The 72089-nt window shown below is 45.4% G+C and overlaps 2 long non-coding RNA genes across 2 annotated transcripts; both read left to right on the forward strand.

Annotated features, from left to right (window-relative positions):
• Nucleotides 1–1452: 1452 nt before the first annotated feature.
• Nucleotides 1453–57443, forward strand: LOC135920371 (uncharacterized). Its single transcript, XR_010570237.1, has 3 exons — nucleotides 1453–1584; nucleotides 45261–45500; nucleotides 57313–57443. It is a non-coding gene; the product is annotated as an uncharacterized lncRNA (long non-coding RNA).
• Nucleotides 24050–39316, forward strand: LOC135920370 (uncharacterized). Its single transcript, XR_010570236.2, has 4 exons — nucleotides 24050–24140; nucleotides 25541–25649; nucleotides 33853–33911; nucleotides 38588–39316. It is a non-coding gene; the product is annotated as an uncharacterized lncRNA (long non-coding RNA).
• Nucleotides 57444–72089: the final 14646 nt, after the last annotated feature.

Here is a 72089-nt window from a genome sequence, read left to right on the forward strand (position 1 = left end):
AACAAAGGAATCGTTGCAATGAACAGGCCCTGGACTTCTTCAGGCTCTCGTTAAGCTACATTTAGATATACATATAGCAGGCGCTTACGGCAGTTTTCGGTGGTTATTGGCTTACACTTGCACATGCGTGACTGACTGTACGAATAGACTTTATGGCGGTTGTGACATCGGCCGTACAGCCTGCCTGAGTACAGCGTCCCGAACGACAGCTGTTCAGTAAATAAGTAAATAAGTAAGTAAGTCCTCCTAAAAGTTCGTCGTCTCTATCCTGCGTGTGTATATATATATATATATATATATATATATATATATATATATATATATATATATATATATATATATATATATATATATATATATATATATGTATATATATATATATATATACATTCATTGGGAAAACTGTATGAAGTATATTAGTTATAATTTGCTACGATTGTTTTCAATAGTAAAAGTAAAACTAAATTGCCGGCGCCATTCAAAGGCGTTGCTTTAGAAATGTATCAAACAGGAAATATATAGTCATATCATAAGAAGTCAACAAACGAAGCCACCAAGAACAGCATAGGAGGAACTACTTGTACTTATTAAGTGAATTAAAGAAATGAAAAATTAATGGAAATGAAAGTGGATGAAAAAAACAACTGGCCGCAGGTGGGATACGAACCTACGGTAATGTGAAGACGTGGGTTCGTACCCCACCTGCGGCCAGTTGTTTTTTTCATCCACTTTCATTTCCATTAATTTATCGCGTAATGCAAAGATGCGGGCTCGTATCCCATCAGCGGGCAGTTGTTTCTTTATCCACTTTCAATTCCATTAATTTGTTATTTTAATTACCAAGTACAAGTAATTTCCTCTTTGCTGTCCTTGGTGTCTTCGTTGTTGGCTTGGCATTACTTAACATTACTTTCACAGATGCATTTCGCTTTTGTTCCACCCTTCTGAACTCTAGTATGGCTTGTTTGTATTCTTTAACTAACGTCTAATAACCTATTCAAAGCGTAAATGGCTGTTGGTCATTGCAATTCGCGAAATGGAGCAAGGTGTGTGCTCACTACGTCGCATTTAATAAGAGCCCCAGCACGTCAAGTTAGTCCTTATCTACAGATTAGCATTCCCGCTTATTTTATTGTTATGAAGTGAGGCTTCAGTTAACGCCTGTAAACAGCCAATGAGCTCCAATAGCAATTCCGACATCGGCTCTTCGAAAGGGTATTCCGTGAAAGCCTCTTTCAGCAGGACTGGTCGAGGAGGCTGTGCGGGCGCGGACGCCAGCGGCAGAGTCAGAGTCTCCAGTATGCGCCACTGGATGGCGCTGCATGTCCGCGAGCAGTAATAGAAGAGCGCTTGCACCATGAAAAAATAAAGCGAAAAATGAAATATGGCGACTACAGAAAAAAGCAGTACAGACGAAATGAAAAGAAAATGAAAATAAAGAAAGAATCGCTGGGCAAACTGAATCAAATGGAGGCAGCGAAACCTGTTTAGCGACGCCGACGGGTTGGCGACCCGCCTACGTTTCTTTGGATTGGAGGCTTCCCGGACACCGTGATCGTGTAACGTATCCCATCCAATGAAGAGGTATCATTTTGCCGCTTCTCGCTTATTTTGTTTCTTCTGTCCGCCACGGTCCATGCACGTAAAACGCGGTTGCGCGAGCACACACCGCGGTGGTCGGCGGGGGCGGGTGCCGTAGAAGGCTTCAGGACCGCTTCCTCCCTTTGTACGACACATTTCTTCCTGAAATAATTACAGGCTTGCCGCAGCTTAGCGAGTCGTTCGTCGACGGGCAAAGCGCTTTTGAAGAGGTACCATGAAAAAAAAAAGCTTTTAAAAGAGAAGTAGAGCGACAATTTTAAAACAAGAACGCAGCTGTGCACGTCGCAGGCATTGTCAGGAAAACAAGAAGTTGATATTGCGCGCTCTGAATAATCTCTCTCGGTTTAATTGTTTTTCATGGATGCTAAATGAAATTGCCTCTTGCGGCAAGAATGCAGCGAAATTAAATATATTCTAAGCGCCGTACAGTAACGGTCGCGATGCAGCCTTATGCGCAAAACAGCAAAACATACTTGCTTTCCTCTCCTCCCCGTCCCTACACTTATTTTTTTTTCCCCCTTTGAAATTTGGTTACGGTTTCCATCGAACGCGGAGTTTGACATCACAACGCTCACAACAGCATCTGAATGAAAGCGGCGCCTGGTACATGGCAATGTTATTAAGCTCTATTATTGCTCAGGTCACACAAATGTCACAAATGTCACAAGTGACATTTGTGCATCAGTTTATATGCTTGTATCAAGTTTTGCCGAAGTGCTTTCCATTAATGTTTTTTTTTAGATCACGGTTAGAACAAGCATATTGCGTTAATAGGCCCTTTATTCCGCTCCGTATAGCCTGAGAAAGCGGATGTTTGGAGTTCGGGTGTCGTCTTTTACCTTTTTCTTATGAATCGAAATTCTTGTGAACCTTTAAGAACCAGCAGTGAGTCTAGTGTAGTGCGGCTGTCGGGTTACTCTGTGCCAGGCCTCTCATGTCTACGAAAGAAAATGGCGTCCTCTACGACTGCACTTGCGCATGCGGAACCCATTGCTGCTTTTGTCGGCTGCTTTTGGGCATCCACATAAGATATGGCGATGAAATTACTATCATTATTGTAATGCGTGAAGTCACAACTTGCGAATAGCACACGCAAACAAATAATTTTGGGGGGAGGTGAGGTGCCTGCTCGGATGTAAATACACGGGCTTCGCTATTACCAGCAGCAGGCGCTCCTCATATGTGCGTTGACGGGTGAGGAGCGCATCCATCAGTTAATTCACTCCGCAACTTCTCCGCTTCCTTGGATTCTTTGGCCGTGTGTTTTTTTTTTCTTTTTTTTATTAGGTTTGGAGCATTGTGGCTGGTTTTCATGCCTGGAAGCTGGCAACCCTCCCGACAGTAAGGGGAAGGGTTGAAACTCCCACTGTCCATGCCTTTAGAGCACCAGGAGCGTATACACAATACCGCCCAGGAGATGCGTGGAAACTTTTGACAGCAACACCAGTTAACGGCTTCCGAGCCGCATGCAGACAGTTCAGTGCGACGAATCACATATCAGTTTCATTTGCCTGCCGTTCTCTTGACGCGAGCATGCATGTAGGTAAAAAAAAAAGGAAAAAAAAGACGCGCACGGTAATCACAATCACACCCGGAACCGTGAAAATGGGGTGACTACTGACATCCCACATTCAAGCTGAAAATTTGAAGGAGGTATACGTACAGGGCAGCAGCGTTAGCAGCGACGGATGTTGTGCCCAGCTGCAGCTGGCACGAGCGCAGCGCGGTCTGCGTTTTGTGCCCGTTATATTTATTTATTTATTTATTTATTTATTTATTTATTTAAGAGACTTTCATTTACAACGCCCGGGCTGAGTGGGGAAACTGGCGCTTGTTTTATCGGACGATGATACCCACACATTGATGCTGGTCCTGTGCGAGAGCTCATGCAATTAATTAATTAATTATTAATAAATTAATTGTCCCTTAGTTCATTAGTAGACGTTACATAGATGTGATAGCTGTTCTGGAGCTGAAAACGTAGGTGTTGGTTGCTTTCACTAACAGGCCAACAAAAACTGAAAAGACAAATGTGCAGTTGAAAGTGAACATGAGGAGATAGTGAACATGCGATCAGTACGCACAAGTAACGTGGCAAAAGGGAAAAAATGTAACTTGCCTTGAACTGTATAAACACGCAAAACATTTGCAAGTTTCGTGATGCAAGTACTCGCAAGTATAGTGTGTCGGAACGGAACAAAAACAAAAACGAAAAACGAAAAAAAAAACACGTTATATTTGAACGGAACGAAAACCTAACCGAAACGTTATTTATTATTTTGTCTACGAGTGAAACCGAAATGTGTTTCATTGGTTTTTGGTTCAAGGGCAAAGTCGGCGATCCGAAACAACCAACGTCAGGCAATGTCAGCATTAGCGCGTATCTCAGGCGCGGATAGAGCGACTGATAACCGGTCAAGCTCTCTATTAATCTAAGCCTGATGCTCAGTGCACTAGCAGATCGGCATCGTAGCAAAACGCAGGGCTTGAGTACTCAAAAGCTTATCGTTTTGTTTTCTACAGGCACAACGCTTTGTTACTGAAATTACTGAAAACTACGCGTTAACTGAAGCAGCGGAGCGTTTCACGTCAAATTTTGAGTCCACATTTCCGGACACTGGTGCAAGAGGCTGATAGTTTCTAGCAGAAGCTAGATGATGCTTTGAGTACTGGCAGACGTCAATTCTGCAATATAAACATGCTCCTTGAAGTCGTTACCCCTGTAGAAACGACCTCTCCAGTCGAGGCTTCTCCTATATTTGCCTATCTGTTCAACACTACAGGTCACGTACTACGTTTTACAAATGCTCTACATAAATACATATCCTATGTACACACATGTAAGTGCCATATCAGATACGCGGATGAAGCCTTTATGTACTGTCATGTGTGTTAATGAACGACATATACCGTACCTGACGGAAAATTTGGAAACGGGTAAGTCAACGTAGGTGCCGAAGGAATTGTTTTTCCGTGTCCTTTCATTAATGCAGTAGAAAGCGTATCTGAAATTATAACAGAGCCTTCCCGTTTCCTTTGCGCATAGAATGGGCGCTACCAAACTGGTTTGGCGTGCCTAGTATCCTTGATTATAATCGCGAATGTATTGGTATTCGATGTTTATTGATATGTTGCTGCTCATGGAGCAGGAGGAGAATGCTGCCAGGAATGAAAAAGACTCTTATCCCGGTTGGCCGCTCCGTGAAGCAGTTATTATAAAGATGATTTAAAACACCGTTATAATGTAGCACATTGAGGTCACAGAGCGAAAAAACGCAGGGTGAATTGAAGCATCGTGCTACGTGTGAGAAGACTTCGAATTAACTATAATTCTGGAAAACATTACTAAGTTAATTGAACATCTACATATAGAAACAGTGATCTATTTATTTGTTTATTTAAGATACGTTACATGGCCCAGAGGACATGCATTTAGTAAGGTGGGAGGATGAACAAGGATATTGTAAGGAAATGCAAAATATACAGGGCAAAAGAGAAAGGTAAAGTATTGCACAGAGCTAGGACTAAAAAGCACCAACCGACGTAAGTGCAAGGTACAATATATTATCATTCAAGAAGCATATGTATAAATGCAGCACAAATGCCAAATACAGGGGCCAAATTTACAAAGCTTTTCGTTCGTAAGTGCTGTTTTTCATTGACTGATAGCCTTCGTTAATGATATGTCCTAACTCCTTAGTGGCTGGCACGAAGGCTTTTAGCGTAAGAACGTTTTGCGAATACGGGCACAGAACTATAGAAAAAAGCAGGGGTTTACAACAGAAATGTGAATAATTGCCAAAGAATGAAGAAAAAAGAACAAGTATAAAACACAATATTATACAAAAGACAAGGGTAATTATCGTCACGGTGTCACTTGAAAGTAATTGATGGTTGCATGTGGATCCAATAACACCAGGAAGATCATTCCAACAAATGATGGCACGGGGAATGGCTAGTGTGAATAATTGAAGACTTGTGCTCTTCCGTGTATGCGCTTCCGTGTATGTTATTCGCGTGCATGTGTATGTATCAGAAGCCATGCATATACAATTTCAGGTCATCTCTTAGCTCACCTGAAACAATATAAAAATGCACCATAACGTAGCATATATAAACTGTATAACTTCGACAATATCATGCATGGGAAACAAATGATAAGTAAATGCAACAAAATGCGACTCATTGGTGTGGGAAATCTTGTTTATTTTTGTTTTCATATGCTTCCCTTCCAGTATTAGTGTTCCAGATTATTTTTTTTCTGCCTAACAAAGTCTGAGAAGCCTTGTTGCAAGTTAAAAAATGCAAAAGAAATATACGTGCAATATATGCATCTCTCTTTCTCTTTTTCTTTTCTTTCGAGCGGGCTCTCTTTCCGCGAAGAACTTCATATATACGGGATCACAGAGTAAGGCCTCATGATATGTAGTTTTCGCAGTTCTGCGGATCCTCAGACATCTGTCGAATTTTGACAGCAATGCGCGGTAAAATGACACTGCAGCACAATATGGACGCCCACAGCGCGCTCATTGTGTCCGTTTCAAGCTCTCGTGTCCGTCACTTTTATGCTCGCTGCTACGTACTCAGCTGCAGCCCGAAAAACAAGCCCGACAACTTTTTTTCCGAGCAGGTGTCGCGTTAGGAAACTACGCAGTTTTCAAGCCGATGCGCACTTCGCTAACACATGGGGGATAATTTTTTTAGACTCCTCGAGCTACATATATGCGCAAGGCTTCGAGTCAATTTCGCTTGCATTTTGTGAAAGTGACATGGATTAGCAATAATAAGACAGGCTGTGTTACTAAATTACCTCTACGAAATACCTAAAAGGTCGCTCTTACCCTGGTGAGCCAGAAAATACGCGAAAGAAAGAGACAAAGTGTGCGCCGATGACTTTTCGAGGGGACTGCACAGCTACCCGAAATGTCATAAACTTCCTTTTGCGTGTCAAGTAATTGTCGAATTATTGTTTATCGACAAAGAAAGAATTATTTGCAACTTAAATAAAACAAATACTCAACCTTGCACTTCCTGAAAACCTTTCGTGCGCTAATATATGCCTCTCACCACATCAACTCCCCCCCCCCCCTTACCAACCATTTAAAATAAGCAACAGCAAATGCTTTTGAAAAGCGGGACGTATGTTTTTCATTCACTCTGCTAGTAACCAACATTTCTCCCACGAATTAATGAACGTGAAATTCCAAAAGAATACTTCCCCAAAGCCAAAGCCTTACCTAATTACTGTTGATTTATTAGTGTCCCTTAAAAATATTCGTGTAGATATGGTTACGCGTTTGTACGACCTGTGACACCGAGACGTGCACTTCCCGCCTGGTTCTTTGGTGCTTCTGTGGTCTCCGTCGCGTCAGGTCGTCCTGTCAGAACAACTGCTGTCTCGTTACACAGGCCCATACCGAGTGCTTCGTGCCGTTACTCCCGTCACCTACGAGATCGCCCCTGACGCCCCTTCTGCTTCCCAGTCCAGTGATATCGTGCACGTTACACGACTGCAGCAGTAACAAGTCAGGACATTTAGACGCATCGGGACGGGGCTTCCCACAATGGGGATATTGATAAATGCATATTGCGTGTTTCTTGTGGCCTATGCACGCGCGCGCCCCGACGAAGACGACGAACGCTCTCTGGCTCTCGAGCTGTCGGCTGAACTGCATGGCCAGCGCTGCAGTTACTCTTTGTAAATATACTTTGTAAATAGTCTCCAGTTTTAATCCTTCGTTCGCGCAACAATATATTTGGAGCTTTCATCGCCTTTTGTTCATGCCATCTTTCATGCCATTTTTTTGCTACTATACACCACTCAGCATAAATCGATAAACACGGCTCAATAAACACGCATCCCACAGCTGGTACGTTCGTGTGGCGAAGACGAGAGCGCTGGTTGTTCCATACAGAGCGAAGCTTGAGGCCACTGGAGCAGTTTCTGGCTCAACTTTGATCATGCACAATTGGGCCTGCGAAGAAGACGGGCAAGTTAAGACGAGCGCCCGTCCCCTTCCTTATTTCGTTACCGCCTTGTCCACTCGTTCAACCTGTCCTCTCCATCATAGCGAAACCTGCCGGAGCTGTCAGAGGAAATGACATCGACTGTGGTGGGTAATTTTAATAACAAGACAAAGATACCCCCATCCCATCCGGCGCACGTTTAAACCCTGCCAACGAGAGATCCCTTCGGTGTCGCCATGTAACACCCTACTGACTGTTCTCAGCTCGCGTGCATGCCTCCTCAAAAACGCGAGGGGGGGGGGGGGGGGAGCGGGACAGCGCAAGCAGCGCGTGTGCTTGATATCCACTCGACCAGCGAGGGGCTGAAGGAGTAGCTGGAGCGACACATATATACGATACGCTCTCTCGCATCAGGCTAAACACTGAGCTGCACCAAATGTCGATGGTTTCCAGCCACTTTATTATAAAGACGAGCAGGGCTCGCGATCAGTGACACTCGGTTTAGCGCATAATTATTTATGCGCGTGGCCTTCGCCCATCGTGTACATCAGTCTATAGCAATGTATAAGATGACCCCCCCCCCCCCCCCCCCCGTATTCTCAAAGCAGTTCGCTCGCTAAAAAGGTTCGTATGATAGCAGACGTCGGCCAATCTGCATAGCGAACGCACTATTAGTGAAGCAACCAGTGAATAACAATGAGTTCTTATGAGGGAAAGCTGTATTAAACATGTCTCTGGGCGCTTCTAATAAACGGTAAGCCAATGGGAGTCGATGTCAAGTCAGGATCGACCACTGAAAGTATGACATCTAGAGCCTATAGGACACGTACGATATAATAACGGTTTCCCTCAGTTCTATTCCACACCTTTCTTATAACATCATGGCGGGACCTATACCTTGCTGCGATGACGTATAGGCGGCACACCGCTTCGACGACTAACGAAGCGTGAAAAGTATAACCATCGAGATAAAATCATTACACCATCCGGGCCGAGGTTTTGACAACCCCGCTACGCATTCCCAAAATACATTCGTCATAAATTCGACCTGTGAGTTTCAATTGCTTTTGAGCTGAATGCGTTGTTCCATAGAGCCCTTAGTTGGTTGACCTTCGATTCTTACCTGAGCCAAACATGCAATGACTCTGCCCGAGCTATACTAACTACTCGATCGCTTAACGGTCTGCCACTTATGGAGCGCTGCTAATCTGTAGTGTGTAGTGTCTTGCAATGGCTGTGTACAAAAGCGTACACATGGAGCAAAAAAATGAAACGCAATCAATAACGCCGGCGACCAGCCACGGCTTGTACTGATGGCGTAATAGGCGTGGCTCAGATTTCCGTACGTTGCCAACTGGCTATGGCCACAATATAACGACCTTTCTAGTTGCCCGCTGATGCCTTAGCTCAAATATTGTGTAATTTTATTAACGCACGGTGTTGAGATCCAATTTTTTTTTTTTGCTTCATTATGCGCGCATCTCTGGACACAGAAATGTAGTATTTGCACCAGCGGGGAGACCCACTATAACACTTTGGCTTCATGCCGGCAAGTTACGATCTGCAGGATAGTAGAGTCTCGTTTCTTTGTCAGTTGGCCGCCATCAAAACCTAATAGTAACCCCTCTGACGTCTTCAGTGAGCCCGTCACATGATATCCAGGGGTCCCTGAAGTCACCCTTTTCTCCACTTTCGGTTTTTCTTACAAAGATTACCTGGCCCAAACAAGTGAGCGGTGATCGTACACGTGAGTAATGGACAAGCTGCCAGTGGAACTGTTCTCAATATTACGCTTTGCCGTTTCGTACTCGGGGGAAAAGAAAGGAAGGAGAGTGGTGAGGGGGGCGGGGGTGGAATGCTACGGACTACTGCACGTGAGGGTCCCATAAAGAACCGTTCTAGGGCAAGCAAGCATAAACCACTGCGAGCTAACGTATTTTTCTTACTTTTTCGGCATCAACTCACCCCAACGCAACTCGCGTTGGTGTTACGGGCACGTCCAACCGCTACGCGCCTGTCTGTCAGCTGTCGGAATGCGCACTCGCAAGCACGACCAGCTGGAAGCACCGTACCTGTACTCTTTATCACGACCGCTGCAGCGTATTGACACCATATTCCCATCCGCGGATGCGGATCCAATGCTAGCAGATTGAGCAACGGCGCGCAAAAATGCGAAATAGTGGTAACGAGACAGAAAAACATTGTGTATAAGCTCGGTCGAGGTTTCGCATGACGGTATCGCTCACGTATCTTGTAGCCTATGTAGTCTCGAAGTCTATATTCTACTAGCCTCCTAACCTAATGACGCGCATTTCTTTCTTTTTTATTTCTTCCCCACATTTGCGCGCATAACCTTTCTTGAAGCGAAAATAAAAGGCAATAAAATAAAAATGATAGCAAGCATTAAAAAATTAAGTTCGCAAGCGCTGTAACGCGAGTTCCCGAGGGAGACAGAGAGAGAGAGAAAGCAAGATATGGCATGAGAGCGCACAGCATCTCTCTAGTAGTTTTCCGCAATTGTCAATACTTCCAGGAATTCGAAGGCGCCAGCTGCACACTTTTGCAGTTCACTTGTTCCCGCGCTGCCGTTTCTGTGCTGCAGTTCACGGTTTCAGTGAAGTGCACCGAAAACGCGCTTGAACTTGTTATAGTTTGTGCTGTACGTGTATTGTAGACATTGCCTACAAGAACTTAGTTACTGCGGTCGAGTGTTATTGTTATTTCGCTTTCTGCCTTTCTTTTTTTATCTTTAGAGCGTGTTTCGAGTTTTATTGACATATTGATTTTATTATTTTATATTTGTTTGCAAAAGCGGCAAATGTTAAAAAAAGGCAATATTCGAAAAAGGCGTTTTTTTTATTTATTGGATCCAGAACCCGGATTCACAAAAAATGCTCTTACAATATAAACGTTCGTAAAACAAGATAACGGCCAATTGCGTTGCTAGACATATTATTAATGGAGCCCGCCAGCCAATGGCAAACAAAACTTCCGAATAAAAAAAAAACTTTGCAAATTCGGCCCCACTTTGTATTTATATTTGAAATTTATCGTTCCAACAACTTATCATGTTAGAATCAGTAAACTGAAGCAAACCGAATAGCCTTCAAAAAGCCCTCTTTTACCACCACAACTTCACGTAATACTAAAAAAAATTATGGGGTTTAACGTGCGAAAAACATTTTCTTATTATGAGGCTCGCCGTAGTGGAGGACTCCGGAAATTTCGACCGCCTGGGGCACTTTAACGTGCACCTAAATCTAAGTACAGGGGTGTTTTCGCATTTCGCCCCCATCGAAATGCGGCCGCCGTGGCCGGGATTCGATCCCGCGACCTCGTGCTCAGCTGCCCAACACCATAGCCCCTGAGCAACCGTGGCGCGTCCGGTGAGGGACTGGACTCACCGACAATGAATGAATGAATGAATGAATAAATGAATGAATGAATGAATGAATGTAAAGATGCGATTTTTATTAACGACCTCGGTTTATATACATATCGTACAGTTCTATCCTCGTAAACAGTTTACCTTTGCATAGGCACTATGATACTGATAAACATTCAATTCACTTTCGTTCGAGTCAATAGATTGTGTAAAAAAAGACGAATCACTTTTCAGACAGTTAAGACAAAGCTCAAGAAACTTTTTTTTTAAATTAAATATTGCGTAATGTCCGTCCAATTCACTTGCTCTTCCGTCTATAGCATTCACCCAGTCCCCTTTCATTGTCACATATATATTTTGTACATGCATATACCTTCAATAATGAAAATTTTCTTTCAGAGGGGGAAATGTGGCGCCCGTACCAACTATTATCACTGCCGAGCTTTCAGGAGCGTCCAATGAAATCGTTAAAAGCACGGAAGGTAAATCCTGCCAAGTTCTGTGTGGAATGAGCGACCATTGAGCTTTACAAAAAACAAAGTGAGGCGCAGGAGTTCTCATACTATGACAACAACAACAAAAACAAGCAGATGGAAAGTGAAGAACACTTCGTAATGGAATAAAAACGCTTTCTCCAATTGGGCCTTTAGCTCTCACCCTCCTTTTAGAGCGCTGACACAGAAGGCGTGAAAAAAGATTCCTCCGCTTGCTTCTTTGCTTTATCGTAGCCTCTTGTGCACTAGAGCCTACAGAATAGAGACAAAAAAAAAACGAGGATAAACGGCAACATGCCGCGTACCCAGCTCGAGCACTTCTTGCCTATAATACCTGCAAGCGAGGGAGGGTCGTCGTCGCATGCGAAAAGCACGCGGCATTTTTTATGCCCCGACAGACGGTACGTGACTGCGGGCGCGACTACTACCAATGCAGAGAAACATGAAAAAAAAAGAAGGAAAAAAAGAAGCGGAGTGAGGAAAATGTCGCACGGGACTTGCGCCGCAGAACTCTCTGCCGATCTTTCAACTGCGGCGCGTACGTGCGTGCGCTTGCGCCACCGCACGCGTAAACACTTCTCGACTTCAAAGCCGAGCGCAGCCTGCCTCATAGAATAACCGGAGAGGTCGGCTTCGAGATGGCTTCAGTGTTCAATCCTAACGTTTATCACGCAAAAATGTTTTATCCAGAAAGAAAAAAATAATAATTGCTTTTACACATTTGGCCCGTCAAAACATGTTTGTACCGAGTCATCGCGCCAGTGCGCTGCACACTTTCAATGTTAATACATCAACATTTGGCGCTCCAGCAGGCTGGATGCTTCGGCGCACTCGCGTTATATAATTGCTGTTCACTGCGCGAACTCAAAATGACGATAATAATTAAAGGAGCAAGAGGAAAGACTCGACTGAAAATGGTCACCAGGAGAGGCACAATGCCTGGTGAGGAAAGGGCCGGATTACCAGCAGATTGCCAGCAGAACAGATTGCCAGCATGGCTTCAGGAAAGGCTATTCATCTAGGACACAACTGTTAACTGTAATTTATACATTCGCAAGAACCCTAGATAGTAACGGTCAAATTGACGCTCTTCTTTTTTAGATTTTAGTAAGGCATTCGACAGAGTAGTTCATTATAAACTAATTCAAAAAGTTAAAGATAACAATCTTCTTAACATTATAGTTTCTTGTATAGCAGCTTATCTTTCAGATCGAGTGCAGTTTCTCTCAATTGACGGTAAAAACTCCAGATGTTGTCCCGTAACATCCGGCGTACCCCAGGGTAGCGTACTGGGGCCATTGCTGTTTCTACTCTACATAAATGATATTGTCACCGTAGGTACACCCGTTATACAATTTAGATTGTTTACGGACGACTGCGTCTTATTTCGGGAAATTCCTTCACTGCATGACCAGACCGAACTTAGTCTAAGCTTACACTATATACAAGAATGGTGTGAAAGGGCGACCATGGCCTTGAACAAAGACAAAAAAGGCTGCCTTCGTTTTACTCGCAAGAAAGGCCCTTTAATATATGAATACACATTGGCCGCTTCACCATTAAAGGAAGTCGAAAATTGTTTTCGTTTATTTTTATTTATTTATACATATTGCAACCCTAAGAGGCTTATCGCAGGGGTGGGGTACAAAATTAAGGGTGCCACACACACACAGCAATAGGGGGTACACAAGTTAAAGGTACAAATACCTAGACGTAACATTTTCTAACAAGCTTTCCTGGAATTTACATATTGGTAATATTTGTTGTTCAGCCTTCCATAAACTTTGCTTCTGAAAACACAAACTGAGAAATTCACGTGCCAGCATTAAATTATTAATTTCTTTGACTTTCATCAGACCTAAAATAGAGTACGCTTGCATTACATGGGATCCATACACTAAACATAACATTAAAATCATGAAGAGAATTCAGAGAAAGCCTGTTCGTTTTAGTTATTCTAAGTTTAAGCGTACAGATTCCTCCACACAGCTAATGGCGGCAAACGACACTCCCCTCCTCGAGACACGGAGGCGGGTGCTCTGCCGTAATTTCCTACAGCAACTAATTAATCGTGAATTATCCTTAGACCCCGCGGTATGCGTGACCCCTTTGTCCACCAGGCGTACACGTCATGATCATGCATGTGCATTAACCCCTCATTTCGCCAGGACAAATACATACAGATTTTCTTTCTATACCAGAACAGTGTCTGAGTGGAACTCCCAACCCCTGATGTATCTAAACGTTTATATAGTGACGTGCGTTACTCATATGCTTTTTGTTATGCATATTTATTTGTATTTATTGTATAGCATTTATATTTTTATATTTGCGTTTTTTTCCCTTTTTGCTTGCATTATTTCTAATTTGCCTTGTATGCTTGAGTGCCCTTCCTGCAAGGACCGATTTGTAGTCTGCAGTATGTTATAAATAAAAATAAATTAAGGAGTGCTAGAAAAGAGAACAGAAAATACTAATAAATGTAAAACGATGTAATACATTATACACACGCCACTATACACTGCTGCGAACAATCAAAATCGCAAATGCTTGCGCCAAAGAACAATATACATATGTATGGCCGCACACCAGCCGCTAAACTCACTGTTCGATAGACGGACAGCGCTTCTGAGACGCAACCTGCGTGCCTGGTGGGTTAGCGGATGATGCAGTGCGTCGAACAAGGAAACTAGTACCGGAAGACCAGGAAAGCCGACCGGCCGGGTTTCTAAAACCATCTTCGGCAGGTCGTTCCCGAGCGCGTCACGGAGCCCTGCAACCGCGCGATCGAGATACGTTTGACCGGCCGTTTCGGAGCACCGGATCGAATCATGCTCGGCTGGTTATTTCAGAGCGCTCGCACCGGGACCGATCGCTCGCTCCGGGATCACGCAGCTATACGGATGATAAATGAAACGAAAAAAATATACGGCCTCTGGATTCGGAAAGTTTATGTCGCACTCGTCGCATCGGTTCTCGAGGTTCTCGTTCGGGTGGCGCCGTCTCGCGGGCTGCCTCGACCGGTCATCAAGATGAGCCGCCGACAAACAGGGACGATATAATTTACATAAGTGCACTCTTACATGTTAACGTTTAGATCTCTTCGATTTGGCTGCACTTTCGGCGCTAGCTCCGTTCCGTTGCAGTGCGAGTGCAGCAAAGTGGAGCGCCAGTTCCGAAAGTTCAAGTGCAGTGCCTGCACCAGCGCGGCACGTTTATTTCAAAGGCGAATTTCGCGTGTTTGGCTGATCGTTAATTCATAGCGCCTGCTCTCGTTACGTGCTACAGCGTGCTGCAGGGTCCGTCATAGGGTATGCTGTTGCCTCCACATCGTTTTACGGGTGCTTTTCCCGTTGCTGTGGCTTGTCGCCGTTCCAGATGCATGTGTTTCAACGGCGCCGTGCTGGAAGTTGGGCTCCTGTGCGAAAATGCTTCTGCAAACTGGTTCACTAGGGTTGGGTATTCGGCGAGTTGGTATTGCATCCTAAAGCTAGTACAGCGCAACATAGAAAGGCTTGTTTCTTCATTTCTATGTTGCGCTGTATCAGTTTTAAACTGCAAACTGGCACCTCCTCCTATCCACTTAGTGCAGGCCTATCGTTGACCATTTCGATAAATTTGCATGCAGCACAAGAGAGGGGAGGGTATTTTCGTTATCCCAATAATAGCTATCGCGATAGTACCACGTCATGAGAGAGGAATGATGGGCGTAGATGCTTCTTTTGTTTCTCGATGGAGAGCAATTCAACTTAGTAAGGTGAAAGATTGGGCAAGTCGGTTTTGCATCATGAGGCTATAGCGGCGCAAACTAAAACGTTTACAGAAGGAAAAAGAACAACACACGGGGACAACTGCTAGTCGGATAACGCTTGTCGTCTTGTGTTCTCTTTCTTTGTGCGTATGTTTCAAGTTCGCGCTTCTATGATCAATTAGACAGTTTAACTATGGGAGGCAATTTAACATGTCACATGACTTTACTAAACTGCCCTCACGGTCATTCAGGGTATCGCGCATGTGCTTCACATCTTCCACTTTGGTTAATCGCAAGAGCTATATAGGAATTGCGTCAATTACCCACAGCAGAAGATATTTGCGTCCGTGCGCCGTTATTAAACTAGCGCTGCGCTGTGTCGTCTGCTATACTGAGAGTTTGCACGATGCCTGCACCTCGACAGTGGCGAGTGCAGATGAACCATGGTGAACTCGTGCAGAACTTGCCTTGCACGAAGTGAAATCGAAGAGCGCGGTGCACGCAAGGCACGCGCTGCACTGCACTGTAAAGACAGGGACAAAAGTGCTGCACTGGTGCTGAAAGTGCTGCAAAAACGAAGAGACCATTTATGGAAGGAACAGGAGGAGCGTTTCCACAAAGTCCTTTTTCGCTAGAGTTGCTTCTAAAAAAAAAAAAAGAAAACGTTCAGCCAGTGTTCATGCTGGACATATAAGCAAAGACGCCCGTCCAGTGCCAGAGATCCCTTACGAACGTGAAACTTTATGAACTGTATAGGTCCCCGCGGGGTGCTCATAGGCCAAATTCACAAGATGCCGTAACTCTGGTAACAGTTACAACGAGCGTTCTTAGCTGTGTGACTCATGCAAAAAGAACGACAGCTGTGACTCGTGTACTGGACACATGTGCCTGAGTGTGCGGTTGTGTTTCCTATCATTCAAGCACCCGAAATCACTGGATCGATGAACAATACTGACGTCACATATGATATATATATATATATATATATATATATATATATATATATATATATATATATATATATATATATATATATATATATATATATATATATATATATATATATATATATACATACATACATATATATGTTTATATATTGTCACGTGGTATGACTGAAGAAAGCAGCCAAACTGAGAAAGACGAAAGTAGAGTTTTACTGGGTGAACTTGTGCCCTCAAAAACAGGCTACACTCAAAGAACGGGTATACAGTGGCGAACACAGTCGGCGATCGTCGAAAATCTGATCAGCGGGTCAAGCGCGTCGGCTTTTATACATCATTCGTCGAATGTTCGAGAGTAATCGCTCGGACCCGCGTGCCTTCCACAAAGTTCTACATTGTTCGCGTCGCGCACACATGCGATCAGATTACACAAGGTTTGGTCACAGACAGCGGATGGAAGCATCGATAACATTCCAGAAACTTCCGACACACGCAGGCGCGTCCTGCGCTGTACGATAACATTTGTTAGGCGGTAAAACGTGTCGCCCGATAAAGACAAACAAGTACACGTGTCAATATCCCCCTCTTAGAAAGCATCGACCCGATTCTGAAAACGAAAGTAATAAATGAATACACCCGTAGCAACGAAAACAACAAAATAAGGAAGTTCGTCAGCGTCCGTAAAATAGTTTAAGACGCACCACGTGGACTACTTCAGATCGTGGGCGGCGCCGCTGTGAATGCGAAATGCTGTCTGGCACGACCTCATCGTCCAGTGCGCCAATAAGTCGAATGACCTTGTAGGGTCCGAAATAGCGCCGCAATAGTTTCTCACTCAGTCCTCGTCGGCATATCGGGGTCCAAACCGATATACGGTAGCCGGGCTGGTACTCGACGAAGCGTCGTCGGAGGTTGTAGTGTCGGCTGTCGATACGCTGCTGGTTCTTGATCCGTAGGCGGGCGAGCTGTCGGGCTTCTTCAGCGCGCTGGAGATAGGTAGTGACGTCAAGATTCTCTTCGTCAGTGACGTGAGTCAGCATGGCGTCGAACGTCGTCGTCGGGTTCCTGCCGTAAACCAGCTTAAACGGCGTGAACTGTGTTGTTGTTGTTTTTTTTTTCACCGCCGTGTTGTAAGCGAATGTTACGTACGACAGGACGGCATCCCAGGTCTTGTGTTCGACGTCGACGTACATTGCTAGCATATAGGCGAGGGTTTTGTTCAGGCTCTCCGTAAGACCATTCGTCTGTGAGTGGTAGGCAGTTGTCCTCCTGTGCCTTGTCTGACTGTACTGCAGAATGGCTTGGGTGAGCTCCACTGAAAAGGTCATTCCTCTGTCTGTGATGAGGACTTCTGGGGCGCCATCTCGCAGCAGGATGTTCTCGACAAAGAATTTCGCCAGTTCGGCTGCGCTACCTTTCGGTAGAGCTTTAGTTTCAGCGAAGCGGGTGAGATAGTCCGTCGCCACGACGATCCACTTATTTCCGGTTGTTGACGTCGGAAAGGGTCCCAACAAGTACATCCCGATCTGCTGAAACGGTCGGCAAAGTGGCTCGATTGGCTGTAGTAATCCCGCTGGCCTTGTCGGTGGTGTCTTGCGGCGCTGAGAGTCTCGGCATTGTTAAGAACGGCCTGCTCAGGAGCAAGTTTTGCCAGCCAGTTGCGACAGTGGCTTCAAACTTTTCCTGGAAGGCCGCCGCAACCCTCTAGCAACGGCGTCACTAAGTCGACTGTGTCAAGAGAACAATACGCGTGACCTCGACTCTCCGTCGTAGGTGCCGAGATGAGTTCGACGAAGCAGGCTTTGTGCCGGAAGACGACACCGCCTACCCAGTGTACTGCGAGCGGGGGAGTTCCCGAGGGAACGTAGTTCGAGGCCCTTTCCCACGCGCCGTTCAATACGCAAGACAATGGGCAACAGGCGGACGCGCACCGGGGGTCAGCTCGGGGAATAAAAGGCACCTTTCCTGACGTAAGCCCCGAGTTTTACGAAGTTCGTCTGACGTTGGTTGGGGACCGTGAACCTGTGCGGAAGTGTGGGTGTGTATTCCCTCGCGCAGAGAGGCGACTCGTTTACGATGACTGATCGAACGTTTCCCTGACCTTGGGATCGAGGGAGGACCGAGTGTTTATAAACTGCTGTTGTGCGGCTGCTCAGTGTACTCTCTCTCGCAGTCATGCTAGACTGATGAACTGCAACGACCTTATGTAGATACTGTAAATAACCCCATATTCCTGGTTCTCGATGAGAAGCAGTCCTTCCCTTCAACAACGTCCTCAGCGTGGATAAGTTGGACGACGGCATGGGCCAGCTAACATCTAATACACGCCCGACTCCAATCTTGACAACTGATTACGAGCGATGGGATTGAGCCCCCAATCCTGATAGCATGTTCTTATATAACGGGCGACGTCGACGGTCAGGCGCGGCCAATAATACATTTCCTGTATCCTCGACAGTGTCCGGGAGAGTCCGAGGTGTCCAGCGGTCGGATCGTCATGTAGGGCGTGCAATACTTCTGGACGCAGCCCTGCGGGAACAACAAGAAGGTAGTTGTCGAGGACTGGTGAGAAGTTCTTTACGAGTAGGTTGTTTTGAAGCGAGAACGAAGACAATCCTCGCCTAAATGCCCTAGGGACGACGTCGGTGTGCCCTTCCAAATACTCGACAAGGTTTTTCAGGTCCGGGTCTGCTCGTTGCTGTTCAACGAAGTCTTCCACGCTTAATATGCCAAGGAAGGCGCCGTCATCCTCGTCATCTTGCGGCGGCGAATCAATGGGGGCGCGTGATAGGCAACTGGCATCAGAGTGTTTTCGACAGTTATATCATATTGTTAAAGTCATATAGGCTCCACCGCGCCAGCCATCCCGAAGGGTCCTTTAACTTCGCTAGCTAACACAAGGCGTGATGGTTGCTGAGGACTTTGAATGGCCTGCCATATAGGTAAGGGCAAAATTTCGCTGTAGCCCAAACGATGGCGAGGCATTCCTTTTCGGTTGTAGAATAATTTCCTTCCGCTTTTGACAACCACCGGCTAGCGTAAGCTATCACGCGTTCAAGTCCGTCTTTTCTCTGGACTAGGACGGCACTGAGGCCTAGGCTACTGGCGTCAGTGTGGATTTCGGTATCGGCGTCCTCGTCGAAGTGCCCAAGTACTGGGGGCGACTGCATGCGTCGTTTGAGTTCTTCAAATGCGTCGGCCTGCGGCGTTTACCACTTGAACACGACATTACATTTAGTTTTATGTGTCAGCGGCTCAGCAATGTGTGAAAAGTCCTTGACAAACCGCCTGTAGTAGGCACACATGCATGCTAAGGAACCGACGCACTGCCTTCTTGTCGATGGGCTGTGGGAACTTTGCGATGGCAGCAGTCTTTTGCGGGTCGGGGTGGACTCCAGACTTGCTGATGACGTGGCCTAGGAACAGAAGCTCATCGTAAGCGAAGCGGCACTTCTCTGGCTTCAGAGTGAGCCCTGATGACTTGATGACCTCTAGTACTGTCGCAAGCCGCCTAAGGTGATCGTCGAAATTTCCGGCGAAGACGAAGACGTCATGCAAGTAAACAAGACAGGTCTGCCACTTCAATCCTGCTAACAACGTGTCCATGACGCGCTGGAACGCTGCAGGCGCCGAGCACAGCCGAATGGCATGTCCTTGCACTAGTAGAGGCCGTCTGGCGTGATGAAGGGGGTCTTTTCGCGATCTCTCTCGTTGACTTCCATTTGCCAGTAGCCATACTTGAGATCCATCGACGAGAAGTATTTTGCGTTGCAGAGCCGATCTAATGTGTCTTCTACCCGTGGAAAAGAGTATACGTCCTTCTTCGTGATCTTGTTAAGTCGACGATAATCGACGCAGAAACGTAGGGTTCCGTCCTTTTTCTTCACCAAGACTACAGGAGATGCCCACGGGGTTTTCGACGGCTGGATGATGTCGTCGCGCAGCATTTCGTCTACTTGTTCTCTTATAGCTTCACGTTCTCGCGTCGAAACTCGGTAAGGGCTCTGGCGGAGTGGTCGAGCGGACTCTTCGGTGATTATGCGATGCTGTGCGAATGGTGTGTGTCGAATCTTTGATGATGTAGAAAAGCAGCCTTTGTATCGTCGGAGCAGACTTCTGAGGGTTTGCTGCTTAATCATGGGGAGACTTGGATTTATGGCGAAGTCTGGTTCGGCAACTATGGTCATCGGAGTAGATGCGGCAGAATCCGAGAGGAAAGGCGTATTACTGGTTCCCAGAATTTCTTCTATGTGCGCGATCGTCGTGCCCTTGTTGATGTGCTTGAACTCCTGGCTGAAGTTTGTCAGCATCATTTTAGTTTTACCTCCGTGCAGTGGGGCGATCCCTCTTGCGACGCAAATTTCACGGTCTAGCAATACACGTTGGTCACTCTCGATAACGCCTTCTACGTCGGCAGATGTTTTGGTGCCGACGGAAATGACAATGCTGGAACGGGGCGGGATGCTGACTTGACTTTCAAGCACACTTAAGGCGTGGTGACTACGAAAGCTCTCCAGCGGTTTTGTACTATCCTCCCACAGCGTTATCGACTTCGATTTCAGGTCGATGATTGCGCCGTGTTGGTTCAGGAAGTCCATGCTTTGGAAGTCTATGTTCATGGAAGTCCAAGTACTTGTGCTTAATAAATGAAATAAAGAAACTATAAATGATGGAAATTAAAGTGGATGAAAAAACAACTTGCCGCAGGTGGGAACCGAACCCACAACCTTCGCATTTCGCGTGCGATGCCCTACCAATTGAGCTACCGCGGCGCCATTTTCGCATCCGCTTTCTTGGGTATTTATGTGTCCTAGTAGAACCCTGGGGACTAGGACACATAAATACCCAAGAAAGCGGATGCGAAAACGGCGCCGCGGTAGCTCAATTGGTAGGGCATCGCACGCGAAATGCGAAGGTTGTGGGTTCGGTTCCCACCTGCGGCAAGTTGTTTTTTCATCCACTTTAATTTCCATCATTTATAGTTTCTTTATTTCATTTATTAAGCACAAGTAATTTCTCCTATGTTGTCCGTGGTGTCAGTGTTTGTTGGCTTCTTATGATATGACTAATAAAAATTGGGACCCTCGGTTAAAACCCCCTTTCTTCTCGTGTATATATATATATATATATATATATATATATATATATATATATATGTGTGTGTGTGTGTGTGTATGTATATGTGTATATATATATGTATGTGTATATATATGTGTATGTATATATGTATGTGTGTATATATATATATATATATATATATATATATATATATGTATATCATTTCTTCGACGCGTTCGTGCTCTGCAGTGAACGAACAGGGATTCTAGATAATCGAAAGCAATTTCGTTGGAAATTACTGATCAAAATAATAAATACAAATATGAATAAATTGGTGTTCGCGTTTTCTGCCGCCAAACTGCCTGGAAATGCTCAGTATTGACTGTTTAATATGTGAAGGCATCCATATACCGAGAAATATACGCCGAAGAAACGTTCAGCCTAGGTCGTACCTCGGGTTCTGGCTAGCATCTTCATTTTAATTTAGTTGCGCAATGCATAAACCACAGAATTATCGTGCGTTGTTCGAAGCTCCTAACTGACCACAAACCCATGCCGAAGAACTTGCGGCGCGTGAGGCTCTCTGGAACTTTATGCATGTATAGAATAACTTCGCAATCTAGCCTGCCCGTTGTATCCCGTCCTACACACAGAACTCGCAAAGCGCTGCTATTTTGTCATCCGGGGAACGTGCAGTGCTCGGCGATTCAAACGCGATAACCCGACCACGTGGCTGCCGCTGCATTCTTGCTCCACCGGTGAGCGCTTAATGTTTCTTTTTTTTTTTTTTGCAATCGCAGTGTGTTACAAAAGCCTTCGCTTTCATTGGGTCTCATAATCCACGACCTCGGTTGTCCCCAACACCGACCAGCGGTGCAAAAAAGCGCCAGCAAACACGCACTCCGCGTGGCACGATCGCGGCGAGTCGCGATCGCCAGTGGAGCCTTGTCAGAGGGAACCACCCAGGAATAAAGCGCGCAACGGCTTCTGCGATAATAAAGTTCCTCCTCCTCCTCCTCCTCCTCCTCCTCCTCCGCGTTTGAATCGTTCAGCACTGCAGAGACCGCCAGAACTATAGCCCAGCATCCGCCAGTCGTGCGCCAGGCTTGTGGACGGCCAAGAACAGTAATATCCGCATGTCTGAAATATGGGGGCGCAGCCATGGGACCAGAGTTTTTACAAGAAAGCTATCTGCTCTAGCTCTCCGCTATATTGCGAATAATATTGAACGGCGGCGAACTCGTGCGTTGATGGCCAGCGTTCGCAGTATATCGATAGCCACAGCATTTATTCGCAACTCTAAGCGTAGCGCTGAGTTCTTGCTTCCATCAGCGTGCCAGGGGTGTCCGTTATCGGGTTCAATGTATGGCCGGTTTTTTTTTTTTTTCTGCGGAACTTCTTTGTGAAAAAGGTGCTTTATGACGAAAATGTAAATTATTTCGGCTCAGAAGAAACTCTGCTTTTGTAAATTAAAAAAAAGCCCACCTTTGTCCGTACGCACGATGAACGCAGTACTATTATTTCGTTATTTATGAATTGAGAAAACATGGGAAATCGCTAAGCATTATCAGTACCAGCCTATCTTTATGACCGCTACAGAACAAAGGTGCCTCTCTTAGCGATCTCCAATTAATTACTCCTGTCGGCGTCTGCAGCTTACTCCATCCATGACTACGAATTTCTTAAGCTCGTCACACGATTAAAGCCTCTGGCATACCCGGCTGCACTTGGCACCCGTTCTATCACTCTCGTAAACCACCAGTTATCAATTCTACACATTACATTCACGACCACATTCATTCCTCTTAATCTCAATTATATGTAGAACATCAGCTACCCACGTTCGCTCTCGATTGCCATCTTCCTCGTTCTAAACGTTTCGGCTATCAGTTTTACTTTTATCGCACATTCAGCGGCCCCGGGCCCCTACTTAAGCAAGTCCTTTCCAATTTCTTACAAATACTACGAACAAATACAGCAAAAGAAGAAATTTCTGTAGAAGTCAGCTGGAGTTGATTCTGCTTAACATATTGTTTTCTTTTGCTGTATCGCAGTGTTGCCGCATGTTTTGCTGTTTTGCTGGGTTGCTGTTCTGCTGTATCGTCTACGTAATGCTTCGCTTTACGTAGTTGACACAGTGGAAAGTGTGCCATGACACAAAGCGTGCCATGGCACATGGCACGCTTTAGTCACGATGTATTGCGGATGGGATGGACAATGAGTTCCTTATGGTAGATGTGACATGGCTGTAAAATGACCTAAAATAAGCTCGCTGTAAGTGACATAAAACATATAGGTACTGAAATAATGACACTGATTAGTTAGTGATGTGGTCTATGGCAATTGGGTTTCGTTATAAACACGTGATGTAAAAAAACATAACAGTGGCACTAGAGCTTAGAGAGAGCCCTTGAATACAAGGGCTGTTAATCGTGGCATGTGGACACACTGTAAAAAATTTCCGTAATTTTACGGTCAAACCTGCCGTAAAAATTACGTAGACCGTTCAGTTTCATGAAAAACGGCGGAATTCTACGTAAAAAAACGGACGTGAGCTCTGTTTTTTGAAATACGGAGAACCGTCCGTAATTTCATGAGGAGGGAAACTGAGCATGTTAAGAGCGAAAAATCAACACGCAACGAATATAAAGAAAAGACACCGCCCACGTTTACCAACAGTTACATAATATCACTATAGGTAACGCTGCTTGAACATTATTCATAGGCGAATCGTAGTACGCACGCACAAACGGGAGAGGTTTTAGTGGTGGCGCTGCTTACCACCCTTCATCGCTTCTGCACGACGGGTTGCATTTCTCCGCCTCAACAGTACAGAGTGGACAGCGGCTGGAAATGGCGGTGTGCGGTGGTGGTATACCTGTCGCATTTGGGATTTCACTGAGAGAATAAGAAGGAATCGACGATGGAGTGCTACGCAAGTAAGTGATTTAAGTGTCCTTTTTTGTTGTTGGTGCACGTCGCGCGTGCGAAATGCACCGCGATGGCCGGTGACGGGCTCAACTGTGTTGTGTGAGCATGCCCTGTCAATGCCCTGTAACGACATTCCCGCTTGGCCATGAGGATTGATAAAGCCGCGGCATTGCGAGACTGTGATAAATGGTGTAGCGTTTGTTGTGCTGATTGCATATAGAGTACATTGAGGCGCGTAGGCAACATCAGCGACGATGTCGTCTGTAGCAGTTCGTTATCGGCTGTATGTGGCAGCTGGTTTACTGACGTTGGCATTCCAGTTTTGCAATGTGTTGTGATGTGTTCTTGGCATTCCAAAATAAAGTGAAGTTACTGTTCCCCTTATCAATCTCTCACGGCGCGGTGTAACACTATATTAGCCGTATTCGGCAACGCATTGCATCACAGCGAAATTCTATTTTTCCTTAAGCTTAGGACGCAGTGTGCTTGGCGTGCATAATCGCTGTGTTCATAAGACTGCTTCTGGAATTGAAAGTCTGCTTGTGTATGAAGACCTCATAGAGCATGTTGCATGCGATGCCCCTACATCACAATGAATGGACGGTGTAGCGTGTTTGCTGCCGTAACCTCGTGCGATCTGCAGTGTTAGGTAACACTGGTGTAACACGGTGCCTTGGAACACAAAGACAGGATCGAGCCCGAGCAATCGTGCGCGATCGCACTTGAAAGTGTCCGCGTGATACCCATTAAGGGTCGCTGGAGAAGAAATTGATTATTTTGCTAGCTGGTAATCGGCATCAGATTATTCGCGAATTTTTGTTTTTGTTTTGTTTTTACTTCAGACAGCTACCAGGCTGACTATCAACGTTCTGACGCAATACGTCAGCATTTAACGTAATCTGGGAGTGGATTGCCACGTAAATTTTGCCTATCTGCGGCCGTTATTGTAAAGCAAGTGCATGTGATAAGTAATTTTTAAGGTAACCCTGACACAGAATAGCGGTGCCCAAAAGTGTGTAATGGACAACCAAAATTACAAATGTTCCAAACTGGTATAAAAAAATCAAAAGATGTGTCAACACTGATGTTAAAGGCTGGTTCTAATACTGACTGTCTCTAGTTGCGTAGACTAATTTTCAGCATATAGGCATCAGTACAATAATTATTCTAAAATACATGTTGTGAGTTATGTAGAGCAAAATGTCTGCTGTTTTGCCGAATAGAAGGTGCTTCATGAAGTCTTTTTTTAAATGAGTTGAACGATACAATTGAAGACACCAAACAATACCACAGCAATCGGTAATTCGGTGACAAGCTTATGTGCAAGAGTATTTGTATATGAAAATGTTTTTGCTTTACTGTGGACGACCGGTCTGAAAATACCTGATAATATTTGCTTCAATTGCAGCTATTGCACCAGTGAAGGATGTCTGTGTGCCGGTTTGTGCTCAGTTTCTCAGCCAGCGGGCCTGAGAAAGTGTGCCACAGCAGTCTGTCTAGTGGTGCTCTTTGTTCTGGTAAGCTGTGCCATTCTATTGTATATCTGTCTTGCATATGCAGTCTTAATAGACAGTGACTGCAAATGTTGGTGGAATGACGAGGCCTATGCAAGTAGAGTAATTTTTGCAGATGTATTCAAGAATAATTGATGATTTGTTTTCCTGTGGCAACAAATTGGTTTAGTATGAGCACGTCGACTTGAAAGGGATATTGTTTCGTACCTGACTTGGTTGCACATATGAGTGGTGTTTAAAAAACACTTATAGCGCCAGAGTTAAAGATTTGAGGCAACAGATAAAACATGCACCAATAAAATAACTGTTTGTCTAGTGTTGGCTTAATGAGTATGCAACAACACTGCACACTGATCGTTAGCACTGTCATGCATGGGCTCCAGGGTAACTAAGATTAGCCACGAATAAGCTCACTGTGAGCTAGTGTCGAGCTAACTATAACAGGTGAGTATGCGATGATGTAATTAAGTGCAACATTGGAAGGCAATGTAACAATGTAAAATTATAGCCTGAGCTCGCAGCTGCGTTGCGTGGTCAGGCGACCAAAAGATATGAATATTTAAAAGGGAACAAACAGTGCTACTGCCAGTATGAAGTGACAGCGTTGTACACAGCAACATATTCCCTTTGTCCTGTCTGTAGCCCTGTTCGGTTCCGTTCTAAACATGCACCAAGCAGCCCAATTCAGAACGTTCGGCAGGTTGATCTGAATACTTCAATATGCCAAGCAGGTTAAATGATGGCACGCTAGCATAGTGGGAGCTATTCTGAAAGTTATGTCTGCTATGAAAATGTGTCATGAAGATACTTCACTGCTAAAAATTTGGTGTACAACTGCACAAAGCAGCATCAATAGCTATGTTGCTCCCCCATGTTGTGTCAAGGGTCTGTGCATGTTTTGTAAGATAATCCTTGAGTCGTCGGCCGGTTTGTCCTACATAATTGCGGCTGCAGGACAGTGGGATATTGTAAATAGCACCAACCGTAGTACCTATGAACTCCAGCACATTCTTTTTTATGTAAACTTTACGTGTTGCCCTGGTCCGGTTAACATTTTGTACGTGCCCAGATTGCTTGGCACTGAAAATAAAAAGGTAGTTTCAACTCTCTGAGCAATTTGCTTGAATTGATGGTTGCCTTTGTGTACAGATTGCATAACAGTCATAGGCCTTGGCTTTCTCGAAGTTGTCTGACCTGAGACGTCAGCTACGTTCAACTCCATTAAATGCTTCTTGGCAATGCTTGCTAAAAGGCAGTGCGAACGCACTGTTAAAAGCAAACATTGTACTTGGTTATGGAAGCTCCCCTCCACGTCGGGGTGGTACCAAGTGTTAAATGTGCTCTCTGGTGTTCCTGTATCAACAACATGCTTCAGTGTTCAGGTGCACCAACAGAAAAGTTGAAAACACCTTTGAGTGCAGGGAATAGCTCCAGCTCGATGCTCACCACAAAAAATCTTCAGGCCCAGATAGTGGAGCTTGCCTTTCAGTAGTAGTTTTGCTTACTTGAACATGTGTGGCACTTTGTAGGAGACATTAAAAAGTTGCTCAACCACTTTAATTGCGACTTTTCACTGCCGAGAACACTGTCAGCTAGTCGTAAAACACTAGCTGCTGTAAGAACCAGCGTAGTAGAGGTATTCTGCTTCATTGGAAACTTTCTACCCTATATGACGTGAAGTAAGGCTACTAAATGGGTTGAGTGATTTGTTTTCTGTCTTCTCTACAGTGCTAGATGAGCTCATGGAAGGGGGAAAACTACATTTCAATAGATGAAGTGCCAACAGAGACAGCACAGTCAGAAAGAACAAAGACAGGACAAGGTGCTACTTGCAACTGTTTATTGAGGTCAAAAGCACTGAATATATAGCCATGGGGAGAGGGGGAAGAAAAAAAAAAAGAAGCACTGATTATGTGAGTGCGCATGTGCAAAAATATGGAAGATTTATATGAAGGGAATCAGAAGATTAACCAAAATCAAAAATTTATCTAAAAACATGCGTTCATTTCTGTAAATAGTCGGAGACGGGGTGTCGACACAGGCGTTCCCTCTTAGTCTGGCTGGTCTCCAAAAGTTCACGTGCCAAAGTGTCATTGCTTTTAAACATGTTTGTTGTATCAGGAAGCCTTGCTTCACGTACTTGCTTATTCTTATTCTCACATGCCTTGCAATGAAGCAGCAAGTTTGAGCCATAACCATTTTTGAGTGAAAGCTTGTGCTCCTGCAGGCGTTCATTAATACATTGGCCAGTTTGGCCAGTTTACTCCTTCCCACACTTCAGCGGTATGCAGTATACGACCCCTTCTCTGTACTTCACAAAAGGGTTTGTGTGTTTACTAGAACACTCTACTTTCTTAGTCATCATATCCAATCAGAGGGCACAAAGTAGCAAGTTTTTGGGGCTCAGAAGAAACCACAGGAATTTTGTATTTCACGATGACATGTTTAATATTATGCGCTGCTTTGTGAGAATACGGTATCACCACTGGTTTCGCTTTCTTTTCCAATGTTTGACCTTCTTCACTGCTTCAGTTTCTTTCTTTTTGCACCTTTTTCAACGCCGCCTCTGAAACTTTGCTCAAAACCAAACAAGGAAAGGCAGCTTTCTTCAACTTCAAATTCTGTTCATCAAAGGTTTTGTGTGCCTTATGACAGCACAATTCTTTAAGGGTAAATTCAAGGCACATAGTGGCAATCGCACGTTTAACAGTCTTGGAGTGCATAGACTTATACTGCAACAATTAATTGCAGGGTCGGTATACCGACCTTGTGCCCGCAAGGAATTTCTGCCGTATCCAGTGGTGATACCATATTCTCATGAAGTGGCGCGTAATCTTAAACACGTCGCCGCTAAATATGAAATTCCTGTAGTTTTTGCTGTGCCCCAAAAGCTTGCTACTTCGTGCCGCCTGATTGGATCTCATGACTCTAAAAGTAGAGTGTTCTATTTAACATACAAATCCTTTTGTGAAGTGTGAAGAAGCGGTCGTATACCGTGGAAGTGTGGGAAAGAGTATATCAGACAAACTGGCTGATGTATCGGCGAACACCTGCGGGAGCACAAGCTTTCGCTGAAAAATAGTTATGGCTCAAACTTGCCACTTCATTGCAAGGCCTGCAGGAATGAGAATAAGCAAGTATGTGAAGCAAGGCTTCAGGATACAACGATCGTTCTTAAAAGCAAATACACTGTGGCACGTGAACTGTTGGAGGCCAACCAGATTAAGAATAGAGGGGATGCCTGTGTCAGCATGCCTGTGTCTGAATATTTACACAAATGAATGCATGTTTTTAGATAAGTTTTAGATTTTGGCTAATCTTATGATTCCCTTCATCTTCTGTGTTCTCGCGCGTGCACCTTCACACAAGCAATGCTTCTGTTTTTTTCTTCCCCTTCTCCCCATGGCTATATATTCAGTTGCTTTTGACCTCAATAAACAGTTGCAAGTAGCACCTTGTCCTGTCTTTGTTCTTTCTTACTGTGTTGTCTCTGTTGGCGCTTCATCTTCTGAAAGCCCTTCACCAAGTGGCCCCACAACGTGTTCTACTGGAAAACTACCACTAGACAGTGATGTTCCATTTCTTGACCTCATTGTTTTCTTTGGTGAGTGTCATGTGCACTGCATCTATGCCCCGTCTTTTAAGGAGGGAATTCTGCCTTTCGCATCAGCGCACTGTTCGGCTGTGAAGCTCTGTCACAGAAGCACGAAATAGCATCCTCAACAAGTCGAGGAGAACTTCTATACCTAGGTCTAACATTGGCCTACAGTGGTGTGACCACTGTTAGATCACATTCAAGAGGTCAGCCATAGTCTCAAAATCTGGGTTCAAAAAGGTGAATCATACCAGGCCTTGACGCAAAGTGTAGCAAGAGGCACATGCAGCAGTTCAACTGTGTGGTTGTTTACAACATCCCGCTGTCCTGCAGCTGCAACTAGGCAGTACAAATAGGCCTAATATTTGTTTTTGTGTGTGTGTGTGTGTGCGTGTTTGTGTGTGCGCGCACGCGCGCGCGCAATTAACCAAAAGTCTTAGCCTGCGCTCGTGTTGTTTGGCCTTCTGTCTTTTCATGTTGTCCCCAAGTAATCAGTCGGTGTCACATTCTTATAGAATTTGCAGTTATGAGATTCATGCTTTGGAACATGATCAGAAGCTACCAGATGGATGACATAACCCATCTACATGTGTTGGTGTAGATAAATGTGTCTGTGCAGTAGGGGTAGGGCATCATATGTGCTTGTTTAGCGCTTATGTATGCACTTTTGTTTCCAGAGCTTGTGACACAGTGATTCAAACTGTCTGGGAAAACAGTGCTGCACGTTGCAAGGAAATGTTACAACACTTGTAGGTGAAGCTCGGTGTTGTGAGACGTTATAGAAACTTGCTTTTTGCAAGTTTCTAGAGCATTCTTTAAATATGCTTAACTCCCGCGTGCATCGTGTTCATGACTCGCTATGAAACTGTCAACAAGTATGTCCTTTATGCCATCCGTTTCTAAAGATTACATGAATATAATTAACCCTTTGAGGGTCGATCTTTTTCGCCATATTCGACCGCCCAGGGTCGATTTTTTTTATTGCAGATTCCAATTCTTAGGGACTTATTTCGAAAAAAATTTACCGTAATTTTTCTAGGGTGTCCGTAAAGCCAGAAAAAAATTATTTTGCATTGGTATACTATATGTACTCTTTATTCATGAGTAACAATAATAAAAAAGGAAATAAACCTATAAGAGTAAAAAATTTGTTACATTGTTATAGTTCAAGGCTTTGAAAATGTGCACACGAGAATACTTTGCAAGACTCAAATGTTCCTGCTCTTACACTAATACATACTATTATGAGCAATATCTAAGGGAACACAGGAACGCGTAGAAAACACCCTCAGACCCAGCTATATTGGTGATACGCAGCGGCCACCATCAGAAACAAAGTGGAAAGGGGGATGCTGTTCTAACAACTGTTCGCACTCCCGCCATGCGTCTGCAAAGTGCGGAATTTCACATGACCAGCAGACAGTGATAACACTGTTCGATATTGCGTCACTGGTAACCTTTTGCGTCGAATCAGTACAAAAGATAGCACTGTTCCGGACTTTGATATCGATTTATGGCAAATCTTCTAAACCGGGAAAAAATTGTCTTTAAGGATGAGTTCAAAATAAGTTTATTGGCGCTTGCCGAATAATAAAGAGATATTGAAGCAAATGAAATAAGGCAATAGCGTTATCGCAGCTTATCCTCGTCCTTTGCTTTGTTCGTTGGTGGCCTAATAACGCCTCATGCCACCGTCGGCTTAACGATGGCCTCCATTTTTTGAGGCAAAGACGCGTAGACAGCCTCGATGAATGCGGTATCACGCTGAAGGCGGGCTTCCACTCATGTTCTATTGCTTCCCATAGTTGGTTGGAGTTCGCCAGTTCTAGTGAGCTCTTTGAAAGGTTCACTTTCATACGGCCCCAAACGTGCTCTATAATGTTCATGTCGGCACCCTTCGCACACCACTGAAGTTGCATTACCCCTCACTCTTCTAAAAGGCCTGCCACGTCCTTCGATGTGTGAACGGGAGACAAGTCCTGATGGAAAAAATAACACCCATCCTGGTGCGGCCTGTTCAACACATAGGGGATCATCTGGTGCTCGAGCAGAGTGCAATACGCAGCACTGGTGAACCTCCCATCAATTCTCACCAGTGGGCCTAGGCCTGTGTGGGAAATCGCCCCCCAGACGTTCACAGACACGTGTCCACTGGCGGCCACCTCCTGTATATTCTGTGGACTAAAGTGTGTGTTTGCAGTCCACCACACTCTCTTTCGTTGGTCCCAGCGGCTCGAGAACGTGAACTCATCAGAGAAAACTACATACTTCTACCTACTCTCACTCCAGCTGCGGTGTTCAGTAGCGAACCTCAGGCGAGCCGCTTTGTTGGCTGCGGTGAGCAGAGGTTTCTGCGCGGCGATGCGACTTTGCAGTCCTGCTTCTCTAAGCCTTCGTCGTACCGTGCTGTCGCTCAAGTTGTTCAAGCCAAGAGCACCTCGAACGTCTTTTGCACTTTGAAATGGCTTGTTGCTGACGGCAGCCACGATGCAAAGGTCTTAGTCGTTCGTTGTTGATCGAGGTCGTGTGCGGTGCGGTGCATCGTTTATGCGTCCTTCGTCTCTGTAAGCCTGGATAATCCGGTTGACCATTTTCAATGGGCGGCTTGTCACGAGAGCAATATTGCACTGCGTATAACCTCTTTTAGACATTTCTATTATATCTTCCTGTCTTTAAGAGGCACTCGAGGCATCTTGAGGCTACAAATTCAGAGTTGACTGCTCTGCGTGGGCCACTGCAGTGTGCGACGTGAATTTTTTCTGAACAAACTTCGTGCAACAGTTGCACGAGAGACAGTTTGTCAATGCTCTTTTTTTTTAATTTTTCTTTATTCTATTCCTCTGTCGTCATTGGTTCGAGCGTCGCTGCTGTTCGAGGTGCCCCTGACAACGGAGTGCGTCGATTCAAATAAAGAATTGATTTGAAATACAGGGCAAACTTTTTCTCGGGGTACTATCAAGCGGTTGCACGAACAAAAAAAAGAGAATGAAAGAAAAGAAAGTGAATCGAAGTCACTGGCGACGATCACCGTCTTATCGGCTGTCGGACGATCCATGACGTAAGCTGCTCCTTTGTAGAAATGCCAGCATGGTGGGAGTGCCAACAGTTAGTGGAAGAGCGCTCTCCTTTCCCCCTTCATTTTTCACAGCGCCATCTGTGTATCGCTCCGAGTCTGTTTCAAGGCTGTTTGCCATGTGTTCCTGTGTTCCCTTTCATATTGCTTATGATAGTACATCCATAGCATAATCGAACTGTGTAGGTGCACGCACTCAAGAAAACTGTGCGGTTGTGTGCCCATCAAAAAAGCAAAACGTGTGACAAACTTCCACTAATCTTCATCTTATCGCCAACCAGATGCAATTAGTTTTCGCGAGTCTCAAAAAAAAAAAAAAAGGAGCAACAGAAGCGCATGCACGGCAGCATCCTTCCTATGCGCACCCCTGCGAGCACTAAATGAGCGAGAAACAATCAGTAGCCTTTGGAGCGATTAGTAACGAGATAGCCATCAGTTTTGCAAGCGCAAGAAGCCGAAACGGCCTGCGAAAACAAAACCCAAACCGCCACCCGCCCGCGCGCACGCCAATGCGCTAGCGGTCGTACATAGATGCGCAGGAGCAAACTAGCGCTAAAACAAACCATGCAACGAAAACTGAGAGAGCGAGGCGTGCAAAATAAATTCCCTGTATTTCCACATAATGGCAGCACATGACAGAAAAGACAAGGTTAGGAAATTGTCGCGCTTTTTAAACCTACAGACAGCGCCGTAAATATACGGCATCGACCATTTTTGTACTCTGCAATGCGGTATATTTACGTCATTGACCCTCGAAGGGTTAAGGAGTTATGCTCCTTGAAACAATTTCCCATAACATTGCAAAATACCACCTGAGGGTCTCGCATCTCTTACATCTGCTGTTTTACACATCATAATTTAATAAAACTGCATTTAGTAGCTGCACAGCACAGGCCCCATTTTGTTTTATCACACTTCTTTGTCTTTTCTCCCCCTGCCCCAGGTCTTATTTCAACAACTGCTATCTGCAGGCCGTCATAAAATTGCTTCAACATTGTTGACAGATTCCAATATTTTTTTCGAACCATTCTCTCATGTGATCTAAAGAAAATTAACTTGATTAGCCTGACATGAAGATGAGTTTGAAATAATTTATTTATTGTACTTGCTTGGTAGCACTGAACTGTTTCTTTAATCAATATAATACTTACAATTCACCTTTGTATTGCTGGGTACCGGTAGAGATATGGTTAGTTATTCACCAGAAAGGATCCCGAATTTTCCACTTTCTTAGTGTAGGTTAGACACTCACTTGTTGCACTTCACAAAGAGCAACTTGTGGTTGTTAGGAAATAAAAGTTTACTGAGAATTTTCATGCATCTAATTTGATTCTGTGTACTAGCATGTTTGTATTAGCATGTATTTCATGGAGTTGAGGCTCCATAAAAGTACATTCTGTCATTCAATGTCTGTGACATGGTTAAGCAGGTTGACCATATCTAATTAGAACTTCCTTTGTTCTGGGGCACTTGTTTTCAACTTAAATTATGTGGTTTGGTGCTGTCAGTGTAAGCCTAATGTCGTTTTGTTCTCCCAGGAAGGGCGCAAGCATTGCAAGGAGCCATTTGACCTGCCGCCACACTAATATTGTATTTGGTAAGGTCTATTACAGTTCTTATTTCGTGTTGTATGTGCTATAATTGTGTACAATGTGTTCAAAACTTCAGTAGGTGGGCTGTTCGACAACAGGTGTTTACAAATTAATAATTATAAAAGATGTTCAAGGTCATTAGTGATCCAATTGCTGCTCACTGCTGAATTTTTTCCCAAATTAAACGATGAGCCATCCAGCAAGTGTGGCTCTCCTGGCTAATTATACAAACTTTCAAATACGGTTAATTTTTTATCACAAGTGTACAGCAGTCGGGGACAACTGTTCGCAGCGACAATTTCTTAATATTTACTTACATGCAAAAGTGAGTCAAAGGTCAGGTGTACTTATGAAGTTTTGTGAAACAAGTTCATCATCATATTGCTTACTTCATTGAAAAGTTTGTCGCGGAATTCTCACTTCTATGAACAGATCAACAGTTGTCGAACGATGGTCGTCTCTATAGCCAATGTTTGGGCAAGAGGCTTGTCTTCAGAGCACTAACAAGAGACTTCTTTGCCATGCAGCTTGAGCTGATCAGTATGAAGAGATTACATAGGATAGGAACACAAAGCATTAGTGGGCCTCTTCGATTATCAGTCCTTGACAGTCCTGGACTGCTTAGCACTGCTGTCCCGCATTCGATTTTCTCAATCAGCTTAGGAAGCCCCATCCACCAGTCTGAGGGCAGCCAGTATCACATTCGTTTTACCAGAAGTCACAGACTCTGCGGACTCTCAGAGCTGTCAGCAGATATTTGTTCAGACATATGCAAGTAGCTACCAGACGGCGGCTGTCTTATAAAGATGCATGCGGGCTTGACGCCATGTTTTAAAAGAGGCTGTGTGTTTATGTGTACTTTGCGCGTTCCAGACAGAAAATATCATGCACTCAGCTATCGCTTCCGTTAAATCGATGCTTTGTGTGCCATAATGCGAGGTTTTCATGAGTGGTCTAATTGCTGCAACCTTAGTCCTTGTGTTTTTTTAAGGCAAAGCACAGTGATCAGGTGCAAATGCTTGCTTTTCTTGATGTGTTTCGTGAAATCTGTCATGCTCATTGCTATATGCATAGTAAACAGGTAAATTTCGCTGTTCAGATGAGTGAAACTGGTGGACGAGGAAACATATCATATTGCATGTAGATATTTAATGCTGGTAGCTGGCGTGGCATACAGGGTGTTTCACGTAACTTGAGCCAAACATTTAAAATATGCAAATGCCACGCAAATGGACAGAACCAAGGTAATGTTGTTTGCCCTCGCTTCGAGATACTCATTTTTTTTTATTTTGCCAGATTAAATCATTAGTACTCTGTAATTAATCAACTTCTCAAATATTATGATTAATACATGCTACATAAAAGTGTTTTTCCTAGCGTGAAAGAAGCCTGCAAATACACACTAAATTGTTGCGTGACTGTCCATTCGCAGCACTTTGCGTGTATTCGCAAGCTTCTTTCTCGAAAAAACACTTCTACGCAGCATGTCTCGAACAACAGAAAGCTGTATGGGGAGCTTTTCATGTTGCTCTACAATTTTCTCATGGACACTTCTAATCTAATTATAATATTTGAAAAGTTGATTAATTAACGAAGATAAAATATTTATTGTGGTGGAATGAAAAATATCTAAGTATCTCCAAGTGACAGCAAACTGTTACCTTGGTTCTGTCGAGCTACGTCACATTTGCATATTTTTATTGTTTGGCTCAAGTTACATGGGACAACCTGTATAATCAGAGCTTCACCGATTGCTGTTGACATGTGTGCTGATTCCTTCTGTTACCCAAATTCGAAATTTTGCTTTTGGATGTGCAGGATTAGTAGACAGTGTAGATGCGCTCTGTCCTAGACACACGTCAGGCCTTCAGTAGACGGTTTCACAAGCTTTGAGGATATCGGCCTGTGCTTTGTGGGTGAACAGTGATGTGGCACAACCGTGTTTTTGCTTATTTTTGTGTGGCACTGACGCTTAAATTTTACAGGAAATGAATGAGCTGGCTTAAATACAGCGGTTAAGGGGCCTGAAGAGCGAGAGCACGATGTAAACTGAGCTTTGTTAACATGTTCAATGTGCTCAGGCTGCGATTCCATTATGCAAGCTTTATGGTTGTGTTGGCGACATGGCCTCTAAGACTGCACCATTTTGATGACCACGCTACTGAATTTGCTGGGTAGGGCGCTATCTACAAGAAGCTAAAAGCACGAGGTCACGGGATTGAATCCCGTCCACGGTGGCCGCATATCAATGGGGGCAAAATATGAAAACACCCATGTACTTGGATCTAGGTGCATGTTAACGAACCCCAGGTGGTCGAAATTTCCGGAGTCCTCTACTACAGCTTGCCTCGTAATCAGAAAGTGGATTTGGCACGTAAAACCCCCTTATTTAAGTAGCTAATAGCAGACAACAGCAGCCAGGAGAGCGACTTCCAATCACGGTGCTTTCAAACAAAACCTTGGACAGTCCCAGGCAGCGGGATCACATGACTGTGATGTGTCCTTCTGTCAATGCAAGCCAGACCAGAAGCCGCAGGTGGTTTGCGGAGAGTCTGGGACTGCATAATTGAAGGGGCACAGTGCTCTCACATACATTATGTCCACTGCGGGACGAACGCCTTTCCTAGTAATCTGTAAATATATATGGCTTGCGCCAACTGACTCCATCCTATGCTTGCATATTTACAAATTTCGTCATGGTGCCTAGTTCTTTACCGTCCTCATCAGCGCGTTTTTAAAAATTTATCATGCATATCATTTTTTGTCGTTCTGTTGCTTGTTGAGCAAGCCTTCATTCTCAAGCTCCATTTTTATCATGTCAGGTTTCAGTCTCTTAGGTTAGTTTTAGGACAATGCAATGATGGTACCTTTATGTGACTTAAGTCTTCTAAACAATTTATAGTCTTTAAATTTTCTTCTACTGATCCAGGACTCCTGTGACTAATTGCCTTAAGTAACATACTTCATTGCCTTCTTGCCCTAGAAAATATAACTGGTGCCTTCTTGCAGGCCTTTAAAGTGGCAACATGTGTACTGCAGACAGTAGTGCATGTTCAGATGAATTCAACTGGACATGCCTGGCGATCACTTTTAATTTTGATTTAAAAATTTATTTTCAGTAACGTGGAAAGTTGGGCTAGTTGGTGAGTGATCATAGTACCTTGCTGGTGAAGCAGCGCACAGACACGGACACAGTGAAGACAAACAGGAATAGACGACACAAAATAGTTGCGAGTGCAGCGAGTGTCGTCTATTCCTGTTTGTCTTCACTGTGTCCGTGTCTGTGCGCTGCTTCACCAGCAAGGTACTATAAAAATTTATTTTGCTGCCCGAGCCTGGCGACAATGAAATTAACCTTAGTTTTCCAAGAAAAAAAAAGGTGTCTCTGCAAAAAACAATATAGAATTACCAGTTTAGTTAAGTTAGAAGCATTTTCCCTGGATTTTACCGAATCTGCATTTTGGATAGATCCGAAGGAAATAGTGTTGTCGCTGCGGCTTTAAAAATATTTTGTACCAGACTGCAGGCCAATAGCATTAATTCCAACTAATTACCACAGAGTATCCCCACTACGGTATAAAGAAGAAAAATTTTGGAGAGAAACATTGCATAAATTGACTAAAGTTTTTTTTCTTTGCATTTACTAACAGCACGGAATTTGGCCATCCTGTTGCCATGAGTCGTAGAAATTTGAGCAAATAGCTCTGTCCTCATTGGCTCTCAAAATCCACGGGAAGTGCTCATGTTTAGGCATGTTAATGAATTACTCTACTTCAAAATTTTTTAGGAGAGGCTTGATTCATTTAGGAAATTTCCCAAATTAAGCACATTCACATGAAGCAATGCAATCTGGAAAAATATGTTGCATTATTTGTTTCGTTATGGGATTGCAAGTCAAGAAACGGACAGAATAAACAGTACTGCCTGCCAGAGCCATGTATGGGGTCCAGGCATAATTGCAGGCTTCTTTAAAAAAGGGCAAATTTTTCGGTGAACACAGTGCAATATTATAATTTTTTATGAAGATGGGAAGGGTATGTTGATGCATTCACGACCGTAACTTTCAATTTTCACTGCTTGAGTAAAAAGACTATTACACATTGATACTTCTTCCGTGACACAAACCATATCCGAAAGGGGCTGACAGCTGTTGTGACACAGTTGTGGTGCAAGCATGGTTTTTTGTATTGTTGCTATTGTTGCTATTCTACCAGCCTGTCAGCTGGACAATATCTTTGGCTTGCTTGTTCTGGGTCGGAAGTAAACAACATGCAGGGTTTGCGCTTGTTTCAAGAGTACTTCATTGTTTTGGGAAACAGTAAAATCTGCAAGGTTGTTTAATGGAGCAATGGAGCAGTGAAAGTTGAAAGCTGTGGTCTGCAGTATGTGGCCATGGCAGCTCTACCTAAATATGGGAGATGTAATCTCCGAATGTCATAATGTGCACGTGACATCCAAGCAAACCATAAATTGACTTGGGTCCTTTCTATCTGAAGCTTTTTATGTTATAAGGCTACGAATGAATATATACCAACATGGCTGAGTCTGAACCATTTCTTTTGACAAGAGCACTTGTAGTGACAGTTGTGAATACGAAATCATTGTTTATCTGAGTAACAGTAGTGATGATGATGGTAAATAATTGAACAGCCTTAATTGATTGGTGTTTCTTACTTTTCAGGCAAAGCCGAAGGCCTCTGCAAGCAGCCAGTCATTCCAAGTCTCAACCAATCCTTCCTCTAGTCAGCCAATTTCTAGTGTCTATGCGGAAAGGACTTGCGCAAAACTGGGCACGGGACACTAAAAAGGCGACAAGGACAGGCGTAAACTTCCAACCGGTGTTCATTACAAAAAGGTGTGTATATGTACTCTGGCACACTTGATCATAATCTGTTACAATCGTGCAAGTCAACGTGGTCATCACAAATAAACAAGCGCACCAAGGCCTAAGGTGGCTTCCCGCATACAGACCCCAGATATTCAGATTCTTTAACAGTCAGTGCTTAGGGATGGCTTGTTAATGCTGTTGCATTCTGCAATAGCCGCTGCCTCAATGATGAGTCTAGTGTTTTCTTTCACACTGCTTGCTATTATTTCTGTTTTTTCAAACAGTCGATGACATTTGCATTGGGAGCAATGGACTCCAAGGAAACCTCCTTTCTCGTTTTGTACTTTCCGATTATGTTCCTGTAGTCTCAAGTTTAGGGAACTTCCCATTTGTCCCACGTAACGCTGCCTGCAGGAAGGAGGTATGCTATACACTATTCCTCTTGAGCATTTGATGAAACCCTTTCTGTGCACAATGTTGCATGATTTTGATTGTCTGCTGACAGGGCTGGTTTTGGGGCATAACTTGGATAGCTTGCGGGGCGCGGAAGAAATGACCAAGACTGCAGTCCTTTGGCCTATTTTCTTTAGTTACACCTATGTGATACTGTTCGCAGGAATCTAGCAGTCTTCCCATACATTCACGCTATCTTGCATAAACTAAAGGAAATAGGCCAAAGGGTGGGAGTTTCGGTCGTTTTCCCGCACCCTACGAGATATCTCAGTTATGTGCCAAAACCAGCCCTGTCAGCAGACAAGCAATTTCATGCAACATTGCTCACAAAAAAGGTTTCGTCGAAATGCTCAGGGGGAGTAGTGAATAGCACACCTCTTTTCTGTGGGCAGCGTTACGTGGGACAAACGGGAAGGTGCCTAAGTATGAGACTACAGGAGCATAATACAAAAGTACAAAAGGGAGAGAGGGTTTCCTTGGAATCCACAACTCCCAATGCAAATGTCATGCACTCTGATAAAACAAATAATAGCAAGCAACGCACAAGAAAGCACTAGGCCCATCATTGAGGGGGCAGATATCGCATAAGGCAACTGCGTTGGCAAACTATCCCTAGCGTTGACATTAAAGAATTTGCATACCTGGGGTCTGTATGTGGGAGGCCGCCTTAGGCCTTGGGGCGGCCTTAGTGCGCTCTTGTAACTGATTATGATCAAGTGCACAAGAGTATATATACATGCCTTTTCGTAATAAACACCAATTGGAAGTTCGCACCTGTTCTTGTCACCTTTTTAGTGTCCTGCGTTCACTCTTGCGATGGTCACTTCAGCATGGAATACCAACTAGCCCGGTCTCATACACTGCTTTTTTCAGTAAAGCAAAATAAACACAGGTTTTTTCAGATTCAAGCGGCTTGTTGTTTCTCGAACACAAATTCGTATGTATGCTGTGTACATGTTGGGTGTAGAACCCAAGTGCAACATGACAACACTGACACGAAGAATAAGCGGTGTAGAAAACAATGACACTAGGAGGAAACATGCAAACACAGCACGTTCTGTCTGGTGTATTTCCTGTGTGCTATGATTTCTGCCCCATTTCCAGCTATATCTTAAATGATGTTGCAAGTTATCCACGTTGTAATGTACGACTTGGGTGGTTCATTGCCCAAAATAACTTATTCCAATGAACGAAACAATTTGGCTCAAGAACACGAGCATTCAAGTCCCCACTTCTTCATTACCGAAGTACGGTCATGTACTATAATCACAAGTACGGGGCTCAATTTACAGCATTTCCGTTTTACGGAACTCACCGTTTTTCTTATTTGCAAAATACGGTCGATTCTGTTATCACAACTACGGAGCTCACCGTTTTCCATTTAACGGAAATAATTTTACGGCCTGTCCGTTCTACGGAAACACCGTTTTCCATTTAACGGAAATAATTTTACGGCCTGTCCGTTTTACGGAAACACCGTTTTCCATTTAACGGAAATAATTTTTACGGCCTGTCCGTTTTACGGAAACACCGTTTTTCATTTGACGGAAAAGTGTCCGGCAACGTTTTACCTACAACTTTGACCGTAAACTGAAGAAATTTTTTTTACAGTGCAGTACAGCGAGCAGAAAAGGTCATTGGGTGGTGCAGGTTAGCGCATGGCAGGCTGGGCACACTTGCTCCTGTACGACTGCAGGTGGTTGGTGTGCATTCTCATCGAAGCTGTCGCCGTGAACCACCTCTAGGCCCGCTGGGCGTTTGGGGGGGGGGGGGGGGGGACTAGGTGCGCGAACGCGCTAGGATGCCGGACGTTAGGGCGAACCCCAATCTCAGCTGATGCAGCAGTGCTTGACCGAAACGACCTCTACTTGTTGGGCTTGTGTTCAAAGGAACGTTGGGGTGGAGCATTCGCCTTCATTATGGTTGGCGGAGTTTATTAATGCGCGACGCGGGTCGAACTGGTGTCATGGATCTGGATTAGAAGAGGAAGGAGGGGCAGTCACACGAGTTCACATGGTTGCACAAGTGACAGCGTATGCCTTCTAATTCACGGCAATGCCCTCGCGGCCAGGCCATCCATAATACTGCATCATGAGGATTCTTCAGCATGAGGACTTTACAGCAAATAGCAGAGAACGGAGCTCTGGCTTATACCCCACTCACACAGGCACTTTGAAAGTCCTTTCAACCAATGATCCTTTACTTCAAAGGAGAACGTGCGCTGTCACATAGGCGCATCAAGGGAGGCTTACCTGAAGGGAGCTTTGAGTCGAAGGAGTCAGCATTTGCCCTTTGAAATCTCAAAGTAATACTCTTGAGCCTAGAGGGCATCCGACAGAAGAGAAAAATTATATGTAGATACGAAGTTCAATTTTTACCTGTTTCACTGTAATATATAAGTTTATAAGCACTGGGGGGGGGGGGGGGGACACTTTCGTAACGCCCGCAGTCTGAGTGATGAATGTGGCGTTACAGAAGCGCCGGCACGGCCTGTCACCATCATGGACGTCGACGCAACATGAGTGTCATGTGCGATTTGGTTATCGGCTGCTATACGCATCGAAGTGTCACTTCCTCTTTTTTTTTCGCGCATCGTTACCTTTATTATTTTTTTTCTTCGTTCCTTCTCACTTTTGCGTTTAGGATAGGTTGCGGTTTCTGTTAAAAGCTTCAGTGGGGACCGCCTGGAGACCGTGTAGCACTGACACGCGTCCTTTGAACTAATGCTCCTTTGAATGCTCTACGCCCCTTCACTTCAAAGGACCTTTGGTATGCCCGTGTGACTGGGTATTACAAGTCTAAATAAATTGCATTATGAACACTAATTGAGAGTTCCCTTTCATTTTGGCCTGCCATAAGGCGGCAGTTACACGCTTTTACGAGAAGCCTTCGAAGGAAAACAAGAGTTCGTGAATTGAGTAACAACGATGCATACGCAGTCGTGCCCGATTTGATTGTTACCACGTCATATCGCAGTCGCTGTCAGTGAGAACCACATGGAATACATCACAGCTGTGGTCACTGCGTGGGCATTGTCCACCGTCAAATAGATACGGCGACATCACTCCAAGTGGCCGAAAATAATCCGGAGCTCTCTACTACATGGGACCCCTCATAGCCAAGGACGTGCCTGGGGACGTTAGACCCCTTAATTTTAATTCAACGTAGAAATGTCGTTAAAATAATTCCGACACGAATTTTTTTCTTAATTTTTTCAAAACGCTGTCGCTTACCGCGATCGGCTGCACCGAGAGGCGCTTGTATAATATTCGGCGCAGCCACACGGCACGAACTGATGAGACTTGCCACCACGCGGCTGCAACCACTGCGATCACGTGGGTTTGTCTTCGACCTCCACTCGAAAGCCCCCACTACCGATCATCATACCTTTGTTTTCTTTTATATTTTCCTGCTCTTTCACCTTCAAATAGCATTTATTCTTGTGAAAAATCATATACATCGTTATTCATATCGCGTACAAATTCGAGGTCGGTGACGAAAAATTCTGTAAGCTCGTGTTGCTACGAACTATTAACGGGTGCGTGAAGTTTTTTCGCACTAGGTATGCGTGTGAAGAAACAAATTCGCGATAACGAGTTAAATGTGAAATGGAACAGACAGGAAGCAGAATATGTTGCTTCCAGCTTCTTCACTCGGTTCTTGAGTGGAATTTTTGCATACAATTCTTATCGTAGACATTGTGTAGTATAGACACAACGACGATCGCATCTCTCGCGCCAACCCCCTCGCAGCCCTGTAAAATATAACAGCATTTCTTCCACTCTTGACTGTGTACGCGCAATTGCCGTAGAAATGTTCTATGCGACTCGTGCGAGTTTCTGTACGAATTACTGTCAGCGTGTGTCATTGACCTCACGTGTCGCTCTACTATATCACCGTCATTTGTTCGTAGCTCACCTCGAAAGAAAGAAAGAAAGAAAGAAAGAAAGAAAGAAAGAAAGAAAGAAAGAAAGAAAGAAAGAAAGAAAGAAAGAAAGAAAGAAAGAAAGAAAGAAAGAAAAACTCAGCTGTAGGTGTGTTCCCGATTCGAATTTCAACATCAAAAGGCAACGTCGAGGTCGCCTTCGGCTGACCTCAACCTACATCTCAAAGCCTCGCAAAGCCGCGTGGGCGCGCGCTTCATGGACGCGCGAAGGATCGCGCATGTCATGCACCCGATACGTTGGTATGTGTATGTAGTATTATGTGTAGTTACATACCTTCTTCTGCATGCTTGAGTCCTCTATGTGTATATGCCGGACCGCTGTATCGTCCGTGAGATCACCCTCTCACGTTACGGGGTGCGGAGGGCAGATTGCGAATACTTTACCCTCTTCGGAACGCAATAGCGTGTCACGTGAATGGCTGGCAGTCAAGCCTATTCACCGCGCTTAACAATCCCCAGCAGTCAGGCTAAATTTTCGATAAGAATAGATCGAACTTCGTTCAACTCTATCGCGGCTATATAGTGCACATCGGAGATGCAAGCTTAAGGGGGAGAAAGGGGGGGTTGGGGGAAGTATGGCCCGCCCACCCAGCAGTGGTGGCCGCGCCTATAATACTTATTAAGGTTGTTTCCTATCAGCAGCTTCGAAAAGACAGCGCAGAACTAAATAAAATTGAGACCGATCGACCGACCGACCGACCGACCGACCGACCAACCGACCGACCGACCGACAACGTGTTTGCGTTCCACCTTAGCAATGCACTTCGGGTTCATGCAAATTCTTGGCTTTATATTGTGTTTCTGGGGTGCATATGAAAGAGAGAGAGAGAGAGAACGGCAAAAGACAAGGAGGTTAACCAGAGATTACTTCCGGTTGGCTACCCTGTACTGCGGGAGGGGCAAGGGGATGCGATAGGTGAGAGAGAGAAGGATAAAAAAATAAAAAATTAAGAAAAATAAAACTACACACACACAAACATTGGGCCCTTGTCCAGTTTATCAAGGGTGGCTGAGAGGACTGCTCTTTGCGGGTTGAAACGAGAGCACTGACAAAGAAGGTGCGCGATTGTTTCATTGCACCCGCAGAAGTCACAAAGTGGGCTGTTGGACATTCCGATAAGAAAAGAGTGCGCATTTGAAAATGCTACTCCAAGTCATAGACGAACTAGAAGGGTGCAGTCGCGCCGTGGAGGCTCGGGCGGAATACGGAGTTGTAAATTAGGGTCCAGGGTTTGAAGGCGTGCACTTGTGAAATCGGATGAATTCCACTGAGCTAACGTCAGGCCATATGCAAGTACGGCAAGTTTTTTCGCTGCGTCGGCTCTCGAAAGAGGAATGGCCACGCAGTTGACGCCGTCATGGGCAGATCGGGCAGCTGCGTCTGCTAGATCATTGCCATGTATGCCACAGTGACTCGGTAGCCACTGATACAGGATATCGTGTCCTTCGTCAACTATGCGATGGTGTACTTCTCTGATCTCTGCGACGAGCTGTTCATGTGATCCATGGCGCAGTGATGAGAGTACACTCTGTTGGGCTGCCTTGAAATCACAGAAGACCGACCATGCATGGGGTGGTTCCTCCTGAATGAAATGAAGAGCCGCACGCAAGGCTGCCAGTTCAGCAGCTGTCGTTGATGATACATGTGACGTTTTTATCTGTATTTTGACGGATCTGGTTGGTATCACCACAGCAGCAGCTGAACTTGCCGATGTGACTGAGCCGTCGATGTAAACGTGTACGCGGCCACTGTGCACCTCATGTAAAAGCTTTAATGTGGCCTGCTTCAGGGCAAACGACGGCATGTTAGCCTTCTTCGTGATTTCTGGGGTGGTGAGGCGTATTTCAGGGCTGTGCAGACACCATAAAGGTGAGGATGGTCATGCTGCTGGCATGTAGTTCGATGTCAATGAGGTACGATTGGCAACAATTATACGACTGATAGTTGCGTGTGTCCTTTCTGCGGGTAAAGTATATGAAAGTGTCTATGAAAGTGTATATGAAAGTGTCTTACTCTAACATCGGCCTGTAGCATCTTGTTGACATATGTACAGCGGTGTGAGCATTCAAAAAGAAGCTAACTACATACGTTGTGCCCACGCGTTATTGTTCTTTTTTACACTGCAGGCAAGCCGGCTGTCGACGGTATACGCAGGCGTACACGGCGCAGTGGGCACCGCGCCCACCGTTGCCCGAACGTCGGAAGGCGCTGCACGGTTGGCCGGGCGCGCGACGCCCGACTGAATCGCACGCGAGTGGAGCAGCACACAGCATAGCTACCGAGCGCGCAACAAGCGTTACGGTGGATGAGCTGCTGCTCGAGCCACCACTGCAAGAGGCATCGGTGACCCCCCTGGTGGTGGCTCGGTAGGACACACGGACTGTGCATTCCGCATGTTGAGAAAGGTCGGCGTATAGACTCCGAAAACAGTGTCCACGAAGGGGAGAAGCGATGGGTCATGTAACCTCTCTCTTTGTGCCTGATTTCATTTATTTGGAGTCTGCGGTGTATTTTTCTTCTTTTTTTTTCTTTTTGAGTTCAACTGAGTTTTTATCACATGTGGTAATGGAGAGGGAAACTTGAGGGATAGTCTCGTAAACCTAAGGCAACCAGATTTGCTCCTGATGAGATTCTTTTGTTGCAAGTTATGGGAGACATACTCACTTTACTGCATTATCAATGTGGAATCGCCTTCCATCACACATTAACCTTTCTTGCTCAGTAGTAATTTTCAAAAAGGAGTTACGATCATTACTTATTAATAATTAATGCTTTGAATTCTTATAATGCATTTGTTGCTTTATTGTAAGAATTGTTTTTGCAACTGTTTTTTATCTCTAAATATTTGACTCTACATTTTCTAAACGTACTGCTACTGTGCTCCACATTTAGAGCTTATATAACTTCCTGACAGGAGGTCCCCATATATAAGGCCTTTTGCCCCCTGGAGCTTATTCTGAAATTCTATCGATGTGTATTTTTCTATCGATGAAGTGAAAATCACATATTGAGTGAGTGAGTGGGTGAGTGAGTGAGTGAGTGAGTGAGTGAGTGAGTGAGTGAGTGAGTGAGTGAGTGAGTGAGTGAGTGAGTGAGTGAGTGAGTGAGTGAGTGAGTGAGTGAGTGAGTGAGTGAGTGAGTGAGTGAGTGAGTGAGTGAGTGAGTGAGTGAGTGAGTGAGTGAGCGAGCGAGTGAGTGAGCGAGCGAGCTGAGTCAATAAAAAGCAGCAACCAATGAAGTAGTTGTGCTTCCGCGTAAGGTACACACAGGCTGCTTTCCTTTTTAGCTGCACCAAATTCTTAAACATTGCCTGTGGCAGATAGTACAATTCCAACCCTTGATCTAAATTACTCGGTGAGGCGGCCATTACTTCTACGAGAAATCAAAATTCTTAATCGAATAATCAACGCAATTACGTTAATTATCTTTTGAATTATCTGCTTTACGGCACATACTGCAATCTATGATTTATAGCCTGTGAGTTCGCAAGGCTTATTCACTTAATTAGAACGAGTTCTCAGGACAGCACAAGTTTCGAGATTACTTTTCAATGTTTCCGACGAAACGCATTGGTGTTAAAGCTATCTTTTTTTAAGAAAACGTAGTTTTATGCATTAAAGCAGAAAAGCATATGAAAACCAATGCATTTCGTCAGACACGTTGAAAATTAATATATCAAAACTGGTGCACTCATGAGAATTCGTCCCAAGGGGTATATCGCCTTGCGAACTCACCAGCTACAATTCGTACATCGAAGTATGTGTCGTAAAACAAATTATTAAAAAGTTAATTCATGTAATTATGTTAATTATTTGATAGAGCATTTTGTTTTCTCGCAAAAGTAATTACCACCTCATCGAGTAATTTATATCGAGGATTAGAATTTCGCTATCAGCCACAGACATTTTCTTTTCTTTAATTTGGTGCAGCTTTAAAAAAAATACCCCGTACACTGGGTCTTTGACATATCTCTCTCTTTATTGCGTTTAGTTAAGCTTAAAGCCCGCCATCATCTGTACAACTGCGATTTTACGAACTTTATGGTTTTGCATGACTTGTGCTGCCGTCAACAAGGCCGCAGTTTGCTTTCCTTCGCTGTACGCGGAAGACGTAACTGGGATTGCGAGGCGGCTTCGACCGTTCTTGGGAGAATCCGCAAGGGGACCGACTTGTGGGCGCGTATACAGTGTCGTCTAGTCCAGTATAACAGGTTCTAGTGGGCCAGCTGGTTATTCGGGACTTAGATCGAGCAGTGCACTTGATAATGCAACAGGCCTGCAGAGCACGGATAGACATAACACTCTTTGTATCTGTTCCTACACTTTGTGCGACCGGTATTGTACAAGTGCGTTGCTTTGACCTTATTTATTTATTTATTTATTTATTTATTTATTTATTTATTTATTTATTTATTTATTTATCGCACCATCAGGGCATACAATACATTAGAAAGGGAAGGGCCATGGTACACAAAAAAGATATAGCACAGCGCAGGAGAACAGAACAAGCAAATGAACAATGTCACTAATTACTTCGCAACTGGAATAGACCATTACGTGTATAAGACAAAACAAGACAAAATAGTGCGTGAAAGTTAACGGATCCGAGAAAAAAATTTGCTGACTATGCTGGCGAGTGATCTGTGAAAATGAGCAGTGTCTGTGCAGCGCTGATTAATGAGGATGGAAGGTGCGCGGTTACTAGTCATGGCTCGTTTTCGTAACGAAGGAGTGTGAATAAGTGCCCACACGGATAGCTAAGTACTTCGCTCGATGAGCGCCGAAGGATGTGTCCTTCTCAGGGCATGGGAGGGTGCAGTGAATGGTTTTGCTCATTTCACTTGAAAACGCGAAAGGAAGCAGCGGGGAAAATTCCGGCAAAATTAATCCCACGGTGAAGGGGGACGTTAAGCGATTAGCAGTGAAGCATTGTAACAACGCACCGCATTGCCGCCACCGACGTGCACCGTGTATGAGGCGTGTGTTGCAACCGCGGGCTTCCAGCTCGCGTTTCCTTTTGGACATGCTGCACCATCTAGCGGCGCCGCCACAAAGTCCATGCTTGCCCTTCGAGATACGTGACGCGTGTGCGTGCGGACACTGAGAATGCATCCCCCCCCCTCCTACCGCTGGTGTTCGCGGCTGTTCAGGAAGTGCCCGTGTGACGGGAATTGAAGGCTTCCTTTTTTATGTTGAACGTCTGACGTTCACGTTTCTGTTCTTTTTTACGTTTTAGGTTTTATGTTGAACGTAGGTTAGGCCCACATTTTTCGTTAGACAGATACCAGCAGACGGAAAATTGCCTGACGTAATTAAATAATGCTAAGCGCATCAAGAAGACCCTGGAATAGAGAAGCGTATGACCACGTGCACGCAGGCACCATGCAGAAGAACACGCACTAGGAAACTTTACCCGTTTGATACGATATTGGAGGTTGATACACTATATACGTCGTTCATACACCTGTAACGACTGCACAATAGATGCAGTGTGTGAGCGCGAGTATTCTCTGTTAACCCCTTGGCCGTACACATTTTTGCGTATGCAACTTGTTCTTGCCAGTTCTGTCCAGTCGTGGCAAGGAGAAAAAGCCTCCCACATCGAAAAACTTTTCCATTTCTCGTAATTAATGCTTGCAGCCAATTAGTAACTTGTTCATATGCTTTGAGCCGTTCATTCATTCATCATTGCAAAAAAAAAGAAGGCATGACCAGAATGACTGCAAACTAAATCAATATTTAATAACTCAGTAATTATAAGCATTAACTAGAAAATGTTGGAAGTATCATCCTATCACCTTGACTTTCTTTCAATTAGGTCAACATTGCCTCACGGAAGAAAGTATCTATATTTAGCCCATTTATCCACAGTTTACTATTATTCGCGAATGAATAGGTTAATATAGAAGAACAACGAGGTGCTGCTTATGCTCCAATGGTCTTGGAAATGTTGTGCACATGTGCGTTTAAGCGAAGATAGTGCATCTCCGAGGAGGATAACGATGCCCCTGCTGTGTTATCAGGAAAAAGCCACAGGTGAGCGCCGTTCAACAAATAACTAAAGGGAAGTGGGAGTCGAAGAAGATGACAAATTGGAAATGCCACTAAAATCCGAAGCTCAGATAATCTCCCGCAGCAATGAACACTTCGCCGCCTGCATATGTTATCGCTGACAGCATACAGAATCGCGGGCAAATTCTTCCGTGCCTGAAACACGCACATTGGCGCAAGGGCTGGTCCAAAATACTGCAGCGACAGATTCAAAAGTTAGGTAAAAGTTTCACGCGCACAGATGGTACTGCCCTAACGACAGGAAGAGCGAGAGCTGAACTATTTTTACACTGAATGCTCGGGGTCGTTCTCAGTCGCTGCGTCGCTAGGTAGATACCTGTCCGCGCTGCGTGAACTCGGGGCTTAACGGACCGGTCTGGGTGCAAAAAGTTGAAAAAGAAACCAGTTTGGGTGAACGTCATTTTAAAGCTTTCAGTGTCAGTGGAAGAGAGTACAGCGCAGAAATTAGGGCTATATTTATAAACGTTGAAGGGCTAAAAAAAAAAAAACACCCACGCAGAAAGAGCAAAACAGAGACGGTCTATGCGAGAGAGAGGGGGGTGGAGTGCAGAGAAATGGACTGAATCGAGGCTGCCAGGGAGAAAGGGACTGACATCGCAAAAACGGTCTGCGGCGCAAGAGAGGTTCGACGGTGCTGCCTGGCCGACGACCGTTGTCGGTTGGCGTACAGGTCGGAACGGCTGCTCCGGCTGGGTCAGCGGGGGCCCACGAAAAAAAAAAATCACAATAGCGATAAGACGGGCACGCGTATACACGCGGCGGCACCGAATGGACGCGATATCCGCGTCGTCGCCGCGCGTCGTGCACCCCCCGTTGAGCGACGGACGGCGGCGTCTCGGTCCGCGCGCTCGCGTGCCGACCCCTAGCCACCCCGTGCTCTTCCCCGAGCGCCCCGCCGAGCCCGCCTACTTTATGGCGCGGCACAGACACCGCCCGCATATTTGGGTGCAGCGCATATACGCTGACGCCACGGACGCGTTCAAGTGCCGCGACCTTATACCGGACCTCTCGCGACGGGACTAATTTGCGGAACTTCAGGGCGACGTTGCTCGATGAAGTGCGAGCCGCACTGCGAGCGCCACGCATCAGAGCTGGCGCTAAGAAACGCCTTTGTGGGCGTTTCGTGCAGTGGGAGCTCTTATACGCGTATGCATGCGCATATATAGGAGGAGCTTATCTATATATAGTGTACGGAGGACGGCGCCGCAGGACTCGTTCGCAATGTGAAACATGTTAGCGCGAGAGAACCGCGCCCAACTATAGTATATGGCCCGCAATGGTTTCTGCGACAGTGTGCACGATCCGAGTGTGTAATGCAGCCATAAAGAAAGGGCCGACTCGTAACTATCACCGAAAGATGCAGTACGAGGACCTGCGTGTTTTTTGCAACCATGCGGCGCTGACTCAACATACATGCATCTGCGAGTCTGCGCATTGGCGAAAAACGATGAGGCAAACTGAAATCGGCTAGCAGTGAGCGTTTACACGGGTTTCGGTGACATACGCGTAGCGTCGAAAAATTTTCATAACATGAACTTCGAGGTTTCAGTGCAGTCCACCGGAAAGTTTTTTTCTACAGTAAAAGGGTGGTCGTCCAAACCGTTCAGTTGGTCATTCATTATATGTATTAGCCTAGCCGAGGTAATGAAATGTCCAGAATATGTGCTTATGCATGACCTAACATGCGATTGATTGATTGATTGATTGATTGATTGATTGATTGATTGATTGATTGATTGATTGATTGATTGATTGATTGATTGTGTCCATGAGGCATTCGGCACTAGAGAACTCCGGGCCGATTTTGATCCCTTGGGTTTCGTTTACGACCTTGTAGACGATTAACTAGCGCACGCTATCTTCACACGCCTGTTATCGTTGTTCTCTTAATGTGTCGCACTTAATAAATCAGCGTAAGAGCCAGGGCCAAGGGGACAAAAAAAATGCAGATCCCATGCAGTGGGTGAATATATGTTATGCGAGTATTGTTGTAATGCCCAGTATTGTTTGCGGTTTCGCAAACCTTTACCAGGTCGACCAACGCGTTCGTGTAAATCGAGTAGTTGTTCGTGCGATGCGAGCGTACACGCGTGTATGACATCAGCAAGACGACGATCGTATGAAGGCAACGACATGATTTCTACCGCAGACCTTCAAAGCCAATTTATACAGGCCGATTGTTGGGTTCGATCGGCAGATGTAATGAACGGGCGTTGGCGAGAGATATACGGATTGTGACGGAATTTGCGAGTAAGTGTTATACAGTCGTACTTACCTATGTCTATGTCACGTGGCATACACTATTAGGAAACAGAAAAGGTCGTGGTTGTTACAAATTTTAAGATAGTAAATAGTTGTCACAATATTGAATATATGAGTAGTAAATGCAGGATGTAACGCTAGTTGTGGTAACTTTACTAACCAAAAGAAAAGGTAGTACCCGTTACTAATGGGACTTACGAGAACGTAGTAACCATTAGTAATGTGCTCACTTACCAATTACCGCTTCGTAGTAACACGACTGAGTTATACTTACTAGCAATAGAGGTGAGAATATTTCATTTCTAAGTGTGATTTCGATTGTTATATTCAATCAGTGCCATTGAGAAAGTATAACTATGGTGAAGAAATGAAAACCGTATTCTTTTTCTCGCATTCATTCGACATGGTACGTAATGGTCAAGCTTACCAGGGACAACATTATGATACATCTTCGAGTATCTGTGCAATGAAGTTCATGAAAGAACGGTAAACATATACAGAACAACGAAATTGCTACGTGACATGCACTTTAGGAACAACTTCAAGAGTATTTTTTTTCCGTAGTCATGTTTTATTTTCACCACTAGGTACACGAGGCGAAAAAGGGAGAACCGGAAGAAAATCCGAAAGTTATTCGGCTTGACAAAGCTCCGGCCTCCCAGACAAGCACTGGAGAGGCTGGTGTATCAATACACCATTGCATAAAGTGTTGAAGGAAGGGTTATGTCAACACAGGTACATGTACATACGTTCATCTTATAATACAGAAGCTGATTACAATGCAGCTTTGTAAAACAACACTCAGTATACAGTTACAATGCCTTATCTTGCATACTACTATTTTGACACAGTTTCATTTGCACATAACGTAAGAATGTAAAAAAAAATGATAAAACAAATTTTATTAAGAGAGAGGTACAATAAAGGCAAGTTAGAATCAAGAAATGCGTTATTTCTTTGTCTAGAAATTATTATACGCACTTTCAACTAATATGTGCATCCATATGGAGAAAGCAAAAAAACTGGAAAAAGAAGTATGCATATAGGCAGCTGCTCTCGCGACATAAATCCCGGCCACGCAGCTCAAGGGGTCATCACATCCACGAAGTTTAGAAGCGGGAAGACGCCCGTTGGAGCATCGAGTCCACATCGCAAACCCAGTTGCGTGGCCCGGACGCAATCACTGCAGCAGAAACCTGGATTCTAGGGATCATAAGTACAAGTGTCAACGTACAAACACAATGAAAGTACATCAGAAGTTCTGCGAAACGGTTATATGCTTTAGCAATAAACTGCTATAAACACACCCAACATTTTAGTTTTGGTTAGTGATGACACATCAACATGTTGTTGGTTGAAATTGTTAACGTAGTGTATGATTAAGGCGTTGACAGCCATAATTAATACGCGAAAAAGGGATCTGTCGTGGTTCCTGGCGCCGATACGAATATGTACTTCTATTTTCTTGTAAAGTTGCGAGGGTTAGAAATGAATGCAGCTTTCCAAGCATATAATTTCTAGAGATCAGTAGTGTTTTGAACTTGTATATGTCACCATCTCTGATTATTCTGTTCTGTTGGAAAAGCTCTTGCGTGTGTTCAGAAGAGGAAACGTTTGCTGCGGCCCGAATCACCTTATTTAGAAGTATTTCCAGCATTTGAATAATTTGCGCAGTATTGTTACCCAACAACAGTGAACAGTAACTGAGGTATGAATGGAAAAGAGTATGATAAATCAGACGCTTAACTTTAAAAACTAATGCACATTGATATCGGTTTAATGCACCAACAGCTTTTCGTATACCTTTGAGCAAACATGACTAACGTGTTCATTCCATGACATCTGCGCTTTGAATATTACGCCTATGCTTTCTACAGATGACGCAATGTTCCTTTTACACGGACCCAAAGCAATATTATCTGGCAATGTAGCAGGACTTCCCAAAGCACGGAAAATAACGCATTTTGTTTTAGTTTCATTGAGAATGAGGCAGTTTGCCTTAGACAATGCTCGAACTTTACAACAAATGGAATTTGCTACAGGCGTTATTTCTTTTAAATATTTGCCCGTAAAGAAAACAGAGCAGCCATCTGTATACGTGACGGATTTGCGCATGTAACTAACTTGCACAATGTCATTAATATAATACAGTAAATGTTTCGGCCCAAAGACCCTACGTTGTGGCACACCCATTGTCAGAGGTTTTATGTGCGACCTCTTGCCATTAATTTCCGCTAGCTGATGTCGGCTTTCTAAGCAAGATCGGATAAGTTCAAGTGTTACTCTTTGTTCATAGCCTTACATTCGTTGTTTTGTAAGGCCATAAGTATAGCCTAACGTTCGGGAGCACATCTAATACCGGTGGGCACCTAAGTACCTTTGTGAGCACCTTACCCGGGTGAGCACCTATCCATTAGGATAAATAATCAAAGGTATAGAGCTAAATTTCTACTGCGTACTGTCTGCACATATGTGCGGGACGACATAGCACATAACTGCAGATAAGAAGCTATAACTTAGTCATACCTTCGTTAAAACTGTCCCAACAAGGCATAGTAGACAATACAATCGGCAGTACAATTCACTAAAGTAGCCTCCATGAACTTGCATGGATCCTTAGTTAGTGAATAGGTAGTAAAAAGTTACAAAGGTTCCGTCAGTGGTAGTAACTACCGCCGTTACTTACTTTACACTACTCTTGTTTTTCTTATTTCTTTTTTTTATTGTGTGTTAGAAAGGACACTGCATTTGTACATCAGCGAAGAAATGATAAAACGTGGTCGACCTGGGTCTATCATGAGGGAGATACAATGTCGTACAGTTAATACATAGAGTTAGCTGCCACGATTAAAGTATACCGAGGAACGTGGGCCGATCCCAGAGGCGGTGCAGCATATGCAGAGCGTCCCAAAGCGCGAGCTGTTGTCACGAGGAAAGAAGACGAGAAAGCGGCATGGCACGCACGTGCCAAGTGCGTCAACGAGGTGGCTGGTTTTGGAACGCGGGAACTGCGTGTGCAACCTTTGCCTGCAGTGGGTAGAAACCAGTGGTTTTAATCCATTTCGCCATGTATGTGAAGGAGTGCTCGCTCTTGTGCATTTGTTTCTTCGGCAAGTGGTGCCGAGATTTTTTTCTTTTTTTACCGAGAGCAGAGAAATGGCTTTCACAATATTGCCAGTCAGATCAGGTTACAAAATTTTCTTCCTAATTTTGTTGTTCCCTTGACTGGTGGCATCTGTGGAAGCGTCAAAGGTTACCTACGTGAAGTTCTTAGTGCGTATAACATACTCACGACGCGTTTCTATCTAGATCACCTCGCCATTGCGACGCGGAAAAAGCTGTATTAGGTTATTACGATTACGATTAGATTACGATTATTAGGATTAGATAGATGTGCACTTTCCAGCCCCGCTATACAGAAAAATTTGCAGTTTCCTTCCTAAACAAGCCGCCCTAAATATAGTCAAGGGACTGGAGACACGCAAAATCTTTCTTTTACCAGCTCCATAGCGATACAGTGCCAGTAAAGGAATGACTACACGACAGGGGCACCTTTGTTCCTTGGACAACCAATCGCTCATCATGTAAAAAGCCAGAGCGTGTGAATATGCGTTGGTTGACTGCTGGGATGCCATTTTCCACTGGGATATTTTGCATCGGACTCTTAATAAGAAACTTCATTTCACTCCTCATGGCATTCGGCACCTCCCAGTGGTAAATGTAGGTGGCATTTCTAACGACACCATCCTGCTTGTTAGGTTTCCACAGTGTGTGCGAAACTATAATGGCTGTGCGACACGCTGATGTTAACGTAAAATCAACAAGGGAAAAGTTCATTGAAAGTCTCGAGTATACGAGAGGTTTTTAAGGCACAAGACGAACCACTAATCAACAACCTACCTACCTATCGCAAAGTGCCAGGAATGAGGGAAATAATACTTTGCATTAAAAGTTCTAATTAACTGACCTATTGAGACTGTATTTGTGTTGTTTGGTGCGCATCCATGTGAACTCAGTCCCAACACATGAACTCTCCGATGTGGCGTCTTGACCCCAGGGAAGTGGGCATCCAGGGTAAATCCAATAAACACCACACGAGGCATGCTTCATGCCAGCTTTGAGCGGCGTACCGAATTCCTGACTCCTTCGCGGCCAGGGCTACATCGATAACGTGTGGCGATATGTAAACGACAGGACCTGAGAGAGGAGAGAGGGACGGAGGGACGGAGGGAAGGACGATTGGATGGATGTCCAAAGTCATCTTTTTGCCTTTCCGCTACGTCTTCTCTCGATCCTTTAGATGGATAAACCATCAATTCTTTAAATATATCGTGCTGATCCCATACGCTGTGGGAATCAGTTTAAGTAAAACTTGCTTTCGCTTTGGTGTTTGCAACGAATGCTGCTGTTGTTTGGCGACCATTTGCATGCATGGACAACACGACGAAGTTTGGCACATTTTTACTGGAAAACACCTCGCTCAAGGTAAACTTGTGGCATTTCAAACAACGCATACATGTACTGCAGAAACCAGAGTTGATCGCACATACTACACACTGAACCGCACTCGTCCTGCCCGAAGTGTTGCTCAAACTATACTTGCGTGCAGATGTAAACCGACACGGTACCATTCCACTGCTGTCTCGTCAATGCGTATCGATGCCGCTCGACTTGGCGTTTACGAGCAGGTGCTCACTCCAGTTCCAAGCCATGCTTCGTGGCGTACCGACGTTGCTCCGCTTCACGTTTTTGGGTCAAATGTTTACCGCCCTACTCGGCCCTTATCAACGCCACTCGACGCTGCTCCTCTCAGCGCTTGCGACCCAGCATGCGTTCGCGTTATAAACCACTTTTCTCCGCGTATAAAATATGTTGCTGCTCCGTTACACAGTTCTACCGAACCTCTGTCACCTCCGCACTCGGTACACGCTTCGGTCCCATTTCGTTTGTGTTGGATATCGCGTCTGTGCTCGGTGCAAAATGCCCCCGGTTGCCCCAGGCTCTCTCAGTGGGTACCATCCCCGGCACCGACCGACTCGAAATACATCCGAAACCGGTTCGCAATCTATCAGTCCATTGTACCAGTCCATGGTACAATACAGTGGCCACCAGCGGCAAAGCAGGGGCAACGTTCATAGAAAGCGTCGCTTTAAACGAGGCATTGTATTGAACCGAGCCCACCAGCCAACCACCACTACCACACGGCCAATGCGAATAGTTCGAGCTCTGACACCTCATGACCTATCATGCAAGACAGCAGCAGCAGCAGGCTGCAGAACACTGGCTCTTCGCGGCCCATTGTTCGAGATGGTGGCATGCACCCGCAAGTCGAGGTAAGGAGGAGGAAAGAACTTTATTGTGTGGCCTGCGAGTTGGTGGGGAAGGCCAAAGGCCCCGCCTAGGTGACGGCCAGGAGTTTCTGCGTCCTGGCGGCATCCTCGGCCCGCTGGACGGCCCATAGTTGATCCTCGAGGGCGGGGTTCAGCAGCGCGGGTTCCCAGCGCGTGCGAAGGCTGCTGCTAGAGGCCGCGTTTTCTTTATTGTTATTTATCCCTCGGCATTCCCATAATATATGCTCCAGAGTGGCTCTGGATTCACATGTTTTGCACTTGTCCGTAGGATATAAATCCGGATATATGATGTGCGAGAGCGCAGGATTCGGATACGTCCTAGTTTGTAACTGCCGCCATGCGACAGACTGCTTTTTTGTCAATTTTGCGTGAGGTCGCGGGAATATGCGCCTCGGTAACCGATAATGTTTCGTAATGTCATTATATGTTGTCATTCTGTCCTCCCACTCCAAGAAAAAAAAAGAAGGCTTCGCTTCACAACTTTCTCTTTCCAGGTGTCCGGATGTCTCATCCCTGAAAAGAAACCCGCCTGGGCTATGTACCACTGGAGCTGTCAGTGCGCTGTCCGAGCTGCGCAGAGCCACGCACTGGCAGGAACTCGAAAGTGACTCAACTCTGACACTGGCAAGTGTACCTAGCTTTTCACATACGAAATCTACCCTTCATCTTCCAGACATACAACTACACGCAGAAAAATAGTTTGCATTTGTGTCTTCCACAGGATTGATTTCCACAACAAATTTCTCGGACAACGTTCGGTATCACAGCCCGCAGTCTTGTTGCTGTTGCCAATTCTCCTATGGACTAGCTTTCTATTCGTTTTTACCAAACACAAGCTCTGAATGGTATAGCCTTCCCTCATCCGCCGCTAGCCATTGAAGGCGTGCCGTCTCTCAAAGAATCTGTTGCCGATTTCTTCCTGGAGCAATCTGCGCGCTGCCCTGTCACTTGGCGGACGAACTAGTGCGATACATTGCTGTTAATTCACAATGCTATATTTTTTGCCATGTTTGACATTTGTACATGCCCATGTGTTGTAGTAATTGTACCGAACCATTCTCTAACGCCCTTTCGAGTCCTGGGGGTACTGTATTCAATAAATAAATAAATAAATAAGAAGCAGGGATCAATCAACAAGAGAGATTACCGAAGTAATGACCATGGATGCAAGCACATCAACGTGTGGTAGCCCACCGTCTGTCGATTTGGTCAGAAAAGGAGAAAGCTTCCTGTGTAGTGCAAAGTGTTAAGAACGGCCAGCTGCAGTGCAAGTTTTGCCGGCCAGTTGCGACAGTGGCCGCAACTTTCCTGGAGCGCCGCCGCCAACCTCTAGCCACGGCGTGACTAAGTCGACTTTGTGTCGGGAACAATACGCGCGTCCTCCACTCTCCGTCGCTTCAGCTAGGATGCGTTTGACGAAGCAGGCTTTGTGCTGAAACCGCCAACGTTACGCTCTAGCCTCGTCGCCATTGTGACTGAATGAGTTCGGCGAGCCAACTATTCTTACCGAACCCATCAACGCGGACCTGATCTGCTCTGAGTGGGGATGTTGCCGCGGGAACGTCGTCGGAGGCCCCTTCCTACGCGCCGACCAAGACGCAAGACAATGGCTACCCGGGCGCACTGCGAGGGTCCGCTCCTAGTTCTACGAAATCCGTGTGATGTCGGTTTCGGACCGTGAACCTGTGTGTGTGTGTGTGTGTGTGTGTGTGTGTGTGTGTTGTGTGTGTGTGTGTGTGTGTGTGTGTGTGTGTGTGTGTGTGTGTGTGTGTGTGTGTGTGTGTGTGTGTGTGTGTGTGTAAACCGTGCCGCGGAGAGGCGGCGTGTTTACGATGACTGGACGAATGTTTCCGCCTCCTTGGAATCGGGGGAGGACCGAGTGTTTATAAACGGCTGTTGTGCGGATGCTCGAAACACTCTCTCAAGCAGTCATGTTAGACTGACACTCTCTCAAGCAGTCGTGTTAGACTGACATACTTTCTCTCGCAGTCATGCTAGACTGATGAACTGCACGTAAATACTGTAAATAAACCCATATTCCCCGTTCTCGATGAGAAACAGTCCTTCCCTTCATCAACATCCTCAGCGTGGATAAGTTGGACGAAGGCATGGGCCAGCTACCTTCTAATTCATGACGGACTTCAATCTTGACAACGGATCACGAGCGATGGGATTGAGCCCCCAATCCTAACAAAAGGGAGCTCGGCGTAAGTAGGCGTTTTGGGGTCAATAATATACCCTCGATAGTCAGTTGTCTGTCGTGTCTCTTCGTGTTGGCTCTTTTTTTCCTCGATTCAGCCGAGAGTTTCGGTCATGCTTTACTGAAATCGTGCAGCGTGGTCTATAGTCAAGAGAAACTGATAACGACTTGTCGTCGCCAGAACTGCGTTGTGTTGACCTATTCCCTTGCACTGCTGCCACGGTGGTTGCGTGTGATACGCACTGTAGCGTCAGTCTCTCGGTCGACTCCCTGAGTAACAGCTGCGCGCCGACGTCCCATGACATTTTCAAGGTGTCATCAGTGTCCTCGCTCCCTTTTACTCAATCACAGCTGTGCGCCGATGCTATAGCGACGCAAGTGTGAGCTCCCCGCAACAGCCATATTAAGACAGTTCTCGGTGTTCCTGATCGCCTACTGCAAAGAGCTGTAAGGGCTGCCGGGTAATCGGCTAGTGCACGAGCAGTGCACGACCGCTGTGCCTAGCCGCCCCCAATCACTGAACTGATTCTATTTCTTTTTAATAACGTGATACTATAGGAGAGGTTGGCGCTTTTAGGTGGCAGCTGGTGCTTCTCTTCACAGATCAAACACAATGAAAGAATGACGAACACAACGATGAACACAATGACGAACAAGAATCACGAACACTGAACACAGTCAAAAAGCATGAACACATGTGTAGTTCTGCACTCTTGTTCATGAAACAAATTAAGATAGTGCAGGAACACGGACTAACATCGATTACACGACGTTTCGGGGATTTACTGAAGCATAATATAAACGGTATATGGGTGAACACTATGCGCCTTTGTCAAGCCAGCTATCTCTCGCGGTTGCCAACATAAGGGCAGGAAGAATTAATAACCGCAGATAAAGGGAGAATAAATGCAAGGAGTTTCAGCGAACACTTTCAAATGTGTTCGCTGAATAAAAAAAAGATAAATACAAAATACGCAAGTCGGACAGGTACAATTAACTATGTACAATATAATAATGATTTAATGGATTTATTGGCGCAAGGATTAGGTACGCAAGAAATTGCAGGATGTCATGCGCATGTGGGAATCGGTTGTAAGCGAAGCCTTCTCTGATGTTTACTGAAATGCCATCCATTTTATTCAGCTCAACACTCCTAGCTGTGTGCACACACTAGTCCCATTTTGTTCACTTCCTTCTCCACACTCGGCTGCTTCTGGTGTCGACTTCTTCACTTCTTGCCTCTTGTTCTGCTTGTATACTTGGTCATATTCCTAGTGGAATATACCATTTCTGGAGATTGGCCAAAAATTTTTATATATCCAATGGCATATGCCCAGTTGCACTTACTCAGTGGCGCATACTTGTGCCAGATACCGAGAGACCCAAGTTGTAGACAGCAGCAGTAGCAGCACGAAAGTCTGAGGAGGCAAAGTAAGCCTCGCTAAATCGAGAGTTTTAGAATAGGGGCCCCAAACGTTTTGGGGCCCCAACAAAATAGCGTCGAAGCCACTGCGCATGCGCGACACGCGAACTGTGTTTGCGTTTTGCGTTGGGCACGCTATTTCACTCATTTAGCGGGAGCCCCAAAAGTTACCTCAAAAGATTTGCGTAAACAAACATGGCGGCACCCATCGAAGCAACGCTGTAACCTAGCACCAAACTGGGTCGATTCGTGATAGCGTGAAGTTCGCAAGCTAGGAGAAGTGACTGCGGTTATCGCTTTCTCTCAACTAGAGTGTGTTATGAAGATTGATTCATTAGGCACCGCTGATTCCAAATTCGATTGTGGATTTTATGGCTCGTAGCCCCAACATGGCTAAGCTTGGCTGGTGAAGGCACGTAAAGTTGGTTTGCTCAAAACTAAGCGCAACTAATTGTCTGCTGCTTACAGAATAACCTCTAAACTGTAATTAAACGCGTATACATACAAGTCAGAATTACTATTCCTATCATAATATGGTATATCTTATTTAATTATTTCTAATAGCTTTTCTTTGACGCCGTAGTGGCGCGGCGTACTCTCGCGTGCTCATACAAATTAATTGCAGCAAACATCATCGTAGCCATGGCGCGAGGGAAATGTTTTCTCCCCTAGCTCTTTGCACACGTCTCGCACTTCGCTTTGTACGCGGCCCGAGACGTCACGATGTTTACGGAAGGGAGAGGTCCATTGCAACACACATACGTAGCTGTAGCGAAGGACAATAACGAACTCACTCGGAACCTCACGTATGAAATACAAGCTCTTTAGTTTCACGTTTGTCTGGCTTTCGCCTGCATACAAAACTGGAGCGGAGTATTTGACTATTTGACTCCCTTCTGTCCTTGTTTGCTGGCGCTAAATATGCTTTCAGTTTACCAACACGCCCAACAAATGGCAATGCTGATATTTGACTATGTCTGTGACATCATGGTATCCCTGCTGGCATCATAGTATAGCGAGCACCAGCGCCCCTACCGTGTTTACGTTCATATACTGTATACGTGTACATACGCCCTTACAGACGTGCAGGTTTGCGACACTGCATTTATGCGCGCTGGCAACATTATGCATTCTTCCCATTGAGTAGTCATTTTATCTCTCACTGGAAGCTTTGGTACTTCTAAACATGCGATTCCCATATTCCCATATTCGAAGAACGCTGTACGTTGAGGTCTGTATAATTACGTTTATTTACCTACAAAGCACGTTCACTATATATGCATGCATTTTACGTGCATGAAAAAAAAAAGTTTGTTGAGATCCGGTTTATATCCTTGGCAAACAGACAAAACATTGTCGCACCAATCACTACTTTATCATCTTTATGATTGAAATTACGAATGTTTGCAGCATTCACCCCTACCTATTCTAGTAAGCAGACGACCTAAGTTGCCGCGTTGAATAGCAGTGCTTCGCATTAATTTGATTTTTCCCTTAATTTTTTTCTTCTGCAAATGTCACCAAGCGCCATCATCATGAACGTCGATGTCACACGAAGTGTAAAGCAGCAACGTTCCATTTTCTGGTAAATAGCGAGCTGTCTGAGGCAGCATTGCATTTAATACGTTTACAGTGAGCGCTGACGCAACTAACCAATGCGCCTAACTATAGGACCAGGGTATTAAGTCAGTGGTCCTCTCTTCGAACTACGCAATAAAAACTAGTATGAAAAGTTCTCTAACCTCGTGTCATTTGTGGACACGCGGTGACATTAAGTCAACATCGTACTATACGAGTCCCGTGTACCACGGGCTCCTTTCTGAGGGTGACTTTATTGAGGCAGAGCTTTCTGAAGGTTGGAGAGACGAAAACGTGATCATCGTCCAAGGAATCAAAATAAGGAGATATGACCCAGAGATATGAACAAAAGTAGTAAATTAACGTCTAAAACTTTTTTTTTTTTACTGGCAGGTGAATGAGTCAGTCGCGGGAAGAACAATTGACAAATGCTACAGGCCTACATACACGGCGCGCAATACAATGCCGAAGCCACTCGCAACACTCCTCCGCTGCAGCGCTTTACTCCGCCAGGGGAAGGGCATATATACGGAGTCATCTGCGTAGTACGATATACAAGGTTTCCCGTAGTTAGCATCGTTAATGAGCCGAAGTCGCGGCCGCTGTATACCACGCAGGAATGCGGATGTGGTTCGCCGGCGGTCCTTGACTGCGTGGGATTTCCCTTCTTGAGCGCGCGAGGCGAAGGCCCGATCGCATGCGCGTGTTATATGCATAGAAACGTACACCCCGCCGCAAATGCAGCGTGTGCACCCATGCGGGCGGCGGTGGAATAGCACGCCGCTTTGGTTTTGCTCTTCGCGCGCGCGTTCACCCCTCTCCACGGTGCGCCGCACGCTGGGGCCGGCTCCGACGCGACGCCGCACCGGACTCCCCGCTGCGACGTTCGCCTTGGGTCGCCGGAGGACCACCCGCAGGACGCCGAAGCCAGGCCTTCCGCTGACGCTGCTGGGAGCCGCGACCCAGAGGAAGAACGCGAAGGCGACTCGAGGAAGAAGGCGGGACGAAAGAAAAGCAATGAGGCCGCAGTGACTTGGCCGTGTGCGTTGAGCTTATACGCGAGCGCATCGCTGACCGCTGCATATATATATAAGCATACGTGTTTGTGCGTGTGTTCGTATATCCGCATCATATATCCGCACGACCCCTTGCTTACGTGCTCTCCCTCTCCCACCCCTCTTCACCGCTTCGTCCCGGTATTCTCTGCAGTCGCGGTTTGTTACGCGCTATATCCTTGAGATGTATAGAAGCGACCGGCCCGTCGCCGAAGAAAAGATGCCACTTCTAGTGGGGGATAAACCGAGGACGGCGCCGGTCGAGGTCTCGCCGAGTTTGTCGACAGCGCGGCGAGATTTCGATTCTTTGCTTGCGCGTGCAGGCGCGGCGACGTTCATTTGCGTGCCGGAACTACAGCGCGGGCGCGTAATGCCTCTTTTCCCGGACGGTGCAAACTAACGATGGGCCGCCCAACGGCTGCCTGGAGGAAAAGCAGCGCACTTCCGAAGTGCCCGCGACGGCGAGTCCTTATACACTGTCGCGTCTGCTGAGTGGGCATCGTGGGTTTCCCGCAGAGAGTGTTCAAGTCTAAAACGCGCCGCGCTCTCGGTCGGATGCGTGCGTGCGTTGGCGGCGTGTGACCATTGTAAAGCCGGCGCACCGGCGCTCACCCGAGGCCCACATGCGAAGCGAATCGAAGCGGTTATATACGATGACCTGGACCTGCGCGTTTGCGCGGTTCCTGGGAAACGCGTTGCGCGCAATAAAACGGGCAGCGGCGAGCTTTGTTCGGCTATCGCCGGTTCTTCGAACCTAAACGCATCGCCTCTCGCGGCTGCCGTTCCTCAAACCCAGTGAGCGTCGCCCACGGGTACCGCAAATGGAGAACGCGTGTTAATAGGGAAGGGGTGGGAACAGTCGTATGCAACAGCTGGCCCCATTCGAAGCCCATATCGATCAATTCACCCGATGCTCTCGCTTGGTGTATGTGCCGCATGCGCACATTGCACCGTCGTGGTTGTACGCCGTTGTTTGCACGTCGCCACTATAACCTACATTCTGCCCTGCCACATGAACGTTAGTCAGACGTCTCCACGTTTTTGTCGTTGTTTGAAAGCATTGTGACCCTTGCATTATTTATTCTCGACCCAAACAGTCCAGCTGGAGCCTAGCTCTAGCTTTGCAGGCTACCCCTACGGAATCTGCGAAAGATACTGACCAGTTTCATTTCGTGTTACCTGCCGCTATGGCTCTTTTACGATGGCGTTCTTCGTGCTGAGCACGAGGTCACAGGTTGGTTTCCTGACGGGAATGCAAAACACACTCGTGTACCGTCGTTTGGGTCAGGCGTCTCTTCAGCCCGTATATTTTTGTTCTGGGACCTTAAACTCCACTGTCGAGGGCGAACAAACGCGGAAACAGGAAGGGGCGAGCAGAATTGATACTCGGATTAATGAGTTACGTACGTGACAAAAACAAGTTAACCTTTTTTTGCGTCAGTTAGGTATCGGTGCCACGTGGTTGTCTCCTGTAGTTCAGTCCTCTTTCGATGTTCAGGTGCTCTCTACCTCCCTTTTCTTTCTCTCTCCTTTTTTCCTCTTGTGATCATCCCTTTTTATGTGTCTCGTTGACCTGAGTGACGCGCGCATATGTGACATCAAGTCAGATTGAAGCGCTTGTCCTCGCGCTGTCGCGTTTCCGCGCTGCTCCACCATGGACAACGCAGTATACCAACATGCCCATAACTGAGAAGGAAAACAGAAGCCAGAAGCGCAAATAAAAACAAGGTGAAGACGAGTACAATGGGCTGCGGTGGGGCTAGTCCACTATGTGTGCCCGTCGTGTTCTTGTTTCTTTTTGCGCTTCTGTTTTTCCTTCTCAGTTATGAGCCAACTCGCCCCAAGAAAATGTCCTACCAACATGTCCATATCGCTACCACCTTAAAATCCCATGTCGTGGAAGACAAGAAACAACATCGTTTTAGCTTGTCCGTTACTGCGGTTATCGCAGGTGGACTGGGCGTTTTATCGGCGAGGCCTAGGCGTAAATGTGAGCCCGCAGCGGAGAAGCCACCTGGTGGCGCAGAGCTCAAGCAGACAAACACAGAGCCAATATTGTAACAGCTAAGTGTATTCTGTTTTCTAAATTTTCTAAAATAAGTCTAAATTGTTCGGAGAGGCGTAATTGTGTACCGATAATTCGCTGCTGCCGAAAATTTACATTAGCAGTGAAGAAGAATATACTTGGCTGATGCAATGTTAGCTCTATGTTTTTGTGGTTTAGCTCCGCCCCACGAGGTGACAGGGCACCTGTCGAGCCGCTCACGTTTATGCCTCCCGCCCATCCGGTAAAACGCACTGTCCGCCCTCGTGTACAGGAAGCCGGATAAGCTAAAACACCCTAATACTTTTTCGCCTTACGCTTGGGCGTTGCATTCACAAACATGCATTCACCATATAAGAAGAAGCGATTGCCTTATTGAAACACCTGCGGTAGCGAAGAAACTATACAACGCATTCTATGCCCCTGTCCTTCTTTTGAATATGAAATGGCATGGCCTCCGCATTACTTCAAGTTAGCTAGACGAACGACCTTTCTCATTGAACAAGACCTTGGGACCATCGTCGGATATCATAGCTGCAGAAGGCCAGGAGAGCGTTACTGGGATTCCTCAAGACAGCCGGAATCAGCGAAAGCCCGGTACTTTGGTGACTCCACTGGACATCAACTTTCTACTTACTGTCCCTTTCTTACTCCTCCCCTTTCTCCTTCCCCCAGTGCAGGGTATCCAACCAAGCTCAGCCCTGGTTAACTTCCCTGCATCTCATTTATCCTTCTCTTTCTTGGCCCTAAGACCTCACAGTTTATTTTAATTCACTATTTTTTTTTATTTTTCGCGCAAAAAACGTTCTTCCCGACCCCTTTTCTAAACCATGGTGCACACCAGTGTTTCTTTTTTCTTGGCGAAATCATGTCCTATTAAGCATGCAGAGAAAGAGATGCAACTTGCAATATAGCAACACTGTATGAACATGCGCGCTTTCCGAGGCTGCAAGACTCCTAACACACGGGGTTGCTGTCGGCTTCACGTGAATATAAAGTAAAATATGGTGGGCGCTCCGGCACAGCCAAGCGGCACGAAGCAGAGAAAGGAGCTACAGAAGTGTCTCCTTCATACCAACTCTCCTTTTGATACGTAGAACGGAAACAGCACAAAGAATGGTACAAGGGAAACAGAGCGTCGATTTTTACGGATTACAGCACTTCAGACTATAAGATGGCTCCCGTATCAAGGATACCATTGATGATAACCGTAGGCAGCACATTTGAATTACACAATAATAAATCATGCTGGTTTGCTGTCGAAGATGAATGTCCGATTCCCGCAAAACAGCTCGCCATCATGTCTGTGGAAGACAAAAAAAAACACGAATACGCACAAACAGATGATTTTTGCAACGCCTGCATTACAGATGGGGATGCGTGAAGTATTGAAGCATTTGCCCAGAAGTTCTTTTTTTCCGAATGGTGAGCGGATACCGCATTCAGGGTCGCGAAAGTATGTTCAGTATTAACGCCATCCACAGCATAGAGTACGTGATTATGCATACACGAAGCAACGCGTGCACATGAACGAGCACCGGCCGAATGACGTATATAGCGAAAGCGCGAAAACATGCCCGCACACCACGATCCGCTCCTGAAAGGACCATTTCATAAGCCATTCAAAAAAAAAAAAACTGATCTGCTTGGCGTTCCCTTACGCAAACAGCAAAATCAACCACTACCTCCTCGTGCCGCACGTATACAAACCACCCTGAATTACTGGCAGCTCGTCGAATTTTTGCGAACCCTCTTCCATACTCAAATGTAGCGAGGTCAATTTCGCCGAACCGCGGTTACGCCAATGTGCATCAGTCGACATAAGTATTAAATGTGTTCCAGTGTCTTCTTAAAGGCACGCTAAAGAGAAAAAATTGTTAAGCTGTATAGGGTGATTCTCATCCTCCAACAAAAAAGAAAAAAGAAAAGTATTATTACCGTGTGAGGGCGCCAGCTTATTCACCTCCCTGCCTTTCCTTATTCGCTCTCTTTCTCTCTTTCTCTCTCCATGGTAAGCCAGAAAATAAGCAAGCACTACAGATGGATGACGCCGCCTTGAAATTCGCGCACCACTTCACCGTGACGTCACGAACTTTACTGGCATCAGCTCGGGCTTAATTTTTTGAACTGAACTATAAGGTATGTATTAATAGTAAAGTGCCCAACGACTGTGTTGACAATGCTTCGAGAACTTCTGCTACATCACAATGCTCCAAATACCAGATAGATACTTTGCAGTCCGTGACGTCACAGCGACGTATACCAGCGCTGGCATTCCGAAGCGAATGAATGAATGAATGAGCAAGCCTTTATTGAAACAGGGACTTGTTGCTCTAGGTGGTAGGCTCCCTTATTCCAGGAACCCTCTGGCCTGGACCGCCCGTAGGGCCCGGACGACGAGTTGGCACTGGTCGAACCAGGTCCGGCTTAGAGATGGCAGCGTTTCAGGGAGGAGGCGGTCTGCTGCTGCTGGTTGTGTCGCTGTGATGTTTGCTCGTGAGTGCTTGTACTGCAGTAGTAAGTGTGCCAGGGTGTCTGGCACGTTGCAATGTGGACAGGTGTAGCTATATAGCGTCGGTTGATATGATGCAATAAGATGCAATAAGGTGGATAAGACGAAATAAGATTCCAAAGCGAAATTAATCTTTTAAAAAAATTGTAAGTGTACCCTTTATTACCTTCTGTAGTGATCAACCTATTACCACACAATTAACGCCAATAGAGTGTTGAAAGATAACTTTATTAGCCTAGTCTGATTTATTGTCTTTCTTAGTGTCCCTTTAACTATCAGCGGATGCAGCCATTCCGCCATTCGTCGGCTAACAAGTATAAAGTGTGCGCATATTCGAAATTTCGAATGCGAATCGAATAGACCCGGCTATTCGATTCATATTTTGACAGGTCGTAACTTGAACATTCGATTCGTATTCGATTCGATTCGGGAATTCACTGCTCGAAACTGTCGTATGTTTGTTTCTTCCGAATGTATAAGAGATAAAAACACCTATGGGAGTTTCGAGTGAGACAGAAGGAAGGACGTGACGACTTTCCGAACGATTCTGCTGCAGGATATCTGCGATTGTTGCTCAGGGGCACCGGTTTCTGAGCGAAACCACGGGACAGGTAACTTATGCTCAATAATTTCGACTAATGCGATAAGAATCTCTTACTTTTAGGCAACCTATTTACGAATTTGTTCTAATTTAATATTTGGCCAGTCTCACCATATTTGCACCCCTATAAAACAATATACGGGCTGTAGTATCTGTTTCTATATACTTCAGCGAACGCAACACTATACGTACATATGTTAACATGCTGTTCCCTTGTTACATTACTGTCATTGATTTCCCATATACCGCCATTGAACTATAGATTATGGGGGTTTACGCGCCAAAACTACGATCTGATTATGAGTCACGCCGTAGTGAAGGACTCCTGAATAATTTTGATCACCTCGGGTTATTTAACGTGCACCCTATGCATGGTTCAGTGGAGTTTTTCGCATTTCGCCCCCTATCGAAATTCGACCTCCGTGGCCGGGATTTGATCGTGCCCCCTAGGCCTTAGCAAACTTCGCTATTCGAACACTCCTACTATCAAGGCATTGCAGGTGCTGTTATATGCTTGCGCGAGAAATCTCAGTGCGATATTATCTTATTAACGAAGTTTCGCTAATTAACTTTGTTCTTGCTCACCTTATAGCACATGTGCCAACAGCCGAATCACAGTAATCTAGCAGGAATCTTTGGGTAGACCGCAGTTCTTTGGGAACACTGGTCTAGAGCTTTTAATTCTGATAAAGGCCGATTGTGCAACTGGTCCGGCACTCTGCACATCACTTTTCTCTGGGTACTATATCGCGCGCAGCCACATAATGTCTGCGAGCGTCTCATCGATGCTGCATGTGTTGCACTTGGGGCTGTTGGCCATTCCAATAAGGAGGGCATGAGAGTTCGTAAATGCTACGCCTATAGCCACAGACGGTACAGCGTGGTCTGTTAACGTCGTGTTAACCCAGGCAGTAGACTTATCTGCAGAGACAACGAACGCGAGTGACACATGGTGAAAACGCTCGAGTGCCACAGGGGCAAATTACATTCACGCGACAGCCGAAGCGTCTGTTAACGAAAGCGGAATCAAGACACATTGACCACTTTCATGTGCAGATCGGGTGGCGTTGTCGGCGGGCTCATTTCCGCTAATGTTGCAATGTCCTGGAAGCCATCGAAAGATTATGTTGTATCCCTTGTCGTAGCTGCGATCTGTCGAATTTCTGAGGCCATTTGTTCATTGGGTCCATGGCGCATTGGGCTTTGTATTCACTGAAGGGTTGCCTTGGAGTCACTAAAGCTTAGCACCTGTTTCGAGAAATACGGCTTCGAAATCTGTGGAGAAATTCATTCATGTTCCAGTTAAGACCTATCAGGAATGTGGGAAGTGAAGTTTCTGAAGAATGTGAGAGGAAAGGTCAATGGATTTAACCAAAGAATTTACATCTGTGGTTCAATTTTTGCATTATTCGTTCGCATCATTAATGCGTCTGTTTCCACTGAAGAAAAATCACCAGGCACTCTACAGAGAACCCCTATAATAGCGCGTGGTATATGCTATAAGGCCGCTAATTTAACTGCGATTTTCGCAATGAACCTTGATAGAGCGGACGGGCACAGCAGCAGCCGGCATCGAGCCTTCTCAATGTTGGTCTCCGTGTAAACTTCGCAGGCTTCGGTGATCTCCGAATATTTCAACATTAATTAAAGATGCACTTGGTAATTCTCGTGAGTCTTTAGGGATCCACTCACAAGTTGAGGTTGATCTTGATGTATACGTACTAAAAGTTTCCTGGCCTCTGCGAGCGCCTTTGACTGTCACGCTGTTCTTTGCGCGTTGAGCCGCCGAGTGTTCCTCGTCTCTCTCGTACTTCCCTGCCGTCAACGCGCTCCCTTGCGGGTTACCCTTCTCGTATACCTTCCGTCTTATATAGTGCACAATCAAGGAACGAACAACAGAGTTGTGCGAATTCGTTTTTAGCTGGAGTAACTGCTTGGTCCGCATTCAAGTTCGCTTTAGGGCGTTTTCGTACTACTCGGACACAATCAGAACGAGCGTTCGTCATCAGAGGAGCTCTGATTGTCACTCCGTCCGGGAGTTCAAGGACCGTCGAAAATGGAGTGACGCTTGGGACAAGCGTGTCATTTAAGGAGAAAAACAATTTTTTCCAGCGGTCGCTTTCATTGTTCCAGCATATTCGACTGGCCGTTTCAGAGTGGCCTTGCCGCGCTGAAAAGGTCGTGTAATACAGCCATTAATCGTCACTGGGAGGGCAAGCGGGGCGTCAGTGGAGATGTTAAAATCAGGTTGCTATACAGACTTGCGCAATCTCTAAACACAGCCACAGAGCCGTCTTTCAAGACGTTTCGTATCACTGCGAGAGCGCTCTAACTGCCAGTCGAATATGGCCACTGGAGTGTACCACAAACGCTTCCGTCACAGAGCAAGCTTTCGTCACCCCCTTCGTGGGCTCACCGTCTGTTACATTCGATGCATGCCACGGTGCGGTCTTTTTCTCCATTCGTCGCTTTTTTCGTGATTAATTAATTAATAATTCAGTAATTCAAATATTTAACTGAATATTTCGGTTGTAGTCGGAAATGTTCGCAACTATTTTCTCGCCGGCTTCTTCACAATCTATAGATTCTTTGACGACAAAGGCAGGATGATATAAAGTGGAATAAACAAATTGCGCAGACAAAGCAATTTTGTCAACTTAGTGAATGAGTGAATCGAGTGAATGAAAAAAAAAATGTGTGCATGTATGTTATCATGCTTAGTTCTTGTCTCGTCTGGACGTCTGTATTTTTGTCTAATTTATCGCGATCATATATGGCTTCAGCACCTCTTAGAACCTGCGTGCCAATCGTCCTAAAACTCTACTACAACCTATTCCACCAGAAACTCTGCTTTTTGATGCACACTTTCTTCGACTGTCGGCACGCCTTAATAGTATAATAAATACTTTCGCCGTTCGTATGCTTGGCTGCTCATTCAGAACGACTGCTCATATGCACCAGCGAGCCCCCACCGTGGTGACAGAGTCCTTCACTTTTCAATATCTCGTCCTATACAGCCCTATGGTGAGTTGTTCGAGTTGTTTGAACTTCACTGCGGAAACGCAGCGCAAAAATAAACGTCACGCAGAGCTGCGTCGTCTGTATATATGTATCCGGCTTTGTGTTCGTCTGTGGTTTCCGTCTTAGCTTTCCAAAGTGAAGTTCTTCGCGTTGGTACCGAAAGGTATGGCGTGCGTCGCTGACTGACAGCAATGCTGTGTTTACATTTTTCCGTGGCAACTCAGCCGTTGCCCTTCAAGGCGTTGACGCATAGGTGCATTCCACTGATAACCCAGCGACGCTGCATGGCGAGCAATCGGTTAAAGTGCGCGTGGAAAACGGAGGGACGTACATACGAACTTGCTTGCATTGTTTCACCTTTAAAGTTTGTTTGTTTGTTTTCGTACTGACGGCATGCCAACAGGGTAGAACTAGCACTCACCCTTGTGCTCCATGCTGGCACAGGCAATCAAATATATGTGATAAAATCGCTAAGGTGCCGTGTTAATAGCACTTTTTGGAACGAGAGTCCAAAACAGTTCTCTATAGGCGATATCAGATAACCTTGCCAAAAATCTCTCGAGAAACACGAGCAACGCCACGATAGCTGCGAGGGGACATGCAGATACACCAGCCCCCAGTCAAATATACTAGAACAAAAACAACTTTAACAATTTCCCGAAATCTAGGAGTCTACAGAAATGCATTAACGCGCTTCAGGCACTGCTTCACCGACAAGCCGAAGATTGCAAAATATTTCTTAAATACAGTGCGTGCTGCACTGCAGAATGTATAGGAAGTATTTTCAAGAGTAGTAATTGTTAATTATTTTTTTCTCTGGCCAGATACATATTCTGT

Source organism: Dermacentor albipictus, unplaced genomic scaffold (genome assembly GCF_038994185.2).
Source record: "Dermacentor albipictus isolate Rhodes 1998 colony unplaced genomic scaffold, USDA_Dalb.pri_finalv2 scaffold_13, whole genome shotgun sequence".
Taxonomy (NCBI): domain Eukaryota; kingdom Metazoa; phylum Arthropoda; class Arachnida; order Ixodida; family Ixodidae; genus Dermacentor; species Dermacentor albipictus.